Source organism: Mytilus edulis, chromosome 11 (genome assembly GCF_963676685.1).
Source record: "Mytilus edulis chromosome 11, xbMytEdul2.2, whole genome shotgun sequence".
Lineage (NCBI taxonomy): Eukaryota > Metazoa > Mollusca > Bivalvia > Mytilida > Mytilidae > Mytilus > Mytilus edulis.
Window position 1 is genome coordinate 42812263 of NC_092354.1, and position 72089 is coordinate 42884351.

Below are 72089 nucleotides of genomic sequence, written 5' to 3' on the forward strand. Positions count from 1 at the left end.
ACATCGGACTCCGAATTAATTTTAAATTGCGTTTCTCTATTCGACATTGACTAAAGGTATAGGGGGAGATGACTTCTCCCAAAACATTTTTAACCAAGCTGCATTGTTTCGCCTGTCCACAGTCAAGAACCTCTGTTTTTTGCTATTCTTGTATGATTTTTTAATTTTAGTTCATTTAGTTGTTTTTGGAGTTGAGTATGATGTCAATTGTTATTGAACTAGAACATATTTTCAGTAAGGGGCCAGGTTAGGTCCACCTACGAGTGTGGTATTTTCTCGCTACGTCGACGACCCATTGGTGGCTTTCGGCAGTTATCTGCTCTGTTGTTTGTTGTCACATTGACATTCCATATTTCCAATTCCTAGTATACCGCCATGTTGGATTGTAAAATCGCAGTACAAAACCGGACTAGTTATTTGCCCAAACCTGCAGATTTGGAGACAGATTTGCAAATCGACGGTTAGACTCTTTATTTCAATAAAGAATACTTTGTGAATTATTGTAATATTCAAAATATTCAAACAAATATCAAATTTAGTGTTTAAAATAATTTGTTTCCCAAATTAGCCATTTAAGGGGAGATAAGATATATACGAGACGGGTTGGTTTTTTTTAATTTGTATTTGTAGCAAGAAAACAAGATCGGTGACCTTATTTCTCCTTTTATATTCTTAAAGCATATTAGGAAAATAGCTTCTCACAATCTAATTCAAAATGTTATCTCATAGAATTTTTTTTATTCACGCACTTGTGTTTTGTCATGAACAATGTGACCAAATTTTGTCAATTTGCAACGACTCATAGCTTGGAAAATAACACAGTGATCAATACTTTTTATCATAATTTTGAAAAAAAGCGTAGTAAAATCTTCATTTTGGCAAAGTATAAACAAATAAAAAGGATATCAGATCGAATAAAGTTATGAAACTTATTTTTTCAACATTTGTACGGGTTTGTGAAAGAAAATTGCTAACGTATGGTTAGCAATCAGTATGTTGTAGGTTACACAAAAGCAAATTCAATCAATTCTAGGATCGTCAAATGACAAATATCGCTTTGAAAAGAAGAAAAAAAGAATCATCTAAAGGATCTATTACCCTAGTGTACGACACATTTGGTTTTAAATAAGCAATTGTTCTTTCTTCTAAAATATAAACCATCCCAAAGCAACCAGTGACTTGTGGGTAGTTGATTATCTATAAAATTAACAGGAACAAAACATAAACTAACAACAAAACAATAATTTGAAGAAAAAAAATAGTAAAACAATTTCGTGATAGTAGAAAATACAATTAAATCATTCCGCAATGAAGGCTGATAATCATATTTTCATGAAATAAGTTTAAAGAGTAATAAATAATAGAAAACGCAGCATATCAAAAACACCATTAAATGCGAAAACAAAATTACATGCATATATATTTGTTAAGGTCTGTGAACAAGTAAAGTAGGAAATTAATGACACGTAAATCATGTCACCCGGCGGTTAAATTATGTAAGAACATTTATTTGCAATACTGCATAAAGACATGTTAAGTTAAAACTTGTCACAATTTTGAACCGTACTTTTTTCATGACAATGTTGTTAAAATATATAAACCCATTTTTTGTGTCCTTCTACTTGTTTTCCAAAACATATGTACATATAAGAGGGACGAAAGATACCAGAGGGACAGTCAATCTCATAAATCGGAAATCAACTGACAACGCCTAGCTAAAAATGAAAGAAGACAAACAGACAAACAATAGAACACATGACACACCATAGAAAACTAAACCGATAAGCAACAAGAACCCCACATAGAAAACTAAAACAATAAGCAACAAGAACCCCACCAAAAACTAGGGGTAATATCAGGTGCTCTGGGAGGGTAGGCAAATTCTGCTCCACATGTGTTGCTTATGTTATAACAAATCCGGTAAAGAGTTTTATTCGGTAGATCACATTCATGAAAGGGAAGGGGATTGTAGTTACGACGTTAGAAACATATCCGATATCATTTGTGAAACAGTTATTCGACAACGGGCAACCAACTCGTGATAGCGTCCGAAAAATTTACGAGGGTATAATTTCAACTTCACCATTAGGAACTCTTGGTTGAGTAGCTCTCTTGTGAGCAGCAACCCATTATCAAGAAAATCATGATAGGAAATGTTCACAATTGGAAAGCTGATATCATCTCTATTGTCGTATAGTATTGTTTTCAACTGACCCTCATTGTCAATTTGTAGATGAAAGTCAAGATATGAGGCCGCCTTAACTGTATATGTTGTATCCTTTATCTCTAGTTCGACAGGATAACATGTATGCTGTAACATAGTTTTTTTGTTGATGGGAGGGGAAAACAAGATTTGCCAAGCTCCAATCTGTCTGACAGCGCGAATTATTTTTAAAACTCAGTAAATTTCAACAAAAATTGTTTATTGTAGACTTATTGTAATTCATATATGTGTTTTAGTATGTTAGAAATTAAAAAAAAGAATTTGAAACCAAATGTAATACCCCTTTTAAGATAAGATAAATATCTTGCCAAATTTGAATATATCTAACTGACCTAGTTTTCTGTAAAAAAAAGCAATATTTACAACAACAAATGTGTTTACTTAAGAATCTTCACAGAACCAAACAATATAGAAAATTTCCAGAATTAAAAATATAGAGATAATTTATTCGTCAAGGATACAGACATGGGGTGTATAAAATTAAAGTTTTCTTAACCGGATCTTTATTAAAATAAATATTATACATTGAAATAAACTATTTTGAAATTTAAACCGCTTTGCAGAACTCGTATTTAGCTGTCTGACATAGATATTTGCTTATCAAATAGTTCTATTTTGAGCGAAAGTACATATATATATTTAGTCAAAAATGAACAGATAAAGTCTTGGTTAAAATAGAAAAACAGACAAACAAACTGTTCACACAATACAACATAATAATCCACATGTGGTACCCGTGAAAACTTACTTTTGAAAGCAATTGATAGATTGTTTCATACGCCAACACTGTTTATTTCCTAAATTTAAGGTCGCACTTCGTAAATACAAAAGTTTCTCATACCACGCCACTTTTGTGGAGAGAAATATAATATAGATATTGTGATTTGTTTGCCTACTGGTTTTAAGATATGATCTCGTTCTTTCATCTGTTAGAAACATAACTTGGGAATGTTACCAGTGTAAAAAACATAATGTTACGGTGAAAATTTAATTCTTAAGTAAGTGCACAGCTAAGAAAAAGGTAGTACCGCATTTTAGTATAAGTATAAACTGTAACAAGTTCGGGACATATACACATGTAAAAAATATGCCGCACAGCCACACGTTTTGTTGATCTTTGAACACGACGAAATGTTATATTCATGACTTTGAGTGTTTCATCGATAATTACATCTAATCGGAACATGAATATTATGTATTTCCTATGGTGTAAGAGTCATGATATTAAAATAATTATTTTGTTTCAAACAAAATACTTTCAAATGTGCTTGTATAATTTACATCTCCCGAATAACTCAAAAAGTCAAATTATACATAAGAAACAGCAAAAGAAAAAAGTAAAAGCAATATCTCTATATACATTTAATGAAACAGTTTTTTTGTTAAATTTCTTGTTAATTTATAGGATTATGGCATGATAACTTTTTTTTATCAACTTGCTTTTTAAGAACTCAAATAAATCTAGCAGTAGTAAACCGCTGTTCGAAATTCATAAATTGATTAAGAGAAAAAACAAATCCGGGTTACAAAGTTAAACTGAGGGAAACGAAAAAACACAAACATTAAAAAAAATCATGTGGTAAAAAACGGACAACAACGCTTCTGTTTACACAAGCGAATGTCTCATGATTACAGAACTAGTCACTTCGGCATTTACATTTTTGTGTTAGAGAGTATATAGTCTATTTTATACATATCATGTCTGATCGAAATGAGAAAATATTCATTAAATGAATAATTCACTTTTCCGACAAAGCAACACATATTTTATTTTCATTGTATAGCCTTTCGACCACATTTGACCTCAATATCAATCACGTTTATTTAATTTAAAATGCGGTATGTTGTGTGTGATCATAGTTGAAGCTTTCGTCATTTGGTAAACCTATTAAAAGTTCACTTTAGTCGAGTTTAGAAAACAACTGCGCATGTCTCATATCAGTCTACAGGTAGAAGGAAATCCATTCCAGTTTGAAGCCAGCCATCGGATATAAAGGTCAACCAAAGGAACCGTTGGTCAGTACCCTAATTGAACTCCTGATGTTGTTAAAAAAATGCAGAGAAGCCTCTTTTACAAAAGTTATGTTATTAGTTATCAAAGGTACCAGGATTATAATTTAGTAAGCCAGATGCGCGTTTCCTGTACATAAGACTCATCAATGACGCTCCTATCAATTATACGAGGAAATAGTTTAAATGCTAAAGGAGTAGGGGCAATAAGGCCCTTATTTGGCCCAAAAATTACTACAAATTTAAAAGTTATCATACATATTCTTTAAATACTGAAAACTTGTCAAAGGTATAAGGCACTAAGAAAAACAAAACAAATTTGACATCAAACAAGTTACCATGGCAACAAATCATAACTTATTTGCAAATTTTGTTTTTTCATAAAACTTTAAGTATATTTCAGACTGAAAAAGTATGTGCGCACCAAGAAACAACTTTATATTTAGTGAGATAATGCCAATAGTTATAATAAAGCTTTTGTCAAATTATTTTATTGTTTCTCGGCTGCGCAGGATGTTTCCACAACGGTAATAAAGTCAGAAAACTGCATAAATTCTGTATTTTCATCGCTTTTGTGAAAACAGTACATATTATGACGTAATTGTTACGTCATCAGATACAAATCTTAATGTTTTTTATTTATATTTCTTGACCCTATACATTTCTTAACATCATGTGCCAATTTGAAATAGTTATCAAACATTTCATTTTCTTGGGCCAAAACTAGGCCTTAATGCCCCTACTCCTTTTATTGCCTGTTTGAAAAAAATATAATTGTTTTCAGAATTATCGTACCGTACTGTATTTAAACTGTTTTCGTGGTTCGGACCAAACAACTGAGCAATTCTGACCAATTTCAGTATCACACAGTTAAAAGATATATGGTATAACTTTTATAAAAAGATAGGAATAAATGTGTTAGTTTAAAAATATTTATATATAGTAGATCGGGTAAAAACTTATAGTAATACCTTTTCACTTTGAGGATGCGAGTGCTGACTTGTAGTCTACCTTTTTTTTAAATCTACAAGGATACGTGCAAGAGATATGGCGCTCTCTTAACACGGTTCACTCATTTATCGTCCCATTCCGAAGGATTACTATCGTTTATGAAGCCCATACCCGAAAATGGTTTACATATCAGTGCATGTAGTGGAGTGTTATTATTTTCAAAAATGAGCATGCATATTAAGCTGAATGACTTGCCTTATATACATACATTAATTCCTGTATGACTTCATTTTTATTTCTTAGTCAAATATATATGAAATTGCACTTTTATTTTTGGATTCAATTTTTTTAACTTCTCTGTCAAAATCGTAAATACATCATTATCAGAATGTATGCAATTGATTATATCCAACTAGTGGCATGCCTACAACATAAGTATAAGAATCAGTTTAAGTATGTGCCTCCCTTTTTGCTTGTTTACTATATGACTACCTTTGATTTTTTCATCTTATATCTTATATTGATCAATGTAGATATCTGTATTGCTTCTTCAGGTTACCAAGCCCTGTCCATATCCTGTAAAATGCATACAAATGTTGATTTATGACTAATTTGAGAAAGCACTTTATCAATAACAAACAATGAAATTAAAAAATCTATATTAAAAACTTTTATTAATGAGTTAGATTATACATTCTTGTCTCGTTTAACATAAAGCATCCATGGTTATATGTTATAATGAGATGGGTATTTGATTCATATTTCATTAAGCAAAATATCACGGGTATTTTCCTGCACTTAATAAGATGATGTATTTTCTGGCTTTCAACATCATTTTTATGAAAGGAATAATGAATCTAGCAAATTAATCATGTTTACATCAAGCTCTTTTCACTTACTGTAAAGACCCAACACAGCAGAAAGTTATATGTTGTCTTATATATTACCCCTAGCTGATGAAATACAAAAACAGGATATTTTTTCTATCATTAATGTTTAATTTAGTTTCAGCATATGCTGTATATGTACAAAACATTGACCTTACACTAATAAATCATCTTACCACTTTAAACAAGTTCTGAAATTACATATTAGTGATCTGGTTTTATATATATATAATAATACTGTTCTAATAAAAGGATAGCAATCACTATATCCATGTATTTTTTTTAAGAGTAAACAAGTAAAAACCATCGTATAACAGTTTCACTTAAAAAAATTAAAACAGAAATTAGATACCTAGTCCGTTATAATATAAGGGTATGGAATATAAATATTTTAAAATGTGAAACTGTTAAAATTTTCTTGTCAAATTAGACCGATAATATTGTGTTTTTCTAATGATTTCGCATTGCTAATTCAGAAATTATTGCGTGCATTTATTATTGCGATTTTGTCATTTTAGACTTAAATGCGATTTTAATTTTTACGATAGTTGAGAAAAGTCCTTTTTAATTCAAATTAAATATTTCAAAATGCGAGTTTAAATTATTGCGTTTACAACTCTGTCGCAATTTTTGCAATCTTTAAAACCTCGCAATAATTTCTGAATGTACAGTATTAAGGGCATTTTATTTATCATGTCAGAAGTTTACACTTGTTTATAAGAGACTCTTGTCAGTACATGTATGATATGAATTGTCAAAAAAAAAAAATACATAAAAATACGGAAATACACATGCACGAAGTTTGACATCTGTAAAATACATATAACTTTTTTGTACGACACTGAACTTTTTTTTCAGAAATTAAAGGCGAGCATAACTAATTACAAAACAAATGAATACATTGAATTCTTTTGAGGGGTAATGTTATTTTAAACTGATTTTGTTTTCCAGTTTGTTCTTATGCTGTAATGTTATACCATTGTACCAGGTTAATGTACGATTGAGCACACACAGGCTTTATTAGTGCCACCACTGGCTTATGTACAAGTCCTAAGTCAACCGCCTGTAGTTTGGTGGTTGTCGTAAGTTAATGTCTGTCATGCTTGTTTTTAATAAATCGTTTTGTTATAAGTTAGGCCGTTAGTTTTCTTAATTCAGTGGTTTCACATTTTATCATGCTTTAGCCTTTTATATCAGACTATACGGTTTGAGTTTTTGAATGGTTGTACTTCCATCCTCTGCATTTGAACTTAGATGGATAGTGGTCTCATTGAAAATCAAACAATACTTGCTTATTTTTATCTATGTTTGATGAATAGTTAATAGACACATTTAACCTCTATATTATAAAAATTTGAAGGACATTATTTGAAACAGTAGTTTAGTCTAAACATATTTATTTATGGTTGATTGGGAAACAAGTTTTGAAACTTATATTAATCCCTTTCCATTTTGCGTGTGTAAGTGCTGCCTTGTAACGGCTTTAGCCTGTCATGTTTCGGAATCTACAAGGGTGTCTTTAACGTGTAAGATATATGGTTTTCGCTTAACACGGGTCAGTCATTTATAATCCCCTTCCGACGGACATTATTATATTATTGTAGTCCCTGAAATGTTCATCCCGAAACGATATTCGAACCAGGAACTTTTATGTAATTAGTCCGATGCACTTACCACTACATAACAAATCAGTTATAACAGAGAAAGAACAATATCATAAGTATAAGAATGAATAACCTCTCTTGTGTAGTACAAGCTGTATACATCATGTACATGGTATATATACAATCAAAACATGTAATTACAAGATAATATTACAGCCAGTCAAATAGGCGCACGATGCACTACCAAATTGAAACTTATTTGCTTGAAGAAAAAAAAGGAAACACATAGTTTTGGACAATTGACTAAGTTATTAGAAAATGTAACAGTCAAACTAAGATAGTTAGATGATTTCTCTTCGTATACGATCACTGTCTGAGATATAAAGTTTGCTCTGTTGTACTAGGTCAAGTAACAACGACAAAAAAAAGAAACATTGTGAAACTATATTTACTCCGGAGATAAATTCGGGTAAATGTAAAAAACATGGACTAGTTACGAAACAATACCCACAAATAATTGAATTGATTTCTCCCTTGTTCGTCCTACGAAAATCTACCATTCCTAAAAAGAAATAATATTATAATATACAATAAGTGTGCTGTTCACTTGTACACTTTTGTTATTCAACAATTTGGCATAAGATATGATGCTTATTTGCACATGTAATTAAATTCTTTCTTCTTAAATTGCATTCAGATTAATATGCATTTCTTCATTCATATTTTCAGCACAAGAGAAAGTCAGATGTTTATGGAGTTGCCAAAGTACAACAAATCATAAATGGCTTATCAATCAACGTTTCAAAATACAAGCATTATAATACAAATATTTGCAAGAGTTGTCGTAAGTTGATCTACAAATCTAAAACGCGAGTCACATGTATCAAAAATATAGATCAACGTGTGACCTTCAACAAGTAGCAACACTGTGATACAAAGCTACACAGAACACATTACGACACACTGAATACAAAGAACACAATATGACACACTGAATCTAATTTATGAAAGATAAACAGAATACGAAGAGCAAGGCGACTGTTTTCGTATGATAAACAGTTCGCGAAAAACAAGTAAAATAATAAAAAATATTATACATCATCGACTGAAATACCATCAAAAACATTTTAAGAGTATCATACAAGAACCAAACGAGGCAACTAGATTCATTCATTCAATTTAAAAATAACAATCGCATAGTATTTTTACTGGCATTATAATCGTGTATCTATTTAAAGAGAGATAATTGTGTATGTAATTCAAATCGAACTTGAAGTAAGTATTGCTTACTTCCCTTTTTATGATGCATCATAGTACTGACATACAAGGCAACATACACGTTTGATATATATCAAATATTAACCGGAAAGGGGTTGATCATGTCACTTCCATATCATTTTGCTTAATTCAATAATTGAAAACTTCATATCGCATAGCATACAGTACACAGAATAAATATCGTCCCAAAGTTGTGGAATCAATTGTTTTGCCCAAAATCATAACATGTCCATGTGCAAGGAAAACAAAATCATATAAAAATCTATTTCATATTCATGTTATTCTATGATTACACGTAACTGTAATAATAATATTTGTATGTTACATAGTGTAACAATTTCTCATTCCCGGGTTTCATTCTATTAACTACACTGCAGCATGTTTAAAAAGAAATGATGATGTGTATGTAAATAGATAATCAGAGATACGCGTACTATCAATAGTGCACTTCTCTTTAAAACACACAAACTTGTGATTTTAAAAATGTCAGAGGGATGCATGTTTGTTTTACTAAATTTGTATTTACGGATAACTCCATGGGAACAGTTTATGTTAACATATTACATAGCATACATAGTGAATGTTAAACTGATCAGTGACGTCCCTTTGGTTGCTCTACAAGAAAAAAGGAAAGGAAAACAATTCAGTAAATCAATGAAATAAATATTGATTTGAAAATGTAGTAGGATTTGAACTTTCTAACAATATTATATTGCACTGTGGATTTTTATATAGAAAAGATTATGATATGAATATTTATCAAAGGTACCAGGATTATAATTTAGTACGTCAGACGCGCGTTTCGTCTACATAAGAATCATCAGTCACGCTCATATCAAAATATTTATAAAGCCAAACAAATACAAAGTTGAAGAGCATTGAGTACTCAAAATTTAAAAAAAAGTTGTGCCAAATACTGCTAAGGTAATCTATGCCTGGTATAAGAAAATCCTTAATTTTTCGAAAACATCAAAGTTTTGTAAAGAGGAAATTTATAAAAATGACCACATAATGGATATTCATGTCAACACCGAAGTTTGTTTTTGAACATTGGTAATGTGCTTTGGAACGGACAAACTGTTATTATTACATACTTGACATCTCATTAGATCTGATATAGTGCCAGCGATATTTGTTATGGCATTATAAAAACTGCCAGATTTGTATTACTTACTTTCGAAATTTGTCTATTTTTAAATTTTTTGATTATAAGAAACTTCTGTTTCAACTCCTTCAGGCTAAGTCGACTTAAAATATATTTGGCTGATTTAAAAAAAAAACAATTAAAAGGTTTTGTTGTATGGCTTTTCATCTGTTAATGTTTTTTTACATTCTTGGCTTACACATGTTTTACTATAAGCATTGAAGATGACACCAAATCTAGAAAGCGCGGCAAACGCATGAAATCCAGTTCGTACTATTTTCATGTTTACCTTTATTTCAATTTTATTTTGATTCAATGTCTCATAATTTGAAATTGACTTGTGAAGTCATTTGATCTTCGCTTTTTTAGCTATTTCATTGATGTATATTGCCAAAATAAATAGATCAGCCTAGTCTAACTGATTAACAGGCTTTTTTATCTTATGGAAGTAACTAAAACAAATGGACGTTTGTAATTTTATTCGACTCAACCGCCTTGTTTTTTCTCATGTGGTTTTGTCAGACGAATACACAGTTACTTCTCTTTTCATATATATATTTTAAATATTTTTAGTTTTCCCATTTGAATCGTGTTCAGTGATGGATGAAAATCAATACAAATACACAAGTACTCTTTGTACTGTTTAAAAGTTGAATAATTTGTGTCATTCTAAATCGTGTTACTACGTTCAACATTTACACTTCGTCACTTTATAAGTTTTGAATATTAAGCGGTCTCATGTAAAATGTTTACGATTAAAGTAAATATGTCATTTGTGGATTTAAGTTTTTTGAATTTAGAAATAAAAACTTCATTTGCACATCAATGGAGCATCCCTGAAACTAATTCGATATGACGGATGCATGAACACTATTGGATTTTTTTTTTCATGACATTTCATTTTTCTTACTTTGTTGTATTTAAATTTGAATCACATTCTTCAAAGACCAAACGTTCTCTATTTAATTAGATTTATTGGTTCTAGTTTTTGAATACTAATCATATTTGTCTGATAGAAAGTTGAACTTTTGTTATGTTTCATCAGCATGCAACATTTTTTATGTATATTTTCAAAATAAAACTGCAACTTCGCCTGTATTCTTCAACACATTTTTGGTTTTGCATATTAAACTACCTTATAATAATTTTGTTATTGTTAAAGATATTGAAGCATAATATAATATTCATATTAAAATCTCAGCTTGGTGCAACGATGTCAGTGTATATAGGTATTTAAACTCTAAATGCGCACATCTAATATGAAAAAGCACTTTGAAGGTCAATTTAAAATATCATTTATGTAAAATTATAAATACTTAACTACAGTATGTACTAATCTTTACATCAATGATTTTAGCCGCAGGATATACAATAAACTAATCATAGATACAAGGATTGAAATTTGGTATTTGTGTTTAGTCTACAAAACACCTATCGGTAAATCATACAAAGTTAAAAGAAATAATTTTAAGAGCATGTAGGAACACAATTTTCCTTAAAGTCTTGCCAAATACAGCTCATGAACTATAATCATGAGGTCTAAGTATTGGGAAAAAAACAATCACAGCTTTGTAAACAGTTAATTTATAATTATAACCATACCAATAATAATTCATTGCAACACACAAGTGCTGATTTCTTTGCTTATGATACTTTAGGGAAATAAAACACCAACCAGCAGTGGCATCGACCCCGTGGTTGTTAAAATAAACTAACCATATATATCAGGAATATAATTCTGTATTAATACCGGGTACCAGACTCGAGAAATTGTTGTAAAACTACTACCACAAACTTAAATTCAGAACACATTCTTATTTTTATAAAAAACAGTGTTTTTTTTACGGTCTTAACATCTTGATTACAAATCAATAGAATGCTACCATAGTATATGTGAAAGGTTTTAAGGATAAGAATGTAATTATAAAAGAGGGACGGAAGATAGCAGAGGGAAAGTTAAACTCATAGATGGAAAATAATCTGATAATGCTATGGCTAAAAATAAAAAAGATAAACAGACAAATGATAGTACAGGACACACAACATAGAAAACTAAAGACTAAGCAACACGAACTCCACCACAAACTGGAGGTTATCGTAGGTTTTCCGGAAGGGTGAGGAGATCTTGCTCACGTGTTGCACCCGTGTGTTGCTTATATTATTACACATCCGGTAAAATGTCTAATTCGGAAGGTCACCATCGTGTAAAAGGTAGAGTATTGTAGTTATGACACACGGAACATATCCGATATCATCTGTGAAACGGCATTCAAACCAATACAAACTTCAAGCTATAATTTCGGATATTGCAAGTCACAGACTTTTCAAGCTAGGTCGCATTGGAAAAAATGAAAAAGAGAAAAGATCTTTTCTAAATCTTTCCTTGACAACAAAGGTCTCGATGACGTCAACCTAGGCAATATCCTTCATTATAAATTAGTTCAATCGAAAATACCTCCTTATTTCAAAGACCAGTCTGTACCAATAATTTCTTATACCTATACCAAACCTATTGCAACTAAAATGTTCAATATCAAACGCGTTTTGCAGGATCTCGATATTGACGACTTCAAGTCTAAACCTCCTGATTGCACTTGTGCTAGTTCCCAATTCACATGTAATCCTGCTGGCCACGTTATTACCGGTGACCTTAACATTGTTAATAACACTTATCCATCAATTGGAAATACAACTTTAAAATTTTGATGGATTCAGTCGAGGATTATGCCAGGCAATGGGCTAAGCGCGAGAAGGAAGACGTAGACACTCTATCCGAATTGATTAAGGCAGTGAGGTCGATAATACAAATCAGAATTAAGAAACTGAATGGGTCCATCGATGCCCATGCTACGTCAATATTCAAAGACCCAAATGTTGCTAAACACCTATCCGACCTCCATGATAAATATGTTATTGTCCCCGCAGACAAAGCCCCAAATAACATCGTTTTTGTCTGTAAAAGTCATTACATTAATTGCTTGATAAACGAATTAGGTATGGACAATTCACTTGGAAACTCAACATATACCCTCACGACACTTACCAAAGAGGATATCCTGGATAATCATTGGTCTGTTCTTTGTTCCTTTGGTATTTCAACCAAAGATGAAGAACTGGATCTTCCATCACTGTATTGGATACCTAAACTACATAAGTGTCCTTACAAACTCACTTGGAAGACCCAGCAAACATATTGCTGGGTCTTCCAAGTGCTCCACAAAACCCCTTTCTAAATTATTAACATATATTTTAACAGCAATCAAAGACGGGCTTCAACGTTATTGTGAAACTGCCTATTCTAGAGGTGGCGTGAATCAGATCTTTTAGAGTACATACAATCTAACTCTCTTTCATCTTGTAACAGTATTAAAACATTTGACTTTTCTACTCTTTACACTAGTATTCCACATTCCAAACTAAAAGACAAATTAAAAGAGTTGGTATTACTTTGCTTCATAAAAAAGAATGGCCAACGTAGATACAAGTATCTGGTCTTAGGGAGGGATAAGTCCTACTTTGTAAAGAATCACTCTGATTCAAACAAAAAATTCTCTGAAACCGATATTACCAATATGCCTGATTTCTTGATTGACAACATATTTGTAACGTTCGGAGGACGTGTTTTTCAACAGACTGTCGGCATCCTAATGGGAACAAACTGTGCCCCTCTACTTGCTGACTTGTTTCTTTATTATTATGAGGCTGACCTCATGAAGGAACTTCTTAGGAAGAAAGATAAGAAGTTAGCAATATCCTTTAACTCTACTTTCCGCTATATAGATGACGTTCTTTCATTAAACAATTCAAAATTTGGTGACTATATGGAACGCATCTATCCCATCGAATGAGAGATAAAGGATACTACAGATACAGTTAAGTCGGCTTCATATCTTGACTTACATCTAGAAATTGACAATGAGGGTCGGTTGAAGACAAAACTTTACGACAAAAGAGATGATTTCAGGTTTCCAATTGTGAACTTTCCATTTCTAAGTAGCAACATTTCGGCAGCACCTGCATACGGGGTATGTATCTCCCAATTGATACGATATTGCCGTGCTTGCATTTCCTATCACGATTTTCTTGATAGAGGGTTACTGCTCACAAGGAAGCTATTAAACCAAGAGTTCCAAATGGTGAAGTTGAAATCATCCCTTCGTAAATTTTACGGACGCCATCACGAGTTGGTTGACCTTTATGGAATAACCGTTTCACAAATGATATCGGATATGTTCCTTACGTCGTAACTACAATCCCCTTCCCTTTCATGAATGTGACCTACCGAATTAGACTATTTACCGGATTTGTAATCATATAAGCAACACGACGGGTGCCACATGTGGAGCAGGATCTGCTTACCCTTCCGGAGCACCTGAGATCACCCCTATTTTTTGGTGGGGTTCGTGTTGTTTATTCTTTAGTTTTCTATGTTGTGTCATGTGTACTATTGTTTTTTCTGTTTGTCTTTTTCATTTTTAGCCATGGCGTTGTCAGTTTGTTTTAGATTTACGAGTTTGACTGTCCCTTTGGTATCTTTCGTCCCTCTTTTAATATTTATACAAGTGTTGATAATTTTTGGTTGTTTTTGAATATTTTCAAAGTGGCATTTTAAGGGAAGGTAACTCTAAAACAGTGCATTTCATTTTCTAATGGAATCTACATGGAATTTTCCTATTTTCTATTTTAGCCAGAAAAAACGTACGTTGACCCTATCTGATCTGTTGATATTCTAGAAGCATTGTCTGAAAGCTATCTTTTCCTTATTTATTTTACATTTTTTTATTTTGTTTAGTTTCTAATAACAAAATGGTGTTTTTTCCTGTTTAATCCATACAAAATGTGTCATTTTGCTACAACCTGTAGTTTGTGAAAATGCGCGATGACTTATTATTTTTTATTACATTTTTGAACATTTATCAATAGATACTACGTTTTTGCAAAGTATGATCATATTCTATCATTTTAATTTTAGGCTCCCACACCAACGTAATGACTGATTTATTGATTGCTGATATGATACTCACCCACAATGTTTCTATTTGGCTATTTGAACTTATGAATATGTAAGTATAAACACAGTTGGATGACAAATCTTAAATCTTGTTATGTCGTTCAAACTTTATACATCTGAGCTTTGTTTTGTGTGGACGTAGCGCGCGACTGGCGTATAAAAATACTCTTTAACCTGTTACCTTTTGATGGCTATTATTCGTTTGTTTCTCTGTCATATATTTTCTCCCATTTATCTGTTTATTCATTTTAACCCTGTCGTGTTATGTTGTCATTTTAATATTATAATTTACACTGCCATTAAAGCAAGAAGTTTGGCATGCCACAAAACCAGGTTGAACCCACCATTTTCTCATAAAATGCCCTGTACCAAGTCAGGAAAATGGCCATTGTTACAATATCTGTAGTTCGTTTCTGTGTGTGTAACATTTCGATTTTGTGTCGTAGTTCTCTTATATTCGATACGTTTCCCTCAGTTTTAGTTTCTAACCCGAAATTTGTTTTTTTCTATATCGATTTATGAATTTTGAACAGCGGCATACTACTGTTGCTTTCAATAAATACCATCTCTTTTTTTTTAAATTACATGACCCTTCACTCTTATTTTTATAATATAATGTTTTGTCGATTTTGTTGTTTTCCAGTTATCTGTATTATCTTTCATTCTGGGGAAAATGTTCAAAAAGCTTTAATCATCATTATAGAGGACAACATAAAAACATATTTTCAAAAACTTTGATCAACTGTCATCTCAAAGTTTTAGATTAAGATGTTTTGTCTTCTTGTAGTTTGTGTCAGATACTTTTTTTCCGTTTCAATGTATGTATCATGTAATACAGCTGTCGTTTTAATTTGTAAATATAATGTTTGAATCAAAGCAAACATCCGTACCAAGTGTTGTCTATCAAATGTAAGGACTGAAATTCGATTTTCATATGCTAACCATAGTACGGTTTTAGAATATGATCCCGTGATATCATTCGTAAATGTTAATGATTATTTCTTGATTTGTTGATAACACAAGCATATATAAAAATAGTGATAGAACTTTTTTTGTTTCTATATAAGTAGGATTTCTGTTAAGTTTACGTATCCAATATAAATATAGGAGATTCTTATTGTCCTATCTGATTTCATGACAAAAGAGGAAAGTTCAGATTTGTGATTTTCTGCATCTCTCCTTAATTGAATATTTTAGAGATTTTTCCAGTTATGCAGAGAAATTCCATTAAATTTATACGCATAAAAACGATTAGTTGTTGATACATTGTCTGCTGGAACAACAACATAGATAATATACTGTAGCAAAATAAAACAGCCTTTTCATAGATAAACATAAAAGGTATACATAAGACGTATAGTCTCTATAATACGCTTAGTCTTGAAATAATGAATTTTACTAAGGTTACAATGGTGTGTTGTATTAAAGAAATGTCGATTTTAATGTTGTATTTGATTTTTTTCCGACTATTAATAATTCTTTTATATTTGATGCATTTCCCTCAGTTTTAGTTTATAACTAAAATTTGATTTTTCTCTGGCTTCTTTAGTGAGTTTTTGTCAATACTTACAGGCATTCGTATGTTGTCTTGTTTATCATGCGGCGCGTAATTTTTGATGCTCTTCTACAGTTCTTATAATGTACCTGTTCACCTACTCTGTAACAAAAAATACATATATTTGGAATTACAAGCGTTAGATATCTTACAATTTTATACTCTTTTACAACGCGACAAGTGGCACTCGTCGAACATTTAGATCAGCCTTTCTCAGCATTTTAACTAGTCACATATACTTATATAGCCGATTAATTTTGTTAAATGTTGAAATTTCTATTATACGTTAAGAAAATGTACATGTGTCTTAAAATGTTTCTGAATCAATAATTTGTGTTCTTCTCAAAATAAGGATCTACGCTGTTCATATGTAATTGGATGTGTCTTTTTTAACTCTTTGTAGTGCCATATTTATCAAAATGGCTTGCATGTCTTATAAAAACCCAGTCTAGCAAAAAATAACTCTGAATGTACATAGATTCGATTCCAAAATAATTTTTCTGTTTTTTTTTTCTCAAACAAATATTTGTGATATTGCATTTTTAATTCTCATTTATTTGTTTTACACTATAATACAACTGGAAATGCATTATTATAAGATTCACACGAAGATTTGTATAGCAAACATGTTACATGTCTACACAAAAACGTATACTTAAAAATAATTTCGTTTTTTGGACGTGTTTTTTTTATCTTCTTTATTTTCGAAATTTACGTGAACAGCATGGCCACTATCACTTTATGAGAAATGTATTATATTTCTGATGGAAATAATCTTACTGATCTAATCATTTTCAAATAGAATTAAAAAGGCGAATGATTTAGTATATCAGGTGTGACGGTTAACGTTGTGTACGTAAATTATTATCAACATTTAAACGAAATTCCTACAGTTTATTACCAATTAGTACAATGTTATTTATTATGTTTCAGCGTAAGGTAGTACATTGGACAAACCATATATTATCTTCATTGATGTATCTTACGTTAACTTAGAAGAATATGAATCGGAAAAATAATCTGCCAGGTTTAATATGCATTTTAAATAGTTAATGTATATAGTCAAATCAAATTCGTTTTTTAGTACATGTGAATACCCGGAATATTTTTACCAATAACATTAGAATGAGATACTCAACCCATTACAATATTAATAAATTGATTGACATGCTGAAAATTAACCCCTCTTATATATTATACCTATAACATTAGTTCTTCTTCTTCTGATGATGATAGTTTTTGTAAATGTATATTGATCTTAATAATATGCTATTTTTATTCAAATAGCTTTCTTTAAACGACACTCTATTCTATATTTTTCTTTAATCAGGTCTTTTCACTTTTCTTTGGAAAGACCTTGTGTATTTGTGCTGATTAATAGGTCTTTCCACTTTTCTGTGGAAAGACCTATTGTATTTCTTCTGATTATAATTATTTTTTTTCCCCGCCAAATTCTAAAATGTTCAATATGTTGCTTGAATATTTTTTGAATTGTATTCTACAGTTTATACGCTTTTAAAATTCAACCTGTTAAGACGAACAATTTTCTTTGTAAGAGTAATCTCCCTATTCACCGTTTATAAAATGAGTGCATCTCCTTCGTAACAAAAAAAGATATCGACTAAATTCTTTTAACAAATTGTTGGTTACATCCTCAGGAATTTTTGGCTTATTTGGATCGAAGTAATTCGATGAAATTTTATAAGAGTTATCTACCTTTGCGAAATAAATTTGTCCGGTTATTTTTCTAACTCATGAACCTTTAACCATATAACCCTGTAATCTTTGAGGTCCATAGGTCTAACTTAGAAATTTAGGTCAAGGTCAAAGATCAAGGTCAGGTTCTAAATTGGGAATTTTGCTTGTTTTTGCATTTTCTCCAACACTTGGAAAAGATACATATAAAAGAACAAGTGTAAACTTTTTGCTTTATCGTTATGAGTATACGTTACATTTAGTCTGGTACAATTAAATGGCATCTAATAAGAGTTAGTGCCCCTGAAATGTCTGTATATAAGGGTATTTGATTATATCTATAAGTGCAAGTTAATCGGATTCAGAACATGTAGATCCATTGTAAGATTACGTGTAGGGACAAATGTTGCATTAATCCTTTGACTTTTTAACGTTTTTATTGTTTGTAACTGTAAGTAATATGTTTGAAATTCAAGTGCAAATTCTCAATATTTAAGAAAAAGAGATATATATAAATGTTATGAATAAACTTTATTTATCAAGATAAAAAACAAAAAAAAAATGATGATGTTTTCAAACGTTATATAAAACAGTTTGCAAAACATTTGTGTAGGTTATGCAAGAGGATGTATGCATTTTCATTTCTTCAATATTAATAATGCATTAACAAATATCTAAATTGGCTGTCTGTTGAAGTTAATTTTATATTTAAAGTATCATCGTGATACATATCAGACCAAAACCGGATTCGTTTTGTAACATTATGACTTCAACAGACTGATATAAAACAGACAAATACCGTTAATTTTATTTTTTTTAATACACATTGCTTTCACTTCATATTCTTTTGTTACGATCTAACAAGGCATATACAATCCTCTCCAAATTTTACCATCGTCACGCGTGTGAAATTGATAACATATATATTTCCCCATCTGTATGAATTGGATTGACATCAAGACATGATTACAGTAATGCTAGTGTATCAAATTTCACCAATAAAAACATAAACTTTTAAAACTTATTATTTCAAAATCATTGTTGCTACATTTGTAACTTTACGGATCGGTGAAACCAATTAGATCATGTCATATTCATTAAAGTTAAATTAGGACGAATAAAATTAAAATAGACAAAAGCGATAAAAGAAATAGTATCATTACATGCTTGATGTTTCTGAAGGAAAGTGTATTGCGAAAGAGTACAAACAATGTAGCCGGTAAAAAAACAAATACAAAAACAATACTGCTAGAACCACAATTAAATAAGTTAAAGACTTTATGAAAAAATCATAAATCAGCTAAAGAAATGTTTACCTGACATGATAACAAACTTAGTTTTTGTAAGAACGTATGAACAAATGTACTTTTATTAAAAAGGGACCAACTTACGTTAATATTCCAAACTATAGTTACAATGGCCTTCAACCATGAGCAACACCATAACCCATGGTAAACGATAAGTAAGAACCATTTATGACACACCGAAACTAATATATGTAAGATATACAGTATATGAAGAACAATGCCACTGTTTTCGTTAGATAAACAGTACGCGAAAAACGTTTATAATAAACAGCAATATACACCAACAACTGAAATACCAACAACCACTTTTGAAGAGTATCTTAAACGAACCAAAGGTGGTAACTAGATGACATGTCTAACAGTCTGTCATTGAAATTATATATAGAATCACATTGTTACAAGGTACTTATTAGAAAATAAAACATGTAGTAATTTGTCTAGATATTTAATTGTGTATCTATTTGAAGAGAGATAATCGTGTATTCAAATCAAACTTAAAGGAAGTATTGATTACCTCCCTTTTCATGGTGCACCAAAATACTGACATACAAGGCAACACACACGTGTAATCTATAACAAATATTAACTGGAAAGGGGTTGATCCTGTCACTTCTAGAAGACACAGTGTTGTGCATTTTGCATAGTTCATAATTGAAAAGAGGTATAATGGACCTGCAGAACTTCATATCACATATCATATAATACACAGGAAAAGTATTGTCCCAAACTCGTTGATTAAATTGTTTTTCCCAAAATCATAACATGTCGATGTGCAAGGAAAACAAAATAATACAATAATCCTTTGCATATTCATGTTATTCTACGATTACACGTAACTGTAATAATATTTTTCTGTTATTTGGTGTTTCCATGTTTATATACCTATATGGAGTTATTTTCTTTCAGAACGATAGGTCATTCTCTTTCAGAATCCATCCGGACGATACCATGTTTTAATGGAATATGCCCTTGATAAAAATGCAATCTATAATCTACTTCAAATTCATATTCGTCTGATAGTTTTCCGTTGCCGATTTGGGAATTTATTTTTTGTTAAAGTTCAATCAATGATAGGTGTAATAAACATGTCATTGCCCACATTTTGATTTTTGAAACAAATTACGTGAAGTTATGTTAATATATCGCTTTAATACAGAGACATTCTCATATATGATTTATGAAATTTAATATAAACGATCATAGAATAAAGCCAGGTTTAACATATTTGTGTGTAAGATTTTGAAAATTTATTGAGTCTTACTGAATATGTTGATTGATTGTTGGTTGCCTCACGTCCAGTGGCAAATATTTCATGCCTATTCAGGTCGATACACTCTGAATAAGAAATCATGATGTGACCTACATGTATTTATATTCGTCTTCATGTAAGTTCTTAACTTTATTAAATTTATATATACATTTTACTCTATCAAATTATCAAATAAAGACAATCTTTCTGAATATTTTATTCGATTCAATTAAAATTGTTGAAAAAAATAACCACTTCTTTGCGATAGAAATGTCATTACAAATAAAAAAAAACATAGCCTCCCCCTTTTCCATAAACTAAGTTGGTCCAATAAATTACTTTCAATGTGTTTTGTATTTGTCATACAACGTTATCGAAAGGTAACAACTTATTTGTGTCTTTCTTTATGCAGTTATAGCAATACTTTAATTGTATATGGATAATAATCTTAAAGGTGTATATCTAGATTAATTAGTGAGTTTTATTTCACATTGATTCTAAATGAGCCATAGTGCGTATTAAAAAACCTGAACGAATTAGAAAGGAATATCCCACTTCAGTGTGCTCGGTAAAATAGGATGCTAAGTTTTACAAATCTTTATAAAAAATGATATTTTTACGGTATCTAAGTCAGATAATGCATATTTTAGGGGTTTTCTTGTCGTAGAACACACCTCGGGGTGTCAGATTGTCTAAAGAAAGACCTCCCGTCGGTCAGTGGTCTTTCATTCGAACAACCAAGACACCCCTCGGGGTGTTCTACGACAAGAAAAACCTTAACATATTCAGTATCTATAACCTCGTTCCTGGGTTTCATTCTCTATATTACATTGTAGCATGTGTAAAACAAAATGATAATGTTTTTGAAAATTGGGAATCCGAGATTTGTTTACTATGAATAGTACACTTCTCTTTAAAACACACACACTTATAATTTTAGGAATGTCAAAGAAATACATGTTTGGTTGACTAAATGTATATTTACAGATACTTAAACAGGAACAGTTTATGTTGATATATTACACAGCATATATAGAGAATGTTAAACTGATTGATGACGTCCCCTGGGTGCTTTACGAGAAAAAAGAAAGGAAAACAATTCAGTAAATCAATGAAATAAATATTGATTTTAAAATGCAGTAGAATTTGAACTTTGCTTACAATATTATATTGCATTTTGGATTTTTTTATAGAAAAGATTATGATATGAAGTTTGCTTTTGAACATTGGTAATGTGCTTTGGAACGGACAAACTGGTATTTTACATATTTGACATCTGATTAGATCTCATATAGTTCCAGTGATATTTTTCATGGCATTATAAAAACTACCAGATCTGTATTACTTACTTTCGAAATTTGTCTCTTTGTAAAATTTTTGATTATAAGAAACTTAGGTTTCAACTCCCTCAGGCTAAGTCAACTTGAAATAGATTTGGCTATTTTCATCTAATTTTTTCATTTTGAATTTTCGAAAAACTAAGGATTTTCTTATCCCAGGCATAGATTACCTAAGCCGTATTTGGCACAACTTTTTGGAATTTTTGGTCCTCAATGCTCTTCAACTTTGTACTTGTTTGGCTTTTTAAATATTTTGATATGAGCGTCACTGATGAGTCTTATGAAGACGAAACACGCATTTGGCGTACTAGATTATAATCCTGGTACCTTTGATAACTATTTACATTCTTGGCTTACACATATTTTACTATAAGCTTTGTAGATGACAGTAAATCTAGGAAACGCGACAAACTCATGCAATCCATATCGTCTAATTTTCATGTTTACCTTTGTTTACATTTAATTTTGATTCAATGTCTCATAATTTGAAATTGACTTGCGTAGTCATATTATCTTCGCTTTATTAATTATTGTTTTGGTGCCTATTGCCAAAGTAAATAGATCAGCCTAGTCTAACTGATTAACAGTTTTTTTTTATCTTATGGAAGTAAACTTCTAACGCAGGTAACTAAAATGAATTGACGTTTGTAATGTTATTCCATGCAATCGCTTTGATTTTTTTCATGTAGTTTTGTCAGACGAATACACAGTTACTTCTCTTTTCATATGTATTTTTATAATATTTCAGTTTTACCATTTAAATCGTGTTCAGTGATGGATGAAAAGCAATACAAATACACAAGTACTCTTTGAACTATTTAAAAGTTGAATATATTGTGTCATTCTAAATAGTGTTACTGCGTTTAACATTTACACTTCGTCATTTTATAACTTTCGATAACTCAGCGGTCTTATGTAAAATGTTTACGATTAGAGTAAATATGTCATTTATGGATTTATGTTTTAGATTTAGAACGGAACATTTCTGATATTTGATTTATTGTTTTCATAACATTTTATTTTTCGTACTTTGTTGTATATAAATTTAAATTACATTCTTCGCAGACCAAACGTGCACTATGTAATTAGATTTATTGGTTCTAGTTTCCAAATACTAATCATATTTGTCTGATTGAAAGTGAACTTTTGTTATGTTTCATCAGCATGCAACATTGTTTATGTATTTTTTTCAAAATAAAACTGCAAATTCGCCTGTATTCTTCAACATATTGTATGTTTTGAATATTAAACTACCTTATAATAATTTTGTTATTGTTAAAGTTATTGAAGCATAATATAAAATTCATATAAAAATCCCAGCTTGGTGCAACGATATCAGTGAATGTAGGTATTTAAACTCTAAATGCGCACATCTAATATGAAAAAAGCACTTTGAAGGTCAATTTAAAATATCATTTATGTAAAATTATAAATAGTTTACTACAGTATGTACTGATCTTCACATCAATGATGTTAGCAGCAGTATATACCATGAACTAATCATAGATACAAGGATTGAAATTTTGCATTTGCGTTTAGTCTTCAAAACACTTATCGGTAAATCATACAAAGTTAAAAAAAAATATTTTCTATTATTTTGATAAAAGCCAGTGGATTTTTCGGTCTTAACATCTTGATTACAAATCAATAAAATGCTACCATAGTATATGTAAAAAGGATTAAGGATAGGAATGTAGTTTATAAAAGAGGGACGAAAGATAGCATAGGGAAAGTTAAACACCTATATTGAACATAAACTGACAACGCTATGGATAAAAAAGCAAAAAAAAAACAGAAAAATAATAGTACAGAAGACACAAAATAGAAAAGCAAAGACTAAGCAACACGAACCCCACCACAAACTGGAGGTGATCTCGAGTTTCCGGAAGGGTAAGCAGATCGTGCTCCACATGTGGCACCCGTCGTGTTGCTAATATTGTTACAAATCCGGTAAAAGTCTAATTCGGTAGGTCACAATCATGTAAAAGTATTGTAGTTACGACACAAGGAACATATCCGATATCATCTGTGAACCAAACAAACGCAAGAAAAAGCTTTCGATTTCTTTTTAACTGCCAATTTCAAGTTATAAATGAACTGTGTTTTTGACCGATTAGTAGAAGATGAAAAAATAATATAACACCTTGATAATGTTAGATATGAGACATTTATATGACAGCTGCTGCAGTATTCGACACAATTCTAAAAATTTAATGTAGGTTCGATAGTTTTGAAATGTTACTTGAGCAAATGTTCAAGTCGTTGGTGTTAAAAAACGAACGAATCGCATTTGATATACACAAACTATTTTAGTCTTAAATATAATTTACCAATACTTATAGGTATGTTGTATTTGGGAAAGCATCATCTGGAACTGAAGTCAATTGCGTATAACTACATAAAAGTTGTGTTTTAATACAAGTTCAAACTGAAGGACAAGCAATTATACCATACCATGAAGAAATAACATACCCATAGCTAATACTGATCAATATCGAGGTGATCGACATCTTTTATCGATGTCTCTTTCTTGTATGACAGACTTTTCTCTAAATTTGAGAACATACAATTCGGAAAGAAAAGAAAACAATAATTTCATCATGCTTTGAAGGGGTCTTACAAGCCATATTTATGTTCTCCGATTTGACCCTTTTTTATGTTTTTTTTATTCAAATAAAATTGAGAATGGAAATGGGGAATGTGTCAAAGAGACAATAACCCGACCAAATAAAAAAAACAACAGCAGAAGGTCACCAACAGGTCTTCAATGTAGCGAGAAATTCCCGCACCCGGAGGCGTCCTTCAGCTGGCTCCTAAACAAATATATACTAGTTCAGTGATAATGAACGCCATACTAATTTCCAAATTGTACACAAGAAACTAAAATTAAAATAATACAAGACTAACAAAGGCCAGATGCTCCTGACTTGGGACAGGCGCAAACATGCGGCGGGGTTAAACATGTTTGTGAGATCTCAACCCTCCCCTATACCTCTAACCAATGTAGAAAAGTAAACGCATAACAATACGCTCATTAAAATTCAGTTCAAGAGAAGTCCGAGTCTGATGTCAGAAGATGTAACCAAAGAAAATAAACAAAATGACAATAATACATAAATAACAACAGACTACTAGCAGTTAACTGACATGCCAGCTCCAGACTATAATTAAACTGACTGAAAGATTATGATTTCATCATATGAACATCAGGCACAATCCTTCCCGTTAGGGGTTTAGTATAATACCATCATAATATATATGAGAAGAACATAACCCGTGTCATGCCAACAACTGTTTTTAGAATAAATGTGTTTAGTTCCGACGCAAAGACCTTATCAGTGACTCAATATAAACGCCAAAATATGCAATTCAAAATTTATTCAAAGCATATAAAACACAATATAAACCCAAAATATCGAGAAACATAAAAACCCATCGAACTCAACCGAGAGTGATCCTATATTTTACAAGCGTAAGATGATCCTGTTCCACATATGCATTCGTCGTATTGTTCATGTTATTACAAATATGTTAAATGCATGCACATAAATATAAATATACAGACAAGAACGTGATATTGTATAATGACAAATTTCATATATTTGTTTGATTTCATCTTATAAAAACAGAGCAAATGCATATCATCGTTTAAGGGGGTACAGAACACCTAAGAAAATATAACTCTTACTCATAGTCTGATTCTTTGCTGCGTTTTGAAATTATGTGCAATAAGCAAGCTTTTAAAAGATCATGATCAGAATGTTTACATTATTGCTAAGACCAGGTGTACACCCTTTGTTATTCATTTAATCTTTAAAAATCATTTAAAGTTAATCATTTTCAATAAATGAACCTTCAATGAAACATAATAGGGAAATTTCAAAGAGAAATAAATTTACCAAAAGAAAACAAGGACGTTAGAAAAGGAGGGAAACAGAAAGAGAAGGGACCATATATAGATATAGGAAGATGTGGTGTGAGTGCCAATGAGACAACTCTCCATCCAAATAACAATTTAACAATTAAACCATTATAGGTTAAAGTACGGCCTTCATAACTGTTTTCGTTTTTTACTTGGCAATGCCTACATGTAGGTCTTAAATAAAATAAAATAAAGTGCAAAAAGTCTTAGGATGCTACCATTTGATTTTAAAAGGGGGGAGGGCTAGGATTTATAAAACTTTGTCCTGCATTTTGTTTTATAGTTGAACTCATCATTATATTGCCCTTTTTTTTAATTATTTTTCATTCTTTACAGACCTGTATTTTACTTTAGTTTACTGAAATTGTTTTCATAAATTGCCATCCTGTTATGCTAAATTACTGATTCTGTCTTTGTTTCTTCCAAAGCCTGCCTTGCCTTTTTCAAATTTCATCCAAGCCCCCCTCCTCAAATGAGGGTGGTTAGGACCTTTATCAAGACTCCGGGATCGAGTTTTTCAATGATCAAGATTTAGGGATTGACCCTTTTGAGATCCGGAAATTCTTTTTTGGAATGTCGGGATTTAAATTTATTTAAATTTATTTAAATCCGGGACCTCGGGATTTCGTGTTTTTAAGCCGGGATTTCGGGATCGGGACCCCTCCTACCCTCCTCTCAAATAGTAGCTCCCTCCGACAATAAAATTTTAACCAAATAAATAAGAATCCCTGGACAATAACACAATGCTTATGTTCGTAGATCTTCTTATCAAATTGATTAAATCAAAACTGAATTGACTTCTCATACTTTTTTTTTTAAACGAAACTAGTATTTTAAAATAAAATACACTATGTCCTACGTAATACATGTACATGTAAAACAGATTACGAATAATTCATGATTTTATAACTGCTGTCATATTATTCAAAGTGCAATTGAATATTTTATTGAATGATTTATATTCATGTAAAAAGTTTTAAAGATACCCAGAGCGGGAATAATCAACCACGAGTGCATCATTAACATGTCACGGAACAAGGCAAAAAGAAGAAAAAAAACCCATCTCATTCAGTCCAAAAAACACTACACATATTTTTGCTTTCTTAATTCATCTGAATAAAAACAAATATATCTTTTTAGTATCTTTTTCCAACCTTTTTCTTGACATGTGTAGAAAATTAACGGGTGTCTTCTATTGCGTCCGCAATTTTAGGGAAAGTAAAGTCTATATTTAGAATCATAGTTGAAACTGAAACTACACATGTATGATATAAATAGAACATGTTATTTTTGCTTTATCAAATTTCAATTTCGAAGGGATGGCAAAATTTGTTATTTTCTTTTGTTGTTCCATTGTCATATCATGTTTGTGTATCTTTCCGATTTTTTTTTTATCAAATGAAATTTTGAAATAAATATAAAAAGAAAGTGTGGTGTTAAATATTGCAAGTGACAATTGAAAATGTTTATTTTCAAGTCGCAATTCAAGATTATTACTGAATAGAGTCATGTATCATTCTCTTTCATAATAAGGGCCCAAAATAATGTGAAACTTGTTACTGTCGTGCTTTTCAGTTGTATCTATTTGTCATATAAATCTCTGCGGAAATACTAAAAAAAGGTCTATGTTTAACGAACTTGATTTAACAGTAAAAGGATTTTGCACAGTCAGCTCTATTTCTTCCTCATAAGTCATAATTCTTTGCACCAATGGTTTTGACGTTATGTTTTGAATCGTATATTTTTTAATCTGGCCAAACGACCAATAAATTGAAATCTTGATCATGTAAAGCATTTGCCAACCTTAAATTTTTTGCCTATGTATCATGTGTATTTTTGGTGTGTCATGCTATTAATTTCAACAGCTCGTATCTCAAATCAAAAATCAATTACACCCTTTTGTTCCCCCTGCAAACTGATTGTCGTTTTTTTTTTTTTGTCCCATTATTGGTATATAGTTATTTGGTATAACTCCTCCGACGGTTTGATTCCTAGAAAGTTTTCACTTCGCTGTCAGTTGAGTATTTTAGTACGTACACTGCGCTTCAATAGATACGATTCCCTTTTCAAACAATTGTATGTGACTACATGTCCATTATGCATTGCGTGTGCATTGAATGGCTTGAAATGTCATAAAATGTGTCTATATTGTTGTATGGTCGATTAAAGCTTTTGTTATATGATTTTTTGAAATAAATATGAATTTATAACTACATGAAAGTTATGGCCTGTACAAGTGTTTCGTACCAAAAAAACACAATTATCGTCCTTAAGGTCAAAGTTCAAGGTCATATGAAGGACAAATTTTTTAGAAGGCACACCATTTCATGATGATACATACACATGCCAAAAATGTCAGGCCTAGGTCAAAAGGCAAAGAAGTTATGGCCTACATGGTTGTGTTTTTCACGGAAAACACCAATAAAGTCGACCTTTAGGTCACATATGAAGGTCACACAAAGGTCATCATGATGCAAGACACTTAACCCTGTGATGATACATCCACATGCCAAATAGCCAAGGCCTAGTTCAAAAGACGAACAAAATTATGGCCATTATGTACTTTTTGAATAGATTTTGCTCTTATTTAATGAACCAATTTGAGGGTGGGGCCTAATTTAAACTTAAATTCCAAAAATTCTAACGGTTAAATTTTAAAAAAAATTGCAAGAACAACCGACTAGTATAGCAATCTAAATGCTTAGTTTTATGAAAAAATTAAACGCCACATTTTTTTTCAAAAAAAAAATTCTTCTTCAAATTCAAGAAGCACAGCATTCACTTTTCGGGGCTGATTCTGATACCCCCTATTAAAGTTCTGGCAATTTTTTAAAACCGGAATAAAAACTTACAAAAAGGGGGTATCAGTGAACTAATATTCTCCTCAGCTATCAATATTAGCTATGCCATTGTCAATTTAGGATTGAATTAACTTTTTTTTTAACAAATTCAACCCTATACCCATATTTCAGAAACTTCCAATTTTGGCCAATACTATTATGTAAAAGATGCCATATTTGAATTGCCAAATCTTTCAAACCTATGGTTCAAATCTTTTAAAATTTTTACAAGATGTTTAAGTTGGCCTAGTTTATCAATGGAAAAAAAATAGGAAAAATTAAACGACTGGAATTTTTTGGGGTTTAGTGTTGGGTACCCCCTTAACCTGTTAGAAAACAAAATATGTTTTGTTTGGCATGATTCTTCAACTATTGGAAATACAATGCCCTTGTTTCCTTCATTGTTGTAACATTTTTGCAAAAATATATTACAGGCTATACACATGCGCAACTATTACAACCTAAAGTGTATTTTAAGGTTGCATGAATACGGATTCAAATATTTGAATTATTCATTTGCAAGCCATTTAATACATGAAAGGTTTTATTATGATTTAAGAAGATTTTTTTCAACATCGCAAAATTTAAAATCGTGATTAGGTCTAAAAATGACAAAACCGTAATAAAAAATACACGCAATAATTTCTGAATTACAGTACTGTGGAAGATAAAATAACATAATTAACGATCTAAAGAAAAACAATAATGAATAAAGAAATACCAACATATAAGCCCTTACCTCTATGCTCAAGTAAACCGCTTAAAAATTACACCTGAGAATATACATTTTTTTATATTTCACTCTACGCTTCGACATTTTGTGTTAGTCTTGGCCAATCGTTGAAACTTGGCACGACGTTCACCTAAACATCTGGTTGTAATGCATGGTTCGATTTAATATGCTCACTTCAATCCAGTGGATTTCTCTTTGTAGCATTTCATTTAGCACACAGATGCTGTGTATTGCATCGCTAACATTCAATTGTTTGCCAGAACACTGTTGCAACTTATAAAAGCATGCAAAATTACAATGACAAATGCATACGATATGATTTTATTATAAGGTACTAGTACCAGTTAAAATACAAAGCTGATTTATATATATCACAGAAGAAAAAACGAGCGTAATTTACATAACACATATACGGAGCATCAACAACTAAAATATCACTAGTAAACCAACTTTGATCTGAATTGCTCATTTTGATCTGAACAGCCCTCACAAGTCAGGAAAATAAACAATTATTTCGTTATTTTCAATTGTCAAATACATTTTCAAACTGATTTAATTTTGGAAATGTAATACTTTTCAGAAAATACACTTACAGACAAATAACGACTTTTTTTCAGCCTGTCCAAAAAGTTTTTTTTTTTACTTGTATAGTTTGACTCCCTACTGAATTGCATGGCATGCTACTAAACAATGCTAATTTGTTTGCAAGTGTGGGTCTAAAGGTACTACATTTATCGCAGTGGATGAGTCTGAACATTGCCTGACAGACTGAATGTAATGAACATGACTAAACAATTTATCGTTTTGACTTTTCGGATGTTAAGATCACAATACACTTTATGTTGGATATACAGATGTTCATAATAGTTATCAGAGGTACCAGGATTATAATTGAATACACCAGACGCGCGTTTCGTCTACATAAGACTCAACAGTGAATCTCAGATCAAAAAAGTTGTAAAGCCAAACAAGTACAAAGTATAAAATATGGATTGAAAGTAAGTCTGGTTTTAGTACAAAGTATAAAATATGGATTGAAAGTAAGTCTGGTTTTAGTCATTGAGCCCTACAATGTATATATGTACTTAAAAGATAAAACAAAAATCTTCATCATTATTCGCAGTAAGGTTATTGAAAATAAATGTATTTTTGCGCTGTATGTTTGATTAACCATGATGAATCGTGTGTTTATTATTTTTAAAGGCTTTTAAACGTAGAAAATAAATGCACTGGTTGACTTTGAAACATGAACTTTCAACACTTAAAGGTAGTGTTAGGTTGTAATTTAAATAGAACTAGAACACACCCGTGATATCGCGGGTCCATGATTGAATTACAGTATATAACTATGCGTAAACCTTATTTCAGTATTGGTATAGTCATCTGATAAAGTCATGCCGATTATAAGATACACAGTTTTCTCTGCATTCAAAATCTTTCTGTTTGAACCCGTCGACCTGGAACTTATCAATTATTGGTAATATTAATTATTTGGAAAAACAAATTTAAAGGTCCTGAAATGAAGTACTTTTTAATAAACAGCATTATCCTATATTTGTTATAAATAAAGTTGAATTCTTTTATTCGCTGGTTTACGTCATGCCCGCTAACAAATTGAAAACTGTACCATGTGTACCTTATTTTAAGTCCAGACTTTTAGTATTCGTATTGTTATCTTAGAAAGTCTTACGTATTTAAATGAACAATTTGACAATGATTGAATTTAGTAGTGTCAACCCTGTGATTATGACCCGTGTATATAGCAAAATCCTTAATACACCGTTTGGTGGTGCGCCTGTCAGATGCGGAACGTACAGATAAGGTTATAAGTCACAGGTGAATATACTATTTGTATCGGTATCGGATTCGACCCGGAACTTGTTAATTATTGGCAATATCAATTATGTGGAAAACAAAAGGGTCTGGAGTGGTGTAATTTTTAATCTACACCATTGTCCTGTATAAGCTATATATAAAGTTGAATTCTTTGATTTGTCGTTTTTACCCGATGACGGCTGACAAATTGGACCTCGTTTTTTTAGTATTATAGATGAATATATTATCAAGTATACGCCATACAAACATGACAATAAATGTGTAGTGCAAACTGATACTTTTAATTCACGTTTTTACAAATGTTCAGTTTTTGTGTAAAATTTATTTGTGAAGTTCATCTATAAAGTTTGAAAAAGGTTAGGAACAACCTGCTATTTTTTTCAGAATTGGATTTTATAGAATTAATCACTTCATGAACTTTTGAAATTGAGCTGAATTCGAGTTTTTAATTTGATTTTTCTCTGAGTTCAGTATTTCTGTGATTTTACTTTTTACTACATAACAAACAGAATGAAAGTGTAAGTTAAGACTATAGCTATAACATTTTTGCCAGTCGTTGTAAAATTATTTGTAATGTAGTAATGAAAAAAAAACACCGGAAAGGGAATCTTTTTACGTCCCACTCTGGAACACGGCGTAAATTTTATGTTTTACGTAAGGACTTATTGAAACCTCATTGGATACAGTAAACTTTTATATGGATTGTTCAATCTGCTTGAATACTTCAATTGCTCATTTCTTATAACCTTTCTATCATATATGAGTGAAATTTATCCCATTATTTTGATTAGTCTGAAAAGTTCAAATTTTGAGAAAATGAAAGGTATAAATGGACCAAAACAGATCTTATAAACAAGGCAAGGACGTCCATTAGTGGTATGTATCTTCATTAAGTCACCCAGTGTATCCTATTCAACTTTGTTTAGACAGATGAGATAAGTATTTGACCACTTATTTGCCCACACTATATTCTTTCATGATGCGGCTTGGTTTTGATTGGTGGAAGAAGTTTTTTTCTCTAATCGCTGTAGATGTCGTCTTTCATTATTATAGATTTTTCATTAAACTGGTCATGACAAAACTTAAAAGGAATGCATAAAATAACTATAATTAAGTGGTGAAATTTGATTGGTTAACTTCGAATGATGGTTGTTTTTTTACGTGCACTTTCTCTTTATTATTGGACAGTATAAAACTTTACTCATGCCTATTATTTTTTATTTGAAACAAGGTTAAATTTTGCACTTTTTTTAAAGTTTAAATTTAACAAGGACTAATAGGGAACATCAATGGTGATATTACACCTACATGTAGGAGGTATCTGCTCTCGTCAGTCCAATTGACACTATCTCAAAATAGAATTGCAGTGATTACGAGATCACTGATGTTGATTTTGACGATGCCTTCGAGTCTTTTGACTGGCCTAAAATATAGTCTGCGGTTTATAATTTGTAGACTCAAATGTCCATGTACTCCCCGTTTGTCGCGTAATGTGTTGCTTTTCTTTCGGCGAGATGTACATAATAAGTAAAAAAGGGTTTTAATAAAATATAAATTTGAAGGCATAGAACAAACAATATGTTAAACTATATGTATTAAAAAAAATGTTTCAATGGGTTAAACGATAAAATAACTGTTCTTGTCGACAAAATACATATCAAAACAACAAATATGTATTTCTGTTATATAATGTAGTCTGAGACTCTTCATAAATTGGTTCAATACTGAGAAGAAAACCAACTCTCTTAAAAGCAATATACACGTTTTCAATATTGATAATACTTTAAGAGGTTGGTTTCGTTTAGGGTTTATTCTAAACTTTTTAAGTCCGTATTCTCAAATACTGCCAATTCTCTCTATCTGAACGAATCATTTTGTAGGTTTGTTTGTGTGTTTTTGGTATATTTCAACATCCACATCTTTGCTATGTGGTGATTGATAATGTATAGTAATTAGGCATTAGCACAAATATGGCATTTGGTGTTTTAGACCACAATACGTAAATATCTCTTAAAAAACAAGAATTAAATCAATGCTTTTATGTCACAGGGACATGCATATGTATACAGGCTCACTGTTACCACTACTTCCAATGTAGTATTTATTTAACTCTATCATCGTGTTTCACTTTGAAAAGATTGATTGATTGATTTGTGTTTGCTTTACGCAGCATTAGCACAGAAAGACTATAATGTGGCTAGAGCTTATTCTGTCAGGAACAGATAGTTCTTGTCCATTCGTTTTTTATGCGTTTTGTTATTTGATTTTGCCATGTGATTATGAACTTTCCGAATTGATTTTCCTCTAAGTTCATTATTTTTGTGATTTTACTTTTTCGAATATTATAACAATTTGAGGTATATTTTCAAAATCAGACAAAAGGTCTTTGATATCTCATAAATATGTTTATGCCGTATTTTTGCGCCTGTCCCAAGTCAGAAGCCTGGGGCATTTGTTATTCTTGTAATATTTTTTATTTTAGTTTCTTGTGTATTATTTGGAGTTTAGTATGGCGTTCATTATAACACTGAACTAGTATATACATTTGTTTAGGGCCAGCTGAAGGACGCCTCCGGTGCGGGAATTTCTTGCTGCATTGAAGATCTATTGGTGACCTTCTGCTGTTGTCTGTGATATGGTCAGGTTGTTGTCTCTTTGACACATTACCCATTTCCATTTTCATTTTTATTTCAATTAACTGAAAATCTAGACTAAAGCAAATTGATTATTTACAAATAAAAAATCAACACTTAAGATAATATGACCAAAATGAAAATCGTTTTAGTATAACAACATTTTTATATTTTATAATATATTCCAACTTCTTTTAAGAATGAAACAATATTTGTAATTGGAACACTATTAAATAAATCATACACATTATGGACATTGCAATGCTTCATACGAATATCATCAAAATCAATATATTCAAAGAGAGATACATCTGTTTTTCTTTCGAATAAATCTACAAAGAAGTATATATATCTCTTTGAAAGATTTATCAAATTACTTAAGAACTGTTCGACACTTTCATTGAAACCTTTATTGATCAATCTTTAAACCATATGCATACATTGAATAGTTAATGACTGATTTATTGATTGTTGATATCATACTCACCTACAATATTTCTTATTTGATAGTGGAACTTATGAATAATCAACTATACACACATTCGGATGACCAACCTAAATACGATCTTCTTCTTTTTTTCAAATTACACGACCCTTCCTTCTAATCATTATAACATAATTCTTTGTCAAATTTCCTGTTATCCGTTTCTCTGTATCATCTTTTATTCACAAGAAAATGTTCATAACGCTTTAATCCTCACTATAGAGGACAACATAAAAACTTATTTTTTAAAAACTGCGATCAACTGTCATCTTACAGTTTTAAATTCAGATAATTTGTCTTCTTGTAGTTTGTGTCAAATACTTTTTTCTGTTTAAATGTTTAAATTATGTACTATAGCTTTCGTGTTAATTTGCCAATACTATAGTCGAATCAAAGCAAATATCCATACCTGTTATTGTCTATCAAATGTTAGGACTCAACTGAAATTCGATTTTCGTATGCTAACTATTGTACGATTCCAGAAAATGTTTGCGTGATATCATTCGTAAATATTGATGATTATGTTTTGATTTGTTGAAAACACAGTCGCATAGAAAAGAGTGATTGACAGTTTGTACATAAAACACAAGTATGATTTCTGTGAATTTTACGTATCCAATACAAATATTTGATAAACATGATAAAGGTTTGGCTAGCCATAAAATCAGATTCGACCCACCATTTCTTTCTTAAAAATGCACACCAAATTGTAAATCTGGTTCCTTTAGTGAAGTTGTGTCAATAATATTAAAAGAATTCGTGTTTTGTATTGTTTGTCATGTCATATAGTTCTTCAAAGTACTTGTTCATCTACTCTGTAACAAGAAATACATATATTTGGGATGACTAGCATAGATATCTTACAATTCTATACTCTTTTACAATGCAACAGCTGTCACTCGTCAAACAGACAAGTCAACCTTTCTGAATTTAAACTAATCAAATACACTCATATTAACGATTAATTTGATTAAACCTTGATATTTCTATTATACGTTTAGAATGTGTATATGAGTCGTACATGTATAATACTTCCGAATCGGTGATTGTTGTTCTACTCAAAATTATGATTTACGCTGTTCATTGGTAGTTGTAAGTGTAATTTTTCACTTTTTATAATGCAATATTCAACAAAGTTAATAAAAAATCCAGTCTAGCAAAAAATAACTCTGTATTTCCATACATTCGATTCCAAAATAATTTTTCTGTTTGTTCTCAGTCAAATATTGATAGTATTGAGCTATTAATTTACATCTTCCCCACTATTTTCAAACCGGAAAGGCATTATTATATGGTTCACACAAAGTTTTGTATAACAAACATGTAACATGTCTACAAAAAAACGTATACTTATAAATAATTTTGTTTTGTAGACGTGTTTTTTAACTGTTTTATTTTCGTCATTTACATTAACAGCATTGTGACTATCACTTATGAGAAATGCATTATATTTCTGATACACATAATCTAACGTCTGATATAATCATTTTCAAATAGTAATAAATAAGCGAATGATTTAGTATCTCAGGTGTTAAGGTTATCGTTGTTTTTGTAAAATTTTATCAACATTTAAAAGAAATTCAAACAGTTTATAAGCGTTATGTATTATGTTTCAGCTTAGGGTAGTACATTGAACAAATTATACATCATCTTCATTGATGGATCTTAAGTATAACTTAGAAGAATATGAATCAGAAAATTAATCTGCCATATTCATTTTAAATAGCTGATGTATATAGTCAAATCAAATATATAATTAAGAACATGTGAATACTAGGAAGGTTTTTACCAATAACATTAGAAAGAGATAATCCGCCAATTACAACATTAATGAATTGATTGATTAGTTTTTGGGAAAACACAAATGTTAAAAATGAACCCCTCTTATACATCATACCTATAACAATAGTTCGTCTTCTGATGATGATGATAGTTTTTGTAAATGTATATTGATCTTAATAGCATGATATTTTCCCTTTGGTATCTTTCGATCCTCTTTCTTGATGCAAACAGTTTTCTTTGAACGACACTATATTGAATATTACTCTTTAATTATTGGTTTTCAATGCTTTCTATCTCCTGAGATCACCCCTAGTTTATGGTGGGGTTCGAGTTGTTTATTCTTTAGTTTTTTATGTTGTGTAATGTGTACTATTGTTTGTCTGTTTGTCTTTTTCATTTTTAGCCATGGCATTGTCAGTTTATTTTCGATATATGAGTTTGACTGTCCCTCTGCTTTTTGTCATCCCTATTTTCTACAGACGTTTTTTTTTTTATCGAAATCGTTTAGTTCCGATACTATTTTTAAAAAAAGCAGCTGTATCATTGTTTCTTTCAAAATACGTATCGTAATTGCTTAAAAAGTCGTGTTTCTGTAGTTTTCTAGCGAACTGAATAATCATTCTTGTTCTTATAATTGTTTTTTGTTTTTGTTTTTGTCCTTATTACCCGGTATATCATGTATATGTCCTAGTTATGTCAATATCAACATTTTAAAATTTGATATTTCAATTAATTTTGTTCGTGAAAAACTAAAGTTTCATTTAAATAATAAATATATACAAATGATATATTGTATGTTCTCTTTTTGAAATTATTGTATCTTTGAATCTGTATAAGCCTCATTTGAACATTCGTTTTGGTTCTGATCTTTTGATGTTAAGAACAGAACAAGGATGAGATGAAATTAAGATAGGTTTACAATTATAAGATATAGAATATCTTAGTATTTAATGTATAGACGAACCTCCCTTATGTAGCCTTCTTGCATACAGTAGCCATGTGTATGGAAAATTGTCTATACTGTGCAATTCCAAAAGTGACGGAAGTAAGCCTATCTGTTGTAAACATCGTTCATTTACAGATAAATATGTCAGATTTGACACTTTCAGTTTTGCCAAAATTTGTCTTAGATTTGTCTTTATCTCCATATAGATTTTCACATTAAATAGACTATATGAAAGACATATCTCTAAACACATGTGTATCAATATCGTCTAAAAAAAACAAAAAAAAACGTATACTTTTGCATCAAGCTTTTTGTTTTGGTTTTGCAATTATCTACTTTTTGACGAGAAGTGTCATACAAGTTTGGTATGCCAAAATGTTTTGTGTGTCGCTTCTCTTCGTTCCGCAATAAATACATCATCATGTCTGTGTGTTCTATAGGTAACATGCATAGTCGCATTTGTCATCCATTTTTAAATTTATTCAGATTGAGTTAATTCCGGAGAAAAACGACAAAATAGGTGTCTGGATATTGTTTCCTTCATCAGACTGACTTTTAGTCATATATAATACTTCCGGTTTTAAACATGCACAAGAACAAGCAATCATATGATAGATTACAAAAATGAAAAATAAATCAGCCAATCAGAGCGTTCTCCATATCATGGTTTTTTGATCGCACGAACCACAACTATTATATATCCTAGAGACAATTAATAATAATAGAGACGCTCATATCAAAATATGTATCAAACCAAACAAGTACAAAGTTGAAGAGCATTGAGGATTCAAAATTCCAAAAAAGTTGTGCCAAATATGGCTAAGGTAATCTATACCTGGCATTAGAAAATCCTTAGTATTTCGAAAAATCCAAAGTTTTGTAAACAGGATATTTATAAAAATGACCACGTTATTGATATTTATGTCAACACCGAAGTGTTGACTACTGGGCTGGTGAAACCCTCGGAAAAACGACAAAATAGGTGTCCGGATATTGTTTCCTTCATCAGACTGACTTTTAGTCATTTATCCACATGTAAACTACAATACTACTGTAATATATAGGGACTCTCTGTATTCTGTCGACTGTTTTCTTTGAAATATTTACAATTTAAGGGGTCATACGAGTTACAAAAATGAAAAATAAATAAGCCAATTAGAGCGTTCTCCATATCATGGTTTTTAGATCGCACGAACCCCAACTATCATACCCCCTTAGAGTCAATTATTTTTCGCGTCTATTATGGCCACATGTAAACTACGATTATACTACTATACTATATAGAGACTCTGTATTTTGTCTACTGTTTTCTGTGAAATATTTACTGTCTAAGGGGTCATACCAGTTGCATATATATTGAAATAAGTAATTCATGTGGAAAAAAGAATGTGTCCATAGTATACGGACGCCACATCGGTACTATCATTTTCTATGTTCAGTGGACCATGAAATGGGATACAATCTCTGATTTGGCATTTAAACTAGAGAGATCATATCATAGGGGACATATTTATTAAGTTTCGAGTTGGATTTCAATTTCATCAAAAACTACCTCGACAAAAACGTTAACCTGAAGCGGACGTACGGATGGACGAACGAACGAACGGACTAACAGACTAGAAATTATAATGTAAATGGGGAATAAAAAATATTGTTGAAAGTGAAAGTAGTGATTTGGATAAATAAAATGACAAAAGGGTAGAGCTTAGAAGGAGGCATGTTTTTTTCGGGACGTCAGGATCGGTGGTTGTTAAGCTCGGGATTTCGAGATAGATCTTTACGGGATTCGGGAATATTTTTTGGCGAATTTCGGAGTGTCGGGATATGAATTTCGTTATAACACGCACCTTGGGATTTTGGGATCAGGGCCCCTCCGACCACCTCTCAGCCTTAGTCATTTATACAAGATTCAAATCCTATCATTGACACGTTAATGGAGCGATAAAAAGGAATATCATTGATGGATTGTCATAGAAGCATATTTTCTTAAAATGATGATGGGCTGTAAGCAGTATCATTTATTTCATGTTTGAAGCAGTGCAAATTTTTAATTTAATTTGACTTTTACCAAAAAATTCATTGTAGCAAAGGGGAAGAATCATTGTGATATAAGGCCAGAAACATGAAAATAATTAAATTTAACAGAAAGGAAACAAATAACGGACTTTGGAAATAAGGGAGAGGGCTCTTGAATCTAAATGAAATTCGCCAGACAATATCTTTTACAAAAAATTATCCAACCACATTTTACAAGCTGTTTATGCCCGGGTGTCTTCTAGTATAGAATAAATTGAACACATTTCTTATATCTTAATCTATAACGATTTGGTTTGAAAAACAAGTTATGCAACAATTATGGATCAAAATGTTGGTACTAAAATGTTGTCGACAATATTATAATGTTCAACATTTTGGCAAGTATTAGATTGAACTACTTTTCTTTAAGTTTCCTCTTATACCTTCACTGTAGGATGTGAATTACAGACAAATTCCAGATGTACAACAATTTGATCGTATTATGGATTCAAACAACCATACCGTCTGTCGTTTGTTTTTGTTTTGTTTCTTAATATTGTCTACATAAAGTAAGCCGTTATTTTTCTCGCTTGAAATGTTTTACATTGTCATTTCGAGGCCCTTTAAAGCTGACTATATGGTATCGGTTTTACTCATTGTTGAAGGCCGTACAGTGACTTATTATTGTTAATTTATGTGTCATGTTGGCCGCTTGTGGAGTGTTGTCTCATTGGGAATCATACCACATCTTCGTTTTTTATATCATTGATGGCGATCCGATGGATAAATCTGTTGAAGAGTTGTCACTGACTCAGACGTACTTATAAATATAATTTTTTTCTGTGACTGTATCTTGCATTAATTTGTAGGATCCTTTACTATAGATAATTGAGCTGATCTGTAACAATAACATCTCCATGCCTTATATATCATGTACTGTAGTACGCCGCTAGATTAAAACTGACGAGGAAAGGTAACACACGGCCACCGAGAGCTTTATTTTTGTAGAGCCCAGGTGGTCGTGTGGTCTAGCGGGACGGCTGCAGTGCAGGCGATTTGGTGTCACAATATCACATTAGCATGGGTTCGAATCCCGGCGAGGGAAGAACAAAAAATTCGCGAAAGCAAATTTACAGATCTAACATTGTTGGGTTGATGTTTAGACGAGTTGTATATACATTATGTACACAGCCATGTATCACCATCGTTGATGGCGATCCGATGGATAAATCTGTTGTATAGTTGTCACTGACTCAGACGTACTTAGAAATATAATCATTTTCTGTGACTGTATCTTGCATTAATTTGTAGGATCCTTTACTATAGATAATTGAGCTGATCTGTAACAATAACATCTCCATGCCTTATATATCATGTACTGTAGTACGCCGCTAGATTAAAACTGACGAGGAAAGGTAACACACGGCCACTGAAAGCTTTATTTTTGTAGAGCCCAGGTGGTCGTGTGGTCTATCGGGACGGCTGCAGTGCAGGCGATTTGGTGTCACGATATCACAGTAGCATGGGTTCGAATCCCGGCGACGGAAGAACAAAATATTTGCGAAAGCAAATTTACAGATCTAACATTGTTGGGTTGATGTTTAGACGAGTTATATATATATATATATATATATATACAACTCGTATCAATGATGGTGATACATGGCTGTGTACATAATGTATATACAACTCGTCTAAACATCAACCCAACAATGTTAGATCTGTAAATTTGCTTTCGCAAATTTTTGGTTCTTCCCTCGCCGGGATTCGAACCCATGCTACTGTATTATCGTGACACCAAATCGCCTGCACTGCAGCCGTCCCGCTAGACCACACGACCACCTGGGCTCTCAAAAAAAGAGCTTTCGGTGGGCATGTGTTACCTTTCCACGTCAGTTTTAATCTAGCGGCGTACTACAGTACATGATATATAAGGCATCCTATATATATATGTGTGTAATGAATATCTTGAAATACTTTGATTTTCTTTATGAAAATGTTTGTTTTTAACAGGTTTTACTAGAACACTGTGGAATAGAATGACGCTCATGTCACACTTTTTACTGCATATTTTATATGCGTAGTAAGAAAATTATATTCTTTAGTGACTATTGTGGTATAACATTGATACAGTACACAAGTGATACACATTTTGAGGAGTTGATATAAGTATTCAAGCATCGTGTATCCAATCCAACAAAACGATATATCAAGTACAGAAGTCCGAATATTATCAGATAAGAAGCCTTGATATAGCCTATGTACCACAGCCACTAGATAAGTTGCCAAATTAAAATACTTTAATCATTAATATTCGTAAGAAAAATCAATTGCAAGAAGTACTTTATTGATAGAATAGAATGAATAATGAAAGTGTAAAATACGAATATAGGTATTGACCAATTATCATTGATTATTGTTTAATTTTTTTAAAGATATTAAATCAATTAAAACTTTAAATTACATTAATGTAACATTTCGTTTTTACAAAATATACATACATGATAATATAACACTACAAACTACTGTTTATGATTATTCATACATATTTAATTATATCATAGTCCATGGACGAGTCCAATTGTTTGCGTGCATTTTCTTCAGTACATATTCAGTTTTATTTTCCATTTTTTCCTCTTCTGAGTAACCTGAGCTTTTCAAGTTTATTAACAATTTTCTCTGCTTCAACTTCGTTTTTCTTTGTGTAGAGATTCGAACCAGCAGCTTCATTTTTACCTCCTTTGTTGAGACCCCTGGATACAGCTGTTTTAGCACTCACTTTTGCTATACTCCGTCTTGCAAGTGGGTCTGTTTTTTATTGAAAATAAAATATTGTTAGAACAATTTAATGAAATCAAACGTATATGATGCTTTCGACAATGTGGAGGGCGAGTTGTTATCATTTTTTGGCAAATTTAGGAATGACACATCGATTTCATGTGTGTATTATCATTTTAAAGAATTAGTATTGTATTAAAAACATACATATCAGGTCTATGTAAGGAATATGACAATCAATTAGGAAACCTTTAATAGCTGACTAAACAAAAGGGTAAATATTGCTGAAATATATGCATGTAAATTCGTAAATCCGAAATAAAACTTGTGTGACAGTCAATATGACATTGATTGAGATTGTTCACGCATCCTTTTTGTACCTATATTAAGAAAATACAGACAACAAGATATGTTCAATGATAAAATCGTCTCTAAATTTAAAGTTGATTTTCTCAAATTGTATTATAATTACAATGATATTTGATTTGTTCTTTCTCCAATCTTAGATTTTATTCATAAGTTAATTTATTAACCTCTGAACTAGCTGTCAGTAACATCGAACGCTCATAGGTGTCTTTTTTTGTTTTCTGGATGCAAAGTTCCCGGCCATGTCCACTTTATGCGTCGGTTAGATATGATTCTATCTGTATCCATCTGATGGTTTAAGCATTATTCAATTGATTTGAATAGTTTGTTCTTATTTTGAATTGTTACATCACTGGCGCCAGTTAACACGTCTAATCACCCCCACCCCACCCCCCTTTTCCACACACACACAAACTATGTACGTTTCTCTCCCAAGTCAAGAGCCTGTCATTCAGAGGTTATCGTTTGTTACTGTGGTTCATTTTAGTTCTTTGTTCATTAATGTTTACATAAATAAGGCCGTGATTTTTCTCGTTTGAATTGTTTTATATATATAATCGCGGAGCTTTTTAAGCTAGCTATGCGGTATGGGCTTTGTTTACTGTTTGATTCGGTACGATGACCTCTATTTAGCAAATTTCTGTGTCATTTAATCTAAAGAAAGGATGATTTGGAAGAACTCATTTAATATATGTATTTTTCTGAGCGAATCACAGCATTTGCATGAACATGTCAAGGTAAAACAAGCATTTGCATACTTACTATATGTATTCCAACAAAGGTTGGAGCATCCCCGTTCGTCAGAGCCATCACCACAGTCATCCATACCATCGCATACCCAAGACCATTTTATACAGGAATCAGTAGCACAAAGAAATTGATCACTTTCGCAAGCTGTAATAAAAATTGATGATTTTTTTTTTTTTAATATACACAAAATTTCATGCGATATACAATGAAATATTTAAGCTTCAAGAATACAAGATATTCTTCCTGGTTTAACATGTGATTATATAATGATGGTAATTTACGATAGAATGTTCTCCTGGATTTTCAACTGTTTTTTTAAAGATTGGTTTTGAAATCATATAGGTGTAAAAAAAAATGTAAGGACGCTTGTTCATGTATTCTACTTTATAAAGTAATCAATAATGTTTGTGTTTAGTTTTTAAATAACAAAGGTTATCCTGTTATTACGAGAACATCCCATATCGTCTTCTCCACTACTGCAATCAACCCAGGAATCACACTGATAATCTGAAGAGATGCATTGTCCGTCCAAGCACGTATACTGATCATCAGAACAGCCTGAAAAAAGCAATATATATGGCATGTAAAATCGTCTACATTGTGTTTTACATCATTTTTCGCTGCTCTTTTTTAAATGTATAAACGTAAGCATTGATGATATAGCATTGAGCAAGAAACCGGGAATATATTAAAGATTGAATGTGAAACCCCTGAACGTATAATAAACCTGCATGTTTATTTATATTTACGAATGATTTCATTCTACGGATGATAGAAACCCCTGAACGTATAATAAACCTGCATGTTTATTTATATTTACGAATGATGTCATTCTACGGATACTAGAAACCCCTGAACGTATAATAAACCTGCATGTTTATTTATATTTACGAATGATGTCATTCATAGAATTCATGAAAAGTTTTGACAAGTTGTTAGAATCGGAAAGCCTTGTATTGTGAACATTAAAAAATGTAAAGTCATCTCGTATATCATAAACTACGGTATTGTACACAGCAAAATGAGATAGATAAGTACTCTGTATTTAGGTACTCAACACTTGTAAAACCAAACTATACCAAACGCCCGTATAAATGTCTATCTAGTGATGGCGACCATTGTCCATGCATCGAAACCGATTTAAATGAGATAAGAAAGTCAATGAAACATTGTGAAAAGCATATTGAAAAAAAAAGATGTTTAAATTATTGTCACTGAAACAGTTACAACCTTACTTGTCCAAATGAAGAAAAAAAAGATGGAAAAAGAACTTAAAAAGGAAATGATGCATGAAATGTAAACTAATAAAGAAAAGGTAAAACAGCACTTTAAGTCAGATGTATCTAGGCTATGTGCAAGAATAGACATTGTAGAATTTGACAATGCGAACATATTAGAAAAAACGCAAACCTTCACAAAGAAAACAGACTACTAAAAGAAGATATTGAAAATGCAAACTGGAATGAACAATACTAAAGGAAAAACAATATTATTTTTTTTGACTTTCAAGAAAAAAAGGAGAACATATTGCCTCATAGCTTTTTACATGAGATAAGTAAACTAGATGTAACAATTGAACCATCAGAAATTGAAGCAGCATACAGAATACCAGGAAAACACGGAAAACCTAGACCAATTCTTATAAAATTGATGCGCTTGGAATAAAAAATCTCTAAATTGCAAAATAGAAATCTTAAGAAGTTCGCATCTCTGACAATGTCACAAAATTTAACCAAGGGCTGCTTAATATGTTAGAACTGCATGAGGGTGTCATCAGTGCGAGGTATTTCAACGGACATATATTTGTCACTGGCTTCAAGTGGAAACGTCATTGTTTTGACATTGATGACAAAATTAGGCAGAAATGAAACTCATACGAATATATTCTTAAAATGACCGGTTATAACATTTGATGTATATTTATTCACAGTTGTTTATTGTCGTTTATTCCTTGCTGTTATTCTTATAAAAACATCATGTTATTTTGGTATTGTTCAACAAAAAAGTTGAAAGTCTGAATCTTTGTATTGTAGGCTGTACTAGATGGTAGTGGCGTACCTAATTTATTTTGTGACGGAATTTAATGTCTATTTCCGCATTGGTCTTTGATTGTTCTATTCATTTCAAAAACAACCCATTTGAACTATGTTGACATACACTTTTTTTAATATTATAGGTTCGAAGGTAACCTGTTTTTCAATCTTATCTTCAACTTTAAAGCGTATTTGACACTACACTTATATTTAAAAATACATCGGACACCGTCGACTATATTAGAAGAAGTATACTCTCATTAGTTCTATACTATAATAATGAATATATAAAATACCGTATGATGGAGCCAAAGGAACACCACCGTCTTCAAAAGGGAAAATTACCAAAAGGGAAGGACAAATCGTGTCTTTTGTCGTAAATTTTAGTATGGAGTTTCCCATATTAGCTTGTATTCAATATATATGACTACTGACAATTCATAAATATACGTAAAAATATGCTCGACGATTGTTTTGAACACATACAATTACTCAATGATAAAACAATTTAACTTGAATACCTATATACGCAAACTTAACATTGAAATGAATTTTGATAATAAGGCAACAGAAATTAGAACATAATGGATAAAACAGAAATATAATGAAAGTCTATGACTAGTAGAAACCAAATGCATTCAGGGTTTATCTTTTGATCTATTACTATGGATTTGTATGTTTGGTAGTAGACATTTTCGTTTCAACACGTTTGTGAAGAGGTTTTGTTATTTAAAATACTTACAAAATGCTGTTCCCAAAAAAAATCCAAATACTAGTACTGCCTTCATAATTGTGTATGTTTTACTGGTAACTAAAAATAAAAATGATATCATCGAAATTAGGTAAAACGAACTTTAAAATTTTTAATGGCCAACTAGTAAGGTTTGATACAAATAGCTTAAGAATTTTATGATTCGTATATTTCTTACCAGCCTAGTAGTCAGTATGTATGTCCTGAAATGACTTATTATAGATATAGTCACTTCGGTATATTAACGGATGCAAAAACTGGCTTCACATTTTTCGAAATACTAAAGATGTGCTATCTAGGATTACATTACTTGAACTGTATATGTAAAAATTGTTAGTCTTTTTTTGTCTTCAACTCCGTCCCTCATTTAATCTTTTGAATAGATTTGAGTGTGACGATTGAGTCTTTTATTGACAAAATGATTCTGATGTAAACAATTTTAATCATGGTATCTTTGTTAAATGTATAATGAATAATTTAGGATTCCTGACTTGTTCATGTAATCGAATGATTCAAATGTACGTAATGGGTGGAAAATAGGGAAACAAATGTAATCATGGTTATACTGTGCTTTAATTTGCAAGATGAACTAGCTTTTTAAAAGGATTTCAATGCATACGTTTATTCAATTTCAACTGTTATACAGTATATAAATTAGAGAACAAATAGTGTTAAACAAAGTCAAAGAAATATATGGTAAAATAATTTTCTCGATATATCTATTGATAATTCTCTTACAGTTTCATGGTTATATCTCAGTTTTGAAATAAAGATGATTTCGCGAAAATTTTTAATTTCATTGGAATTCAGTTCCCGCGAGGTTCACGCTGCTAAAATTTATTTTAGAAACAATTCCGGTAATCGTCATATGAAAAAATCATGTGGATTGCACGTGAGATGCACGTGAGCATCACATGATATACACGTGAACCTATTTTAACTGAGTACACGTGAGGTTTTAATTACTAATCCCGAGTGACGTTAATGGTCATAGTATTCTAATACAATCTCAAGCTTATACGCATCTGCAACTGTCAATATGTATGACCACTAAATCAAATAATTATATGATAAATCATAGATAAATCATAAATAGTTTATTCAGCTTAAATGTTAAGTTTAAGGTCGGCGAACATTAAAACAATTTAATACTGATTACAACATAGACGATTAAATGAAATTTTAACAATTATAATACATTGAATCTAAAACTTACATTTGTTGTCAGCAGTGGAAGTCAGGTCAGGAAGTTGACTTACTAACACAACCGCTCCATATATATGCAAAATGTTAAAGCTATGGTTTAATTTGATTGGACACAATTGCAAGTCGCAGTTAGTAAATTTAAATGATAATAAAAACTGCTGAATGTACCTTTTTTCCTCTTTTTGTTAAATTTGCGTTTTTCAAAAACCTTGACTGTTTTGAACAAACGCCAATGAAAGTTTACGGATGTTCAAATACACTTATTATTTACACAAACATGTTTTGTTGTCATATTTCATGATGTCTATCTTCATACTACTTTTAAAAGATGGATCTAGAACGATAACTGTATACGTATCGAAAACCGAATCTACAAAAATACATTTGTCTATAATAGAAATGTAAATTCATCTCGTATATCATAAATCTTGGCCATATTTTCGACTAGGATGCAGGTGGGAAACCGAGTCTACTTTTGGCCTGTATAAAGAATTTTAAAATGTTGATTACGCCATCTGTATATTAGAGTATATAAATAACAAGATAATCGAGTTTGAATTATTAAGGTCGTGTATAAATACAAAAAGAACAGAACATATCTATTGTTGACAGTGTTTTAATTGATACATGTATCTTTTAATTTTGAATAGAATATAAAAACATACAATTAACAGTATTTACTAAAGGTGTACTAGCTATGAGAGACAAAACAGCACTCTTATTTGTTTTGTTCAATCAGGAATTAAAGTGAAATAATGAAATCATAATTCGTTTGTGGCAAACAGTTTGGCCAATAAACATCGCTGATGAATAATTCACTTGCTAGTGAATAATTCTACTTTATTGAGTATACATTCAAGACATGTGATTTTCACTATAACCCCTTTGGTAGGGATTGGTAGCATACATAAGCCGTGATGTGTTATTAAGTGACAGTCTGCCTAAGAAGCAGGCAGTGGTGAAAACATGACCAGAAAACCCCACCCATTTTGACATTAATTTCAGTTCATAATATATAGGTATGCACAAAATTAACATTCATTTTCATTTTCTGTTCTGGTAATAGAAGATACCATTTGGTTGAAATGCACTAGAAACTAACGAATAAGGGGCGATAACTCTGTAATTTGATATCATTCTAACCAATTTTCTAACCAGGTTATTTGATTATTACCAGACACACACAAACGAAAGAATTATACTTTTTAACTCAGAATGATGGTTAGTATTAAATAGTATGATTAGCTCGTTGGGTGTTTTCTAATCATGTGTTTACCTAAATTGCCTGATTCTTACAAAGACTGGCACTTAAAGAGAACACAATGACAGCATTGCAGGTGAAACAAGAATAGCCCATTTGATAAACTGATTTGATCAGCAAAAACTTTTTATTAGAAAAGAGATGATTATCATATATTTTTTGCTTATGATAAGTTATCAAACAGACCCTAAAAAAAACAATTGAATGAGTTCTTTTCATTTCTTTATTTGTGTTCACATCAAATAGTTTGACCGTTGACAGTCTTGTGATTTGACAGTCTTGTGATTAGTTCCATAATGTGTCTAAAACAACAACAAAAATCAGTTTTTTTAACTATTAAAATAGTGTTACGTTTTAGAATTTGACTACATTTGAAGTATTTTTAAAACAAGTACCGTTACTCCTCGTTTCTTATGGACTAGAACAAGATCTGAAAAACAAACTGTATAAAAAAATTTCATATGAAAAATAAAAAGATAAGAATATCTATCAACAGACGGAGAAACAGGTTTATTTAATTTATTTTTGTCCATCTGATTTGTATAGTTCGTTCTTATGTTGTACTGTTATACCACCGTCCCAACTTAGGGGAAGGGTTTGGATCCCGCTAACATGTTTAACCCCGCCACATTATTTATGTATGTGCCTGTACCGAGTCAGGAGCCTGTAAATTCAGTGGTTGACGTTTGTTTATGTGTTACATATTTGTTTTTCGTTCATTTTTTTACATAAATAAGGCCGTTAGTTTTCTCATTTTAATTGTTTTACATTGTCTTATCGGGGCCTGTTATAGCTGACTATGCGGTATGGACTTTGCTCATTGTTGAAGGCCGTACGGTGAGCTATAGTTGTTAATGTCTGTGTCATTTTGGTCTTTTTTGGATAGTTGTCTCATTGGCAAATATACCACATCTTCTTTTTTATATTATATCCAACAATGAACTTGTTGTATCATTGATCGCAATGTTTACGCATTTTCTTAAGAAGGCAGATTTTAACACTACATACGCCGAACTTTCTAACTGATTTATTTATTTGTGAAATTGTTTACTTCAATCTTTTCTCGGGAGTGAACAATGTAGAACCTTTTAAAACATTATAATTATAGAACTTGTCAAGGCTGCATACATAATGTATCGACTTAAAACATGTATTATCTTGAATTATAAACGATTCAGTATTAAATATTCAGTAGAGCATTTTATTTTACCTCTCATGTAATAAAAATATACTACAAAACAAGACAAATAGACTGCATCAGATATTTGCATCCATTGTTTGATAATTATTTATGTTCGAATCTTATATTCAATGTCTAATAAGTATGCTAGAAAATATATTATGTATAATAAACAGAGACATGCATATGTTTTCTTTTATTTATTCATTTAAGACAGGATTTATACTATACAAAATCGACAAACACCACTTTTTTATTGAAAAGTGTAAAATAAGTCAAACAATATTCTGTATCATTTAACACGAGTCAATAATCTTCGTCTTATTTCTAATAAACTTATAACAAAAAAAAATCACGATTATTACCTAGTACCTAATAACATCAATATCACAAAAGAAATAGAATGGATACATCATTGAAATTTTAACAAAATAGTATGCAGGTATCAAACAACAGATTTTTTTCCAATTGATAAAACGACTTCATAATGAAGAAAAGTGAAACGCGACTTCTTAATAATCGTCACTTGATAAATGTTGCATAACAGGCTAATCTTTCAAAAAAGTGTAAACATGTTAAAATAACACTGACACTTGAATTCGTAATAGTGATAACAAATCCGTAGATGAAGTATCACGCTTTACACTTTATATATATATTCTTAACATTACTTGATGCATATTTGTTCGTTTTGCCACCAGTTTGATTCATTATAATAAATATCATTCTCGTAAAAGAATGTTAGCTTAATCCCAAAATTTATGATAATAAACTCAATATAGATACCAGGATTAAAATTATAGAATTACGCCAGAAATTGGTTTCGTAAACAAAAAAACACAAAAAATGTTTAGAAGGTCAACAAAAGTACAAAGTTAAAGAGCCTTTATACCTAAAAGTTTTGCCAAATACTGATAAGGTGAATAATACATACAGCTAAGCTATTCCTGAGATAGAAAAGGAATAGATAAGACGATTTTTCATTTCCTTTGGCATGTATCTTATATTAGTTATTCATTTTTAGATGGTGATGTTCCCCTGTCACCGTCTTATGATGCTTATATATCTCAGTTTGTTCGATTCGATCGTCATGTAACAACGTATTTGATTTTAAAGAAACAAATCTATCTAAAATTGAAAAATTGTTACACCAGGTTTTTGATATCACAAACTTGTCAAAACATTGATAAATTTACCATCTGTACAAGGACAACAATCGTAAATGCAAATCGACACACAGACATCGTATTCGTTTATGAATTTCAAATCCAGTCTGTTATGGGAATATTATTTACAAAGCACAAAAATGTCGATATTCACCTCAAAAGCTAACAAAACCTTTAATTAAATAAGATGCTGATGTCATGTCATTGAGAATGATACAAATTCAAAATGTAGTCCTGGTATCTATGATGAGTTTATATACAGGGTCTTTGTAATGCTAATACACACATTTTTTTAAAGACTAGTTACTGGCATGATATGTTTTATGTTCATTCCATAAAATGTATGATGGGATTATAATATACCCTAGGTAGGAATGTGGTATTTTTTTTTTTACAAAACATACACAAACAACAAAAAAAATATTTTGAAAAAGAAAAAAGTAGTAAAACAATTTAGTGTTAGTTGAAAATCCAATTAAATTATTCCAAAATGAAGGCTGCTACTCATATTTTCATTTTTCATTAAACAAGTTTTAAGAGAAACCAGTAATAAATGATAGAAAACAGAGGTAATACAAGTACACACAGAATTTCAAAAACACCATTAAATACGAAAAAAAGATGCACATATACCGTATAGCGGGTTATTTTCGCGGGTGTAAAATTTCGCGATTTTCATTGAATAAGGCCTAGGTATACGAAAAATGTTGGTGGTTATTATTTTGGCGGATTCAACATTGTTTACATTACCTTTGCATGTACACTTTTAAATTGGCGGAATTTATTTTGGTGATTTTGTTCTATCCGCGAAAATAAGCGAAAATTTACACCCCGCGAAAATAACCCGCTATACGGTATTTGTTAAGGTCTTTGCACAAGTAAAGTAGGAATTTAATGACACGTAAATCAAGATATGAAGCCGACTTAACTGTATATGTTGTATTCTTTATCTCTAGTTTGACAGGATAAGGTGCATGCTATAACATAGTGTTTTGGTTAACGGGACGGGAAAACTTGATTTGCCGAGCTCGAATCTATCTGACAGACCGAATTATGTTTAAATTTCCACAATGTTTATTTATTGTAGACTTATTGTAATTCGCATTATTTTTTCTGTGTTTAAGTATGTTAAAATTAAAATGAGAATGTAAAGCTAAATTTAATACACCTTTTTGGATAAGAAAAAAATATCTAAGCCGAAAATGAATCTTTTCGACTGACCTAGGTATCTGTAAAAAAGCAATATGTACAACAACAAATATGTTTACTTCTGTATTGTCACAAAAGCAAGCAATGGTGAAAATTTCAAGAATCATAAAAAAGAGAAAATGTATGCGTCAAGGATACAGACTTTGGTGTATAAAAATGAAAGATAAAGTATTTAAACATACGGACTACAAACACATTCCCTCTTATGCATATGTCATTCTTAAGATGGCTCGGGACTATTCGACTGCGCATAAGTTCACGCATGAATTACAAAAGTATTTTTCGTAAATTCGATAGTTTTTACTTAATATTTTGATTGATTAGAAATGTTAAAGCATTGTAGTTATGTACCAAATATAATATTTTCGTTATTATTGGTATTTTTGAAAGGGTCAAAATGGCAATTCACCCATTTTCACCATATTCCCGCCAAAATTTGGGTTTTAAGGCCAAATATTTAAACAGTTTGGCTAATAAACATCGCTGATGAATAGTTCACTTACTAGTGAATAATTTGACTTCATTGAATATCTTCATGTGATTTTCACTTTGACCCCTTTGGTAGGGATTGATAGCGCATACATTAGGCGTGATGTGTTATTAAAGAGAACACAATGACAGCATTGCAAGTGAAACAAGAATAACCCATTTGATAAACTGATTTGATCAACAAAAACTTTTTCTTAGAAAAGAGATGATTATCATATATGTTTAACTTATGATATGTTATCAAACAAACCCTAAAACTCCAATTGCATGAGTTCTTTTAATTTCTTTATTTGTGTTCACTTCGAATAGTTTGACCGTTGGCAGTCTTGTGATTGAAAATTATATGAAAAACTTTAAAAAATATTAGTTCTATAATGGGTCTAAAACAACAACAAAAATCATCAAATCCCTTTTACATACCTTTTTAGAAGTAAAATTCTGAGCTTAAATGGTCCGTGACCCCCTATTTTTTTCGACCAATTTGATTCAATTTCTTTAAAGAATAAAATAACAAAAAATACGGCACTTCTGATAGAAACTTCGAATACGCCCGAGCCACCTTAAAATAATCAAACCAAAAAGAAACGTAAAAAATATTTTTCAACTGATTTACATAATTAATCGATATTACTATAAAGTTTTCTTAAAAGGATTTTTATTGAAATACATATTATATGTTGAAATAAACTATTTAAAAATTTGAAGCGCTTTACAGAACTCGTATATGACATTTCTGACATAGATATTTACTTATCAAATTGTTCTATTTTGAGCTAAAAAATGTATGAATCTAGTCAAAAATGAACAGACAATGTTGTTAAAATATCTCGAAGTTGACTTAAACAGTATCAGAATTTCTGACAAACGAGACGATTTTAATTTTGAAATTGTAAATTTCAACCACCTTAATAGCAATATACCAACTTATCCTGTATGTGGGATTTCCCAAATTATTCTATATTCCAGAACTTGCTGCTACTACTCAGAGTTTTAAACGTCATCAGTGTCTGAGCTGAAAGTAAATGAAATTTTGCGTACTGGGGTTGTCTATCATCTTAACAACGTGTTATATTATTCTATTGTTAATATTACTTTTACTGTCGGATTGTTTTATATGATATCCATTTAACATTTAACGTGGTTCCGTACTTTAACATTTCGTCAATGTGTTTGTATTATCTTTCATTTTTATGGTGTGTTTTGTATATGCGACTTTTTGTGTTTTTTGGTTCTTATAACATAACTATGTTCTTTGAAATACCCCGTCAGTATGTTATTGTTCTATAATGTGTCATTATGATATAATTCTTTTATGAGCTAGATATGATTTTTAACCCTGTATGCTAATATTGCCCATGTGAAATTTTAAAATTGTTTGTTTAACCATTGAACGACAAAAATATGTGACGTCTACAATTTTCTGACGTCAGACATGCATATCAATATATGTGTTGGTAGATAGATGTTTTTCTGTTAAATTCTTCCTTTTAAAGTTGTTACTCAATGATGACTGCTGTACCCATATTTTCACTATTTTTTTAATATGTCTGTTTACTTCATGCATCATTGTAAATATAACGGAATTTGATGAGACTGTCAACAAAGTGAGAGGTTTAATGATATAAAACCAGGTTTAATCCACCATGGAAATGCCTGTACCAAGTCAGGAATTTGACAGTTCTTGTCCTTTTTTTGACATTGATAATGGACTTTCCAAATTGATTTTCCTCTGAGTTCAATATTTTTGTGATTTTACTTTTTGGTTAAAATAGAAAAACAGACAACAGTTCTCAAAATACAAAATAAGAACCCATATGTGGTACCCGTCAAATTTAATAGATTGTTTTATACGCCAGCACTGTTTATTTCCTAAATTTAAGGTCGCCGATCGTAAATACAGAAGTTTCTAAAACCACGACTCTTTTGTAAAGTTTAATATAATATAGATATTGTGATTTGTTTGCCTATTGGTTCTTATATATGATCTCGATGTTTCATCTCTTAGAAACATAACTTGGGAATGTCACCAGTATAAAACATATTGTTGCGGTAAAAATTTAATTCTAAAGTAGGCGCACAGCTATGAAAGAAGTAGTACCGCATTTAAACTATACAAAGTTCGGGATATATAAATGAAAAAAAACATTTTGAATAAAATCGTAGTGCATATCAATTTTTCATTCTAGTACATATTTTTTACGAATTTCAATAATAAAAATGACACAATTAAAAAATACAACTATTGTTTCCTGTATGTTAACTTCCGAATAACACTATTTACAGGGTTTGTAAAACCATGGCGGATGCAACATGTCAAGCAGGATATACTTACTCATCCAGAGTACTCGAGATCAATTCTAGTTTTTGGTACGGTTCGTACTGCTTAGTCTTTTGTTTCTATGTTATGTCTTGTATACTATTGTTGGTTTTTTTTTCATTGTGCTGTTAATTTATTTTCGATCTTGGAGTGTGAATGTCCCTGCGGTATCTTTCTTATCTCTTGTTTAAGACATAGATAGGAAAGATACCAGATGACAGTCTCAAATAGGTCTTCACACTATCTCACTTTTAGTAGAGCGAATGCATAACAATTTAAGATGAGAACAACAAAATAAACATTTTTAAGTAGCTAGATCATACGTCCACATCTACTTGATATATTAACAGATAAAGGCAACAGTAGTATACCGCTGTTCAAAACTCATAAATCCATGGACAAAAAACAAAAAACAAAAGGCACAGACTAAAGTAAACATATGTACTAACAAAACGACAACAGACGCAGAATTCAGTAATAGCCTTACAAAAATTCAAATGACACAATGAGATGAAAAAAACTCAAAAACTTGGCATTGAAAAGTCTTGTTTGACTGAACAGTTCATAAAGAGCTTGAATGATTACTTCTATAAGTTAACGTTCAAGGTCAGATTTGCTATCATATCAAATGCACATATATTATACATACACGTATAACAATCCAAAGTCCAAAAACTTTCATCTTTTTTCACTAGACTGTGTTTAATACATTGAAGTGTGAAGAGAAAGTTCTAACTGAGGTTTAAATGAATATTTGCAAATTATTGAACAACACAAGATACATCATGCTTGATATTAAAGAAGCAGACAAATGTAAATACAACAATATTGTAACTGTATCACATACCCTTGGTTCCTGCTGATATTGCTCCTAATTGCTCTGTTTTATCTGGGTGTTATACTTTTTTGATAATAACCTTATTAGGAAGATTATGATTTACAATTATAAGAGAAAGGAGACAGTATGACGCATATTTATACTAAAAACTTCATATAAGTAATTATAAGAAATCAGATTATTTGAAGCGATCAATTGATTTCCGAAGAATTTGTTTCCATATTTTCTTATTTTGAAACCCATCATAATAATTCTACACAGATAAAGGACAACAAGTTAGTATACATATGCTTCCGGTAACAAACTGAATACTCGGATCAGTCAATTGGAAGGTAAAACACATTTTTGTTTAAAAGTGTATACTTGGTAGACAGCGAAAGCAATTTGTCTGTTAAAAGGCTTATTTGACCATTACTATAAGCTAAAACAACAAGTAAGTAGTAAGCAGAAACACATGATTGGTTTTAAGTATACCCGAATCATTTTTATGTCATCACAATCCTTGTACATAACTATAACACATTAAGAGATTGACAATGATTTAATGAATTCTCTGTGGATAGTAATATTTTGATCGATCTATCTATTGGCTAGTGCGTAAAAACTATGTCAGTACATAAATCATAACGAAAGAATTACATGCAAAGTATTTAGTCTCCCAAAACAACAACATAAAACCAAAACAAAACAAACTGACAAAATGTACCTGATCTAGGACAAATACCATAAACTTTGGTTTATAAGTCATGTCTAATTAACAACATTAATATTAGACGGGCTCACACAAATGTTTTAAACATATTACTATTGAAGTACGAAAACTACAACAATATGAATTATAAAGATAAAAAAAGAAGATGTGGTATGATTGCCAATGAGACAACTTTCCAAACGAGACCAAAATGACACAGAAATTAACAACTATATGTTACCGTACGGCAGTCACTAACTAAACCCCTGTCGCATAGTCTGCTATAAAAGGTCACAAAATGACAATGTAAAATAACCTATATAATGTTTAAGTATGCATTACAATGTGAATAGTTTCTTTTAATTTCATGGAGCAATAGAGGTCGCTATTTCTTAATTTAAGATACAAGGCTTCACTAGAATATACAAGGTTATAAATATTCTAACGAAAATTTAAAACCGGAATTACTATGAAAATTCTAACACATTTGTTCAATCAAAATACTATATATCTATAATGTACAAAGTTTGCTAGAACAACGATGAATGTGATCTTGTTTCTGCCGATGACTTATTTAAGGTAAATCTTTGTATAGGCTAAACACCCAGGAAATAAAATTTCATAGAAAATATTGAACATTGCACCAGATGATTGCGTTGAACCTCTAATATTGTTCAACAACCTTTACGTACATAAAGAATTGGTATAATTAAAAGATATAAATAAGCTGATAGTTTGCAGATTGCATTTCATGTAATAAAACTTGAACAACAAAGGAACTTTCCGTTAAACATTTTCCTATGAGTTCTGTATTATTTGTTTTTGAGACGGTATCAGTCTATATATTAAAGGTCGTTTATACGACTGAATTCTTTTCGCAAAAACGCATTTCTCCCTTTTCCCTTATCAACACATTTCCTTACAAAACGCAATACTTTTTCGTTTGACATCTTCATCATGGTTTAATTTTATTTTTGGAATTATCAGTACGCCCTTAGCTCGAGGTTATGTATAAACGCAAAACTATTAAAAAACAAAAGAAATGTAATTTGTATGAGTTCAAGTTTTGTTTTCAACCGACTCTCATTGTCAATTTCCTAGATGTAAGTCAAGATATGAGGCCGACGTAACTGTATCTGATGTATTCTTTATCTCTATTTGTTCGATGGGATAGATGCTGTAACATAGTCAAATTTTGAAACATTTTGTGAAAGAACATCTTATAAAGCGCAAAATAGAGTTAAGGATATTGCTAACTACTATTATATCTGTCTTTGAAGTTACGGTATGAAGTCAGCCTCAAAATATTAAATAAACAAGTCGGCCAAAAACAAATGGGACACAATTTGTTTCCATTGGAATGCCGACAGATATTCTTTCTTTACAAGAGGCATCGGATTATAAGTCCCCATTCCTACGGGATTTATTCATTCCGGCCGGTCAAATGGATGTCAAACTTCTGCAATGGTTTGACCAAGAGTTACCATACTTCTAGTCCATGGTCACTCTCTTCATTTATTTCTGATACAACTATTTAACGTTGAAGATTATTTATTGATGTATTCGAAAAATATTCGCTTTTATGAGAGTGATTAAAAACTTAACACATTTATATTGTGCAAATATTAGATTTCCGTGAGGTTTATAGTTCTATCTTATATAAATATTAAAGATTTGAGTTTTTTTATCTCCTCTTTGGTGAATGTTGTAACAATTTCTTTGAGGCTGCAGTTTTGTAGAAAATGCTATTTTCGTTCATGAGACATTCTTACATTGATAACGAATAAAACAAAAAATATAGATTACGACATTGTCTGATGTCGTGACGAGAGTATATCAATCCAAACCCGCCGTTTTTTTGGTAGATCAGAAACCTGCAGGCTTATTATATATTGTAGTTTTGTATACGTTAGCAAATGGATGTTCAATTTGCTGGCAGAGGCACGTACTGCAATTATAAATATATATACTTTCATCAGTGATACAATTTAGTTCATCAATGAATAGGGTTGACCGACATTGCAAGGAAGCTTACATAAAAAAAAAATTATATAAAAAGTTTCACGAAACAAAATTCACCAAGTAAAACAACCATTTTTTTCTTCATCTCTTTTTTATTATAATTTTTTAATTTCAAATGAAATTTTCGAAACTTGTTTTACAATGAACACGGACCAGAACATCAATCGACTTTTATAAATAGTTGGAATAGAAATGTTACTTTCCTGTTGACGATTACGCACATAAGACACCATCGGGCTCCCAATATTCATCATGTGCCATTTTCATTTATCAACCAGTGCTATATTTATATCAAATGAGTATCATCAGTTTGTACATGATGCATATCTACTGCTTTTTCGAAATTCTTCCTTACTGAATTAAAAATATGTTCTTACTTCTCAGACAAATTAAACTTAAGATCTTATTGACTATAGTATGTATGTCGCATTGGGTCAAATGCATCTCTTCAGTCTACACATTTTTTTTTAAGTTTGTGAATTGAGCTCTAAGTGTACAAAAGTGGACACCTCTTCTATAAAACAAGTAATGTAGGAAAAACAACATAAATAAAGTAAAATGATCCAAAATAACTAGCCAGCTATAGAAGCACTAGTTTATGTCGTTTAATTGCTGAGTTTTTAACATAAATTGCAATTTACCTTTATTACAACTCTTAAAAACACATATTAGAAAGATTTCTGAATATTTGAGGGATTGCCCTATAATGATATATTTTGAACATTACAAACATTCTTCAGCGATAATATCAGTGCAGTGATTGAAAATTTATGTAGCAATTCACTATAAATGTTATTAACCTCTCGTGTCGTGTGTTTATTATCTGTAAAGGGTTATCCCTATACAATTAAAATAACATTATAAGTAAAACTTTAAATCGAATTCTTTCAACATTGAGTATATGCCTAAACTATGACAATGAAGGTTTCGTGTACAATCATACTTTAAATATCATACTTTAAATACAAGTTTTTACAGAAAAAAAACCATTTACTAATTGTGTAGTCTTGAGATCATGTATCTATTCAAAGAGAGGTAAATCTGTATTTCTTTCGAATGAAATACGAAAGAAACTTTGGTGACCTCCCTGATTTATATAATTACTGACCTTCTTGTCATTGTCGATTACATGCGTGTTCAGTCTGCTATAAAGCACGAAAAACGCAATGCATCAGTTGTATAATTAATTAATGACTGATTGGTATTCCTTTGCGCATGATAACTCGCTATTTCTTTTTTTTTTGATAGCATCATGTTGTGTTCATAAACGATCAATCACCTTTACAAATACTACAAAATATTACCAAATATTACAAAACTTTTTTTTGTTAACAATAGCATTTGATTTCGAAATTAACGATCTTCGCTTTTTTGTCAACTTGAAGTCGTTTTATGTGTTTTCCCTCGATTTTTGTATGCGACCCGGGTTTGTTTTTGTCTAACTGATTTTTGACTATTGAACAGCGGCATACTACTGTTGCCTTTATATATAGATAAAGAACCCGTAAACAAAAAAGAATGACAGGAAAACTTTAAAACACAAGAGGAAAAATTGTTTAAAACTGTCAGATTTTGCTTTAATTGTGCCGCCTTAAACAGGTAAAAGGGTGATTAATTGCAATACTCATAGAACACGACCAAATATTTATACTGAGCAAAAAACAATGAGATGAAGAGCAACGATCAAGAGTTGTTGGCGTATTTTATAAACTATGGTGAAGTCCTTCCTTTAATCACAAAGTGATTAAAAATTGTTCTAGAGTTGTCTCTCTTTGTCTGTTGTTAATTGTAGTCCACAAAACCAAAATTAAAATACTCCAAATTTTCTGTATAAAATACTCATTTATGTAGAGGTACCATCCTTTGTTTTATATTTATAACTTTTACAAATTATACAAAAACAATCATTCTAATTTGACATTCACTTTATCACAACAGCATGTACTTACTGTATATTTTCATGACTATAATATATATTTTTTTCTTTGTGAAATAATTTTGGCTACAGAGTATTCTAAATATTTTGGCGCCAGGGCAACTACTGACTACCTATGCACAATCGCTATCAGCTGACCTGTGCTGACATAGTGTCATAAAACTCCTGGTAGTTAAACACGGATACACCACAACCTACCATGGGGAGTAAACGAGGAAACCACTCGTATTAACAATAATCCAGTTACTAGTACCCCACATTTAGGCAGGTGCGGGCCTCCCCTCTATAAGATGAAGTGGAGGAGGTCCCAGAACTACCCATCTATACACATCAAAGTTACGACTAACCATATTTTCCAAACTTTCAAACTATAGAACTTGTCAGGCCCAGATTAAGGGCCGAGTGATATAATCCCCCAATCACAACCAGTCTCCCTGGACCGCTATATGAAAAGCAAAATTCAGCTACCAAATCTGACTTGGGTTCTCACCTCCAAAAATTTTTTTATTGAAGAATTGGAAAAAAAGATTTTGTTATGCGTAGTAAAGACTGAAACTCCCCCCCCCCCCCCTCGTTGTATATTATTCAAGAAAACCAGATTTCTAGTTTGTGATAATTAAATTCAATCTGTTCTGTAGAAAGACTCTTCACTTGTCCAAATGTCCTCATGTTAAATAGCCCCCTCTCCCTCCATTTTCTATTACAATATGTTTGACCACTGAATTCACTCCTTTTTCTCTTCTGTTCGAATGCAAAATGCCAGTATATGCGCTGTAGCATTGAAAACCATATTCATTATATCATAGTAACATTTTTATATAAATTATGGTAACGTAGGATAGAACATTTTACATTTTCAATTTAACCCTTTTCTTTCAATTATATATCTGTCAAATAATCAACTCCACAGTGAATAATAATAAAATAAGCAAAGGGTAAACATTTCATTTTTGCATCCAGTAGGAAGTCCAAATCTTTAATCTATAAACCAGGTTGTCAAATCCAGTATGTTGTACCACCTTTGAACTCCAGTCCAAGATTGGTCCTACCATACGTTTTTGCTTCTACATTAACCCAATAAACAATGGAACTTCCAACAAACCTAAAAATTTTGCGACCTGTGAACAGTTTTAGCTTGTTAGTCTTTTGAAACAAGAAAAAAATGCAACCAAATATAGCGAGAATAACCATGCAATTTCCATCTGCCTAATTTTATAATTACCTCTTCTGAGACCCCCTGCCTTACTGGTTCCGTGACTTCTCCAATTCTAAAACTATGCGATCTAAAATGACCTTTAATAATATGAACTAAAATATCAGAAATTGTTACGTTGGAACCATTTATAACACATTAAACTTGAGAAGTAAGGATTTCCTCTACCCTTAGCAAACCAAAGACGGCAATTGAAAAACGGCTAAAAATAAAGCAACTTCATATTTATTCTTACATCTAAACAACCTATCATATCTGATTATAATTACACTGTGATTGGTGCTCTAATGTCATTAAATTTCCCTCCTTGACTTCTTCTTACTCCTTCTAATGTCTTGCCAATTATAAAGATTTTTTGAGTATCCTGTATGCCTTGTATCTTATTATGGTATGTAACACCTGATATATATTAGATGATATGGTACTGACACTGACTGACACTGGCCAATGCTGTTTCAATTTGTAAGATGATTTAAAATTTCAAAGTTTAGACAAAGCCAAATTGTATGACTTTTGTGTATTTTTGGACACACCTTGATTGTCAATATAATCCGCCACTTGAACTCCATATCTGTCTTGGAATTTTAGTTGGCCACATGTTAGTTTCTGGAGCTAGGCTTCTGAACTTCCCTGTGTGAGAACGAGAAAGACAATCAGTAATTTGGTTTTGTTTCGAAGGAATACAAAATTACGTTTTTTTTTAAAGTTATTAAAACCATTTGTCTTACTTAAATCGTAACTCTTCTTGCTTTGCTAGTTTTCATATCAATCATTTGAACAACCGCCTGATTATCAACCTGAAAACTTACTTTTTTGTTAACAACATATGATTTTCAGGACATTAGTGCTGCTACAACTGGAAACAAATTTTACAATGTCATATTTCTAGTGATTCCAGTTTCAACCCGATGTTTTGACCATACATCCTGGGCCCACTGACCATCAAATTATATCCCATATCTTCCGTTGGAACCCCCTGCACTGATCGTTAATTACTAAAAAAAAAATCGTTTGAAACTTCTAAATCTGCTTTCATCGACTTGTTTACTCGAACTTTGATATATTATGTGTTTACCCCCATTGTTGAATTTATGACTGCATATCTGTAAGTGTTTTTTTAGAAATGTCTAAGGTATCTCTGATTTTTGTGAGAGCTTGAAAAGTTTTTCATTTGGAAGCCGCATCATTAAATTTAGTGTATCAAATTCTATACCCAAAAACAATGAGTAATGTAGTTGGCAAAGTAGGCTTGTCACTAGCAAAAGGAATACCTATTTTGTTGCATAACTCTTGGAATATTTTCAAAGTATTGACATCTTTTTAAGGTTTGGGTCGACTAGACAACAAGTAAATTATCTAAATAATAGAGGACATTATCAGTTCCGCTTTTTTGCTGTTTTATCCAATGCAAAACTTTTGAAAATTCTTCCAACAGGGCCCCCATTGGCATCATTTTATTAAGATAATATTCACCCTGAAATTTTATCCCCAACAAGTCAGAAACTTTCGGGCAATTGGCAACAAGCGAAAAACCGCTTATACATCACACCGACTTAAACGGGCAAATGTTTTGTGTCTATTAATCAAACATGCTGATTCGTCCACTGAACTGTACTGCACTGAACAATGATCTTTATCAAAGGAATCATTCATGGAACTATTGTCAGGATAGGATAAATGTTGAATAAGTCTAAAATCTCCAACCTTTATTGGCACTAGCCTCATTGATGATACCTGAAATGTGGGAACAGGCGGGTATCTTCAAGAACCAGCAATGCGAACAAGTATAACCTCCCTCATTAATTTGTCTTTAAAAATGTTGTGTATCTGTAATGCACTTTTTAAATTGGAACTCTCCTGTGGTTCCCTAGAGCAAAAATATTTCAATGAAGAACCATATTTGAAACCAGATATAATTTCATGTGCTACATTGCTATGTGGGTGAAATTCTAAACGATTTTCCGAGACCGATACTTTAACAGGAGTATTTCCTAATGAACAAAAATAAAACTTTTTTTCTACATCCTTGGGCCCGGTTATTACATTAAGCCTTTCTGGTTTGCCACTGCATATTTCAAAAACATGATTAATCCTACAACGAGGGAAGTAGGGACAGTCATTACCATTATTATAGTATTTATATGACATATTTACTCTTTCACTAGTTACCTGTGATTGTTGATTTGATATCGTGAAAGTGTAGCTGCATTTGAGTTGTAATGACCACGATCTTGTGTATTTGTCTATAACCCTGTGATTGCACTGAGACATTCTTTTATACTGTGGGAGATGTATGTTGTAATAGCAAATATTATTCACTGTGTATGTTTCCCAAAGATAAATTTGAATTATTTTCTAATGATAGCCTAAATTGATTGTCATAGGTTGCCCAGTTGTCTGAGCTCGTTGCCGCTAATGTTATATCGCGCATATATTTTAACAATTCCAGTGCCCGTATCCTGTATATCGTTGATTCACTTTGAAAAATATGAACCTGATGTTTTATTCTAATCAGGGTTTTTATTTGGAATTATTTTTTCGAAAACAACTTCAAAAATGCATTAATTTCACGCTAAGAGAGATTAATTTTAACGATGGTTGACTAATGTACATCGGTCAAATGTAATAAATTATAGCGAACACAATAGATATGTCTGAAATTTTGATGTTATAAGTGAATCATTTGAAACAATAATTAAATATGTAGTAAAAGTGTAAGATTACGATAAACGTCCACTGATCACTCTTTATTTAATCTTCTATGAATGTTTCAATAATGAACACAGGGTAGAATTACCTACTATTTGAGCATATGCGTTAATGCAGAGGGACGGGACGGGACGGGACGGTTCAACTGAAACACTTAAAGTGATGTTCCTCGATTCAAAACATAGAATAGGAAAGTTCTAGTTATCAAACTCCTTATGTCAACGTAATTCTGAGAGAAGGGAGGATGTGCTTTACTTTGATGATGTCTTATTTTTACTGTATAATTACTCTGATTATGATTTGTTTTTGAAGTATATTGTTAATTTATAGAACGGGAGATTACATCACGACAAATACACCTTTATATTTAGTAAGACATGCCGCTATAAACGGAGGACAGTCCATATTATAAAAGTATTTTTATTATTGTTGCATAGCGACTAAAGGTGTAACGTAATTTCAACTAGAGTTGTCGTTCGTTTAACGCAAAGAAAACACCATCATACAAAACTATGTTCTATTTTAAATAAGTTCAAAATATTACATTAACAAAATGAATAGTACTGATCTTCTATCAACATATATGTTTTTATTTTAGCAAATTTTGTGAAAACAATTTAATGAATTTAAAAAGGGCAAAGCATTGAATTGTAATAATGGTTCAATCTTCATGTTTAGTCTGTTCAATGATGTTGGGTTTATTTTAATTAAGTAGTATAGTTTTAATGGTCTAGAAAAAAACTAAACTACTAAACCTTTATTTCACATTTATTTTCTATGATAGATTAAGTATCACCAGCGCCAAATGTAGATTATAATAACTTGAAATGGGTAGACTGCATGTGTATACGAGCCAGTATGTTTAAAAAGATACGGAATAGATACAATTGCGAACTTCGAATAAAGTGTAAAAAGCTACTATCAGCAGATTTTGACTAATGGAGTCAAACGGCATCATCCATTTATGATTAAAAGTTTGGTAAAATATGTTCAACTTATTTCTACAAGGAAAATATCATTAAATGTAGTTAGATGTTTGTGGTTGATAAGTCAACAGAGTCCATTAAAAGTAACTTAGCATTTGATAAAAAAAAATCATTAAATTTAAACTTGGGACACTGAAATATTTGCATTTCTATTTTATACGTTTACTTGTCAAAAGTTCATTGAGCAATACATACTCTCTTTTTTTTAATACATATCATGGTACAGATAAAATACACGTCTGGTGATATCAGTCAGAACTTATATTTGAATAATAAATCGCAATTAGAATAAAGAAGGTTGTTTCAATGACTTCGCATATAATCATTTGAATTTTTTTTCTTTTAAACATTTGAAATTTGAAATGTGTATTATTAACTTATATTGAAACAGTACAATGCATGTATTTAAGGCGTTGTGTTTATGCTGTCATAATGTTTGATTTTAAATACCAGTTCACAACTATAATAATGGTGCCCGATGGCATATCTAATTAATTTGAAATATTTGAATGCATTCGATAAATTAAACAGTCCAAAAACGACATAGCGGTTTCTTATATTCTTACTAATTAGTTATCAAAAGAACTACGCTTATAATTAGATACGCCAGACGCACGTTTCGTTTAAATGAGACTCACCAGTGAGGCTCAGATAAACAAAAGTTAACAAACCAAACAGGTATAAATTTGAGAAAAGTACTCCCGGTTATACAAATTATGCTCCATAATTTTATTGAAATTACATCTCTTAATTTTAATGAAATTATATTTCTTAATTGTACTGAAATTATACTTCTTAATTTTATTGAAAATATACTTCTTTATTTTATTGAAATTATACTTCTTATAATTTTTTGAATCCATTGTTGTTGATAATTGTACAATTTGATAAAATCATTATGTGAGTCCTTTTGATATCATTTATTTTTTATTCTTAACAATAAATTGTAGTATCAAATATATTATAATCATATGTGGTTGTTCCTGATCGTATAATAAACGGTTCATTTTTACCCTGAAATCCTTTTTGTTAAGTATGTATTTTGAATTTTTATGAATACACAACTGTCTGTAAATATTTTTATTCGCAATTTCTGTCCTTGCCAGTATTTTCACACATCTTAAATGTCATTGACGTACACACGAATCCAAACTGAAAACATCACAAAAGTTATGAACCCGCTTTCCCTAAAAGAACTGTCAAGTTATCTAATTATTATTTCTATTTTTAATTTTAATAATTGAAATTTTTAATAAAAGTGACATTACATTATTGCATCCATAACGTTCTGTAATCTTAAACGATACACTATGTTTCTCAAAAAAAACTATCTGATTTTTGTAGCTTTTTATGTTTTCTCTTCTTTCATGCATTCTTAAACATGTCTGTTACTACATTGCATATAAGATATAAAAAAACAATAAAAAAACAGGGAATTTTAAATGTATTCGACTAATGGGAGTTTAATAAGATTAAACAATCTTTTATAATCAGATGATTAGTTTACGTCTTAATACAGCAGTCTGGACAATTACAGTCTATATTTATGACATTATAAATATTCGATATTGAACGCTTCCGAGAAGTGACCCTAAATTAAAGTTTGCTAATATTAGAATTATTTGAAAGAAATATAGGTCATTGAAAATGTACAAGTTCGGTAAAATTTTCTGCTTTTAAAAAATGTGTATTTCATGATAAAAATGTTAAAAAAGTTTAGATAAGTTCGGCATGTAATCCTAATATGTTATTTATAGTTCGGTATTTATTTCAATATACATAATAAAGAAAAATATGCGCCATTGGTTCAATTGCATATTACAAACTGAATATTATTGAAAAGGTCATATTACGTCATCCACCTTATTCACATTTATTTTTAACGATTTGTTATGAAAAAGAGACATAGCTCTTAACAACAAATAACTAACCATCTATTCTATTAAAAACATCCTGGTTCAGCAATTTGCAAAACTCTATATTTCGATAGATTTTGTATTGATTTGTATACTTTAATATATTAAGTTAGTTGCCTTGCATACGTGTATTGTCTTATACATGTATGATATATTTGTCATAGCAAATATACACGTGCAAAGAACGTATATTGAACTTAGCAAAATATACCACTTCTTTGGGTAGTTCGATATTGTGTGTAATATATTCTTCTTCTTTTTCTTCTTCTTCTTTTTCTTCTTCTTCTTCTTCTTCTTCCTCTTCTTTTTCTTCTTCTTCTTCTTCTTCTTCTTCTTCTTCTTCTTCTTCTTCTTCTTCTGACTGGCATTATTTTTATTTTTATTTCTCAACTATATTTTTTGCATTTTTATTATTATTATTATTATTATTATTATTATTATTATTATTATTATTATTATTATTATTATTATTATTATTATTATTATTATTATTATTATTATTGTTAATAATAATAATAATAATGATAATAATAGTGATAAAAATAATATTAGCATTCCTCTTCTTCTTCTTCTTTTTCTTCTTCTTCTTCTTTTTCCTCTGCTTCTTCCTGTCATTATTCCTATTTTAATTTCTTAAATATATTATTATTTGCATTTTTATTATTATCATTATTAATGTTATTATTAATATTTTTATTAATACTAATATTATAAATGTTTCTTAAAAAAAATATTATTTAATATAATAACATAGGGTTATTGCATGAATATTAGGGAATATTGCCCGGTCGATTTTTTTATTGCACGATCTTGCAAGTGCTATATATGTTCTACGAGGGACAATATGTCCCAATATTTATGTCATAACCCTTTTATTGTACAGCGATATAATATTTGAAAGTAATAATTTGTTTAAACTAAGATTTTGTATATTGGAATTTATTGAGCGCTAACTTTTGGTTACTTTCTGTGGGAAATATTATATTGCTATGCAATAATTATTATTATAATTATCATTATTAAAATTATAATTATTATTCTTATCATTAACAATATTAACATGATTATAATTATAAATAATATTATTGTTTTTGTTTTTAAATTTACAATTCTATAATTATTATGAAGAACATCAAATATATCGTTGTTGATAATTAATGGTATCTTTTTACAAATAACCATTACTTTCATATTTATTTGAAACAAAATAATGCGACAACATTAGAATGTCTTAAACACATGTTTGTCCTCTTTGAAATATCTTCTTATATTCTTAATTCTTATTAACTTGAATGTTGTTTATTGAAAAGCGATTAGTTTGTCATTCATCCTTATCCTACACGAAATTTTGAAACAAACGTTATCATGATATATTGTGATTTCTCCTCAATCTGTTTTTGTTGGGAATATTTGTTGTCACTATTTGCTGAAATTGTTCGAGAAACATAGTTTCATTTCAATAATTAAAAAGAAAATAAGCACAATTTTGAATCGATTGAAACTAAACTCTTCCATACAGATATATGAAATTATTTCTTTTGTTCTTACAAAAAACACAGGTTAAATGAATAACTGGCTAACTATTATCGTAAGACTAACGGTGTCGTTTCATGTTGAACTACAAATGTAACAATATCAAAATCTCAACTGAAGCAGAGTTGTAGTTTATTTTATTTTGACACCGTAGCTAATCATATACTAATATAAACCAAAAAATTGCTTGTGAGAATCTAAATACTGATTCATTGCCATGATTGATGAATATACTATTATAAGTGAGCGGGAACAATTGTTTATTTCTGTGTGCGTCTTTGATAAAAATCGTAATCTTCTAAAATTAAAAAGATTATGTATGATGTAATTTGAACACATGGGTGATATTAGTACATCTGATAATGATCACTGTGACACAAATACCTCCACTGCAAGTTTCTAACAATGACATAATAAGTCATCAGTTTAAATATCTTACTTTAAGCCAACTCGTTTCAATTTAATTACTTTAATTTTACGGACGATTTTATATGAACTACACTTAATGTCAAAATTATAGATTTTGAAGGTAAGAGTGGAAATCAAAACTGCATATTACCTTTACAAGTAAGACTAATTTTGGTATTTTAAATGAATCCATACTCCTAATAACTTAATAAAATATTTGAAAGAAACCTTATGAATGCTGCAGTCGTATTTTGGTTGGTATCGTTTGTCTTTTCTAAGGCTGTGTGAAAATGGAAATGGAAAAAAAATCTAGTATCTTAATGTAAAACAAAAACACAATTGAACAAATTTTAAGCATTATCATAATAATAATAAATAAGCTTTATTTAGAGTCGGCAAGGTATACAAACATAGACAAACATATTAAGCTCTAATGAGCTTTTAACCGACATAAAATGTCATCATGATTTGAAGTCAACTTTATTATTACACTGTTTGCATTACAATGTCTCATATTTGAAAAGATCAGTTGCAATGTTGATTCAAGTAACGATTTATGATTATAACACACAAATAGCAATTCAAGTAAATTTTCGAATACACAGGTTTTACATATTATTATCATTGTTCTTTTACGTATTAATATTATTTTATTATCTTCATATGTAATATAAAATTGCTTCTGTCATTCGAAGATTTTAATAATAAAGGTTTGCGTGGATGTCAATTTCCAGTTCAATCTATAGTATATTCACTTTACTGTTTCATAACAGAGTAAGATTGTTTTGATAGTACAAATTATATGGCAGGTTATTGTTTTAAAGATTTAAAGTTAATAGGAAAGTCATATGTCGTTCAAAAGCATTATACGTTTTCTCTGATTATATCAATTTCAAATACTCAAGTACTTCAATAAGTGTAAGACATCCACAAAACAATTGAACTACCATCGGTTTTTGTTTAATATCCTCGTTTGCGTTTAATTATCTATGGCTCAGATTGCAATGATAGACACAATGTTCGTTACGATGCAGTATTCCTTTTGATAACGTGCCTCCTGTGGTTTTCTCATTTACGGTTAATCTAGTGGGTGTAATTGTTGTTTTACTGTTAATTGATATAGCGATCTTTAGTCAAAATTTCCGTCGACTTAAATTAAGAGAATTTGCTGCGGCAGTCTTATCTTGTTTATTTTTGATGTTATCAATAATTTTGTTTTTTTAGATTCGAGATTAATGCAAGGCAATGGGCCAAGTGCGACACGGAAGACGTAGACACTCTTTCCGAATGAATAAGACAGTGAGGTCGTTGATACAAATCAGAATTAAGAGACTGAATGAGTCTATCAATGCCCATGCTACGTCAATCTTTAAAGACCCAAATGTTGCAAAACACCTATCCTACCTCTATAGCAAATATGTTGTTGATAAAGCCCCAAACAACATCGTTTTTGTGTGTAAAACTCATTACATTAACTGCTTGATAAACGAATTAGGTATTGATAATTCACTTGGAAACTCAACATATACCCTCACGAAACTTACCAAAGAAGAAATCCTGGATAATCATATGTCTGTTCTATGTTCCTTTGGAATTTCAACCAAAGATGAAGAACTGGATATTCCATCACTGTATTGGATACCTAAACTACACAAGTGTCCTTACAAACAGCGGTATAGTGCTGTCTTCCAAGTGCTCCACGAAACCTCTTTCTAAATTATTAACATTTATCTTATCAGTAATCAAAGACAGCTTCAAAGTTATTGTGAAACTGCCTATTCTAGAGATGACGTGAATCAGATGTGGATACATACAAATTCCAAAGATCTTTTAGAGTACATACAATCTAACTCTCTTTCATCTTGTAACAGTATTACAACATTTGACATTTCTACTCTTTACACAAGTATTCCACATTCCAAACTAAAAGACAAATTGAAAGAGTTGGTATTGCTTTGCATCATAAAAAAGAATGGCCAACGTAGATACAAGTATCTTGTCTTAGGGAGAGATTAATCCTACTTTGTAAAGGATCACTCTTATTCAAACAAAAATTTCTCTGAAACTGATATTATCAAGATGCTTGATTTCTTGATTGACAACATATTTGTTACGTTCGGAGGACGTGATTTTCAACAAACTGTCAGTTTATTTTAGATTTCTGAGTTTGACTGTCCCTTTGGTATCTTTCGTCCCCCTTTTTTGGACATAGTTTTATTTTTTATTGTTTTTTTATTTATTGTTTCCTACTTTCAACGGTCCAAGGTGATACTGTTTACTGAAAACTCCTTTCAATGTTTGCATTGTCCTAATACTTTTTCTTTTCATTGGTGTTGCCCCTTTGTGCCTTTTCAAATCAAAAATCATTTTAAAACAGTTAATTATTTTTCCGAACAGTGTTTACCAACAAGTATGCAAGGCTATTCCCCACTTATATATATATATATATAAACTTCATTTTGACGTTTAGTTCCTGTGAAAAGTTGTATTTCGAACCGAGAGTTATTTCTCTTTGATAAAAAAACATAAGTTTTGACTATATGTTTTATTTTATAAATGTTTTGATCGCCCAAGTTGTATTCGTATCAACAATTTTATCAAATATATAGAAAAAAGTATTTAACAAAGTATGTTATTCTCAACAGTTATGTAAATATAAAACTCAAATACTCTCTATATATATTTTATAATGTTAAACAAGATATTTTATTTTTGTCAGACTTTATTATTATCCCAAAATATTTGGATTCACGCTGAGATATGTTGATGATGTCCAGTAACATAAACAAAAAATGTGAATTATGTTCACAGATGAAGAAAAGTGTGTGATTGCTGAAGCACACACTCATCATGCCTCTTAAATCTTCCTTAAATGTGTTAATCA

General features: G+C 30.8%; 1 protein-coding gene across 1 annotated transcript; it reads right to left on the reverse strand.

Moving 5' to 3' along the window:
* Positions 1-41773: 41773 nt before the first annotated feature.
* LOC139495625 (low-density lipoprotein receptor-related protein 2-like) lies at positions 41774-47421 on the reverse strand. The gene is made up of 5 exons (XM_071283911.1): positions 47342-47421; positions 46117-46185; positions 43789-43899; positions 43354-43485; positions 41774-42255 (listed from the first exon to the last, which is right to left on the reverse strand). Exons 2-5 carry the CDS (start codon positions 46160-46162, stop codon positions 42065-42067), a joined length of 480 nt encoding a protein of 159 aa, XP_071140012.1. The 5' UTR covers positions 46163-46185; positions 47342-47421; the 3' UTR covers positions 41774-42064.
* Between the last annotated feature and the right edge of the window lie 24668 nt (positions 47422-72089).

Coding starts and splice junctions, on each gene's coding strand:
- LOC139495625 (XM_071283911.1), bottom strand. CDS start 46,162: ATGAAGGCAGTACTAGTATTTGGATTTTTTTTGGGAACAGCATTTT. Junction 43,900..46,116: donor TTTTTTGGGAACAGCATTTT/GTAAGTATTTTA, acceptor TGCTTTTTTCAG/GCTGTTCTGATGATCAGTAT. Junction 42,256..43,353: donor CCTTTGTTGGAATACATATA/GTAAGTATGCAA, acceptor AATAAAAAACAG/ACCCACTTGCAAGACGGAGT.